Source organism: Mercenaria mercenaria, chromosome 7 (genome assembly GCF_021730395.1).
Source record: "Mercenaria mercenaria strain notata chromosome 7, MADL_Memer_1, whole genome shotgun sequence".
NCBI classification, from domain to species: domain Eukaryota; kingdom Metazoa; phylum Mollusca; class Bivalvia; order Venerida; family Veneridae; genus Mercenaria; species Mercenaria mercenaria.
This window is the reverse complement of record NC_069367.1, coordinates 41,053,918-41,126,006: the sequence shown is the minus strand read 5'-3', so window position 1 is coordinate 41,126,006 and position 72,089 is coordinate 41,053,918. Positions and strand designations below refer to the sequence as shown.

Genomic DNA, 72,089 nt, shown 5'->3' with positions numbered 1-72,089 from the left:
AATGTGGCCTCATGGGAGTTAGGGTATCCTATTAACTGAACTAGTGACCTAGTTTTTGACCACTGGTAATTTAATTTTAACCTTGGCCATATTTCATAGGGACAAACGTTCTGTCAAAGATTATTATGGAACTTGTGTTTCCATGGTTTTCTAAATAAATAAAATATCTCAACAATTTCAGAGGCATTTCTTTATTACTTAAATGGAATATCAGCATTATGAACAGAATATTAAACACTTAACATATCTCAAAGTTTTAGGTATAACCTTGGCAACAGAGATGGTTGAAATATAATTCAATATATTTTGCCTTATTCATAATAATTTCTTTAAAAATATTAAAGGTCCATTACTAAGGGAAAGTGAGTTGGCAATTTTTTTCATAGTCAGTGCATAGACTTCTGCAAGACACTAAATAATGAAGATTGGCAGGTCAAAATTTACAGAAGGTCTTTGGAACTAAAAGAAATGTATGTGTATTATGTTGAAATTTCAATGAATCGACAGAATGACCCCCCAGGTCTTTTTAACTTTCTTCATACTTCATAGAAAAATAATTGTACATATACTGCAATTTATTTCGAATTTCTACATACCAACTTTCATTTTCCAATAAAATGAAACAGTTTCTCTGCTTTTTAAGAGAAATTAAAACGTTCACTTTCCTTAGTATTGGACCTTTAAATAATTTCCTTTTTTCTGTTTCATGTAGCTTCAAAATATGTGTTATTTTTATATATTGAAAATTATTTTCAACTGAAAATAATTTATTTTCGAGAAACAACGGCGTCGTTCTCGTTACTAGGCAATTTCTACTTGTTCCACTTTTCGACATGTTTGGCCCGTTAAATCCGGTACCAGTTATGCGACATGTACATCGTATAGCCGTACAAAAGTGAAAATCTCGTGCTATCTGCTCAGTTAACTCATTTAAAATTGACAGCCAACACAAACTTTCCCACCCGCCACACCCCGTAGTTATTATTGCATCATTGCTGTTTCTGCTATTTTTGATCATATATTGTTTAAAACTATGGATTATAAACAGATGAACAGTTTTATATTCATTGTACAAGTTTGCGTTTTGTGCTTTTTTTGATTTAAAGTTTGAAGATACGTGTCTTTAATCGTTTCAAGGATGATGTTTCTATCAGGATCTAAAACAATGAATTCAATCATGTTTATTTATTTTCCTTTCTTTTAAATGTTGCTCCTGTCACGGAAAATTCTATTTGTGCATACCAAAAGGCGATCAGGCGCATCAAATTATTGCTATAAAGCATGGCTAAATGCCATATCCCATCCTAAGCACCGTACTTTGGCGTATTGCTTTCAAATCAAGTTCGTGGCTAGGTGGCTTGGGTTGAATAGGTTTTGCCCTAGTGTTAGGCGAAATCTAGTTGGCATTGCTGTATTGCTATAATATGTATTGCGTTCTCAACCATTTGCATGCAACTATGTGCTTACCATCATGCAGTGGTCCGCATGATAGTTGCCGGCCATTTGCAGCTACCTATGGGCGGTTGGTCCCTGTCGTGCGACACCACTGGCTTCGTTGTTGCAATGCACAGCCATCCTCTTTTGGTGTACTTGTGTACATCTGCCATGTTACTCGGTGCTTCACTGTTAAACAGTAACCCTTTGCATGCAACTATGTGCTAACCTTCACGCAGTGGTCCGCATGGTAGTTGCCGGCTGTTTACAGCTACCTGCAGGCGGTTGGTCCCTGTCATGTGACACCACTGGCTCCACCATTGCAATGCACAGCCATCGGTTCTGGTGTACTTCAGTTCTACCGTATCGTTCAGTGGTGTTAGTGTCAGTTCAAAGTATTTTTGGTATTGCACTGTTAATTATAGCCCTATAGTTTTGTTGTATTGCTTTGACGTGTCTGGTCTCCTTTCGGTTGAACAATTCTACCTTCTTTTTTCGAGTTGCCAACAAAACCCAATCTTAGATACTGCTGTATTTATATGTTGTTTAAAATACATCTCAATGAGTCATTTGATCTATATTGTTACATATACATATTATTTAATGTGTTGAATAAATTTAATGTGGAGCATATAGCACAGTGTTTCTTTGTTGTTTCGAGTATTAAAAATAATTAAAGAAAATATCAAAGCTTTAAAGAGAAAGACAACGTTATTCGCATGTTAATCCCATCTGTTAGAATTTCTATATTTATTAAACGAAGTGAAAGAGTTTTCAAAATCGGATTAAAAATAAGAAGTTATAAACATTTCAATATTTGATCAAAATAGTGGCCATTTTGTTTCCAAGGTAATGTTAAACAACATGGGTGATTTATTAAATTTCCATGTATATATTTGAATTATATTTACTTATTTCTATAAAATGATCTCTCTTTTTCTAGCTATAATAAAAAGAATTTACCATGTTTTACATCTTACACTCAGGAAACATTTGAAGTTAATCTATTTTAAAGGCTAAACTTGCCAAACATAAAATTCAGCAGTGTGTAAATGATGTCATAAACACCTCCATTAAACTGTCATATCTTTTTCAATAGTGGTCGGATTTAAAAATTTCAGCGTTATGAAATGCTTGAGGATGGCTTTCATATTAATTGAATTTATTTCAGTCATTCCTTGCCCTTTAAACATTTACAGCAGAACTTATCATGTGACTGTTCTCAAGAAAAAATTATGGGTGCTTGCAATAATTGTTGTCATAAACCATTTTGAAATACAGTTAAAAAGTTAGATCTGTGTCACTTATTAATAAATAGGTCTATGTCATAGCCTTTGAATTTTGAAGTTAGATAATAATAGGTGACCTGGTACATTTTGTTAATTTAGTTTATGACAGCACTATTTTTACTGAAATATGGACAGTTTTAGTATAGTAATTAGTACACTAATACCAAGATATCAATGGCTAAGGACAAGTAAAAATATTTTAAATCAAACTGCCCAATTTGCATGTATTATTTACCTTGCACCTGCTTAACTTACTAACAAATTCTGTTATCAACAATTCTCTTAAATTCCACATGATATTTCAATAACAGTATCTACAATCTGCAACATTTTGGTCAATATTCAAGAACAAGATGCATGAAAACTGTTCATTTCAGCAAATAATGGATGTTTAATATCAATTCAAACAAGATGGTCATGATGACCCTGAATCGCTCACCTGAGTAATATGAGCCACATGTTTCAAATGGAAAACTGACTCTAAAATATTAGAAAGTAGGTCAGTAGGTCACATTCATGGTCACTGAAAGACAGTTTTAACACTGGTGTGCAAAACTGTCCATGTCATCCAAATTTCAAGGCTGTATCTTAAAAAACAAGAAAGAAGGTCAGTAGGTCAAGGTCACAGTCAAGTGATCCCTAATCACTTGGGTCATCAGGTAATTATAATTAAACAGTCTAGGAAATATGACCTGATAATTTTTTAAGTATTTTTTTCCTATATAACTCATAATCATACCAAGTGACCCCCAGGGCAGGGCCTCTTTTCACCCCAGGGGCATAATTTGAACAAACTTGTTAGAGATCTACCAGGCATGTTACATACCAAATATCAAATGCCTAGGCCTTGAACTTTTAGACAAGAAGATCTTTAATTTTTTCCTATATAAGTCTATGTTAAACTTGGTACCCCCAGGGCAGGGCCTCTTTTCACCCTAGGGACATAATTTCAACAATTTTGGTAGAGAAACACTAGGAAAGGCAACATACTTAATATCAAAAGCCTAGGCCTTGCAGTTTCAGGCAAAAAGACTTTTAAAGTTGTTTTTTTCCTATAATAATTATAAGTCTATGTAAAACATGAGACACCCCCGGGCAGGACCTATTTTCACCCCAGGGGCATAATTTGAACAATTTTGGTAGAGGACCACAAGGCAATGCTACATACAAAATATCAAAGGCCTAGGTCATGTGGTTTTAGATAAGAAGATTTTTAAAGTTTTTTACTATATAAGTCTATGTAAAACTTGTGACCCCTGGGCTGGGGCCTCTTTTCACCCCAAGGGTACAATTTGAAAAATCTTGATAGAGGACCATGAGATGATCTCACATGCCAAATATCAAGGCTCTAGGTCTTGCGGTTTTGGACAAGAAGATTTTTTAAGTTCTTTCTTTCGGTTGCCATGACAACCAGAGTTCTGCATGGAATTAAATTCTTTGAATGACTTTGAAAGGGGACCACCCAAGGATCATTCCTGTGAAGTTTGGTGTAATTCTTCCCAGTGGTTTTCAAGAAGATTTTTTTAGAAAATGTTGATGGACGCACAACTGATGACGCACGACGGACGGACATTGAGCGGTCACAAAAGCTAACCATGAGCCTTTGGCTCAGGTGAGCTAATAAAAAAGATTGAGAGTTATTAATTTTACCTAATTATGTTACTGACACAAAACATAACAATGTGTTTGACATCATTTTAATACAATCATGTTTTGTAGCATTCTTCTGGTAATTTATTCATTAATTCAGCAAACATCTAACAATTTAGCACCAAGCTGGACATACGTTACTATAACTCATCAAAAGAATTAATACACAAACACATTAATTTAAGTTTGTTTTAAATGTTGTTATAAATTCTCTAGATCTGCTTCCATCAGGACACAAGTACTTTCAAACTTTATAGAGTGTACTACATCCTTAATAAGGTATTAAAATGATTTTGCATATTTGTTAATAGGACCCTGCACTAAATAACAAACATGGAGATCTAGCTTTTTAATACCATGCACTGACACTGTTGCTATGACAACCATCAAAATCCTGGAGTGGTATCATGTACTCCACATCTCTTTATGCTACAACTAGAGATTCGAAATAATCAAGAGATTGTCACAAAAAAAACAATTCAGCTAGGATTGTACTGCCATGCATGCAATGAACTATCAGTTGCTGTAGAAATAATCAAATCTTGTTGCCATGGATACCACATATGCTGAACAACAGTCACAGATTCTGACTGGCTCTCACAGTTCCTCACATGACCTTCATGAACAAAGACTGGTTCTAAAATCTCATCATTGGTTTTCTCAAGGCTATTGTAAATGTACACCATTCCATCTAAACCTGCAAGTAAAACAATGTACTCTACATGTATGTGAAATCTTTGCACTTTAATGACAATTTCAAGTCTAAGTCAGTTATTTTTTAATAATAATATGACTCAAGTCAGGAGACAAGACTTATGAATGGGTTACAGTACAAAATAAATGTTACATTCTAGCTATAAAGATCATTTAAATAGATGGCAACTGCTCAATTATTTCAAAGAAACATGTGTAAGTATTTGGTATTAAAAAAGTTTGTATATCTACCTGATACAGAAATTCTGCTGCTGTCTGGACTTCCCTGTTTTCAGAACATGAAAATAAGGATAACATATTACTACCATTTCAATTATGATGTTCTTTCTATATGCTGGCAAAGCTTCACTTTACAGAGGCACTGTGAGCCTAGGTCTGCAAATAATTTTCACATTTTAAAGTTCCATTCTTTTGTATTTTTGGGTCCTAATGACCACAGACGTGCACTATAGGCAAAAACAAACCTGTGGAAGCAAGACTCAAAACATCTCTGTCAATCAGGCCTCCAAAGATATTCTTGCCTAGCTACACCTCGGTAAATAATTCATTTTTCAATGTATCTTACAATTACAATAAAAGATCTCTAATCCATCTTAATCTAAATAAAGAACAAGATACTTTTTTTGTAACAGAAAGAAAGATAAGTAACACACAGTACCTGGAAACAGAAATAGTTTGCATTTCCCTTTTGACCATTCCTGATATTTGTCTTCTTTACACATTTTTCCATGAACCTTGAATCTATTACAACTATATCACCTAGTGTTGATGCTAAGAACATTGAATCTGATTGGTCATTCAGTTTTGATATTGTCCAATAGCCTTGCTGTGCTCTTTCCACACTGTGACAGCAGGTGACATTGACTTTTTCACATCTGAGGTCACACTTGTAGATATCACCTTTCGTAGTGCAGCAATTTAGGATTCCAGATGTTTGATGAATTATGCCAGATACCTGATCTTTCTGAACTGTCTCTGAAAAAAAGTATTCCTTGAAAACACAAAGGAAACAGAGCTGTTTGTAAAACACAGTCAAATATTCCCCCATAATGGCCTGTTGGAGAAAACTGCATTTGTAATTTTCAGTCTCATGACCTTGATTGAGGTCATTTACTGACAACAAACCAACATGCTATGAAGTTTGATTGTAATATTCCTAATCATTATCCATTTAAAAACCCTAAACTATTTTTACTCTTGATGTCACTGTGAACTTGACCTTCAATCTCCTGAACCTTCGAAATAATAGGCATCATCTCCTGACTCTGAACAATAATACTACAAAGTATGCCAAAGCACTTTAAAGCCATTGATCAAAATTCGTTTTCAGTCTCAGAGTCACTGTGACTTGACCTTTGACATACTGACCCTATAAACAATAGGGTTAAAGAAATTATCCTATGAAGTTTGACAATTGAAAGTCCTTTAGCATTCTCAAGTTACTGATCAGAAACCACTTTCAGTCTCAAGGTCACTGTATCTTTGACCTTTGGCTCCCAAAACAAAAAGGGTTATATTCTGACCACAATCATCCATTAGTTTGATTACTGACAACTGTAGGCTGATCATTCTCTAGTTACTAACTGGAAAATGTTTTCAGTCTAAGGTCACTGTGACCTTCACTTTGACAAAAATCTAATGACCACAGAAAATCATCCTATGAAGTTTAACAACTGAACAATGAGTTCTCTTGTTTATTACTGACTTTATTTTTCTACTAAAACATTACTGTTTTCAATACTACCTATCTTCTACATATAAAACCTGGTATACACTAGGATGTAAACAAGTTTAACACTTAAAATGCACATCAAATGTGCAACACATTATGAAAAGAACTATACTACAGGTATGATCCCTTGTTAATATCTTGGCTACTTCAAATCTGGGTGATTTCATAAATTAGTAGACTGTTTCTTAGCAAGCAAAATTGACTTGGAATGGATTGTAACTGGGAGGTTATTATAACATATGCTGTCAGTTTGGCTGAAATATGCTGTTCCATCCCATCTAGGTTTAGAGTATCAACTACCTACCTGAACTGAAACTTCTTTGTTGGATTAAGCATCACACTGACATAGTCTAGGTCAAATGCCCACTTCTTTTGCAGATTTTGATGGTAGAGGAAGACCACAGGTGCCCCCACTGGCACTGTTTCTTCATGTGTGGATATTTATAGGTTATTAGATTTGTATTGAGAAATATGCACGAGTTCTGCAGAGGAAATACTGCGCGACTTCAGGAGCGCAATATTATTCCGCGAAAGAACGAGTGCATACTTCTCGATGCAAATCTAATAATCTTTTTATTACATACATATCTACACTTAAAATTATCATATAAATGATACATGTACAAATTTGTTATTAAGCCTGAGCCAAAATGGAAATATGGTCATTAAAGAACCATTATACGCAACGACATACATGAAACTGACGTCATAAATGACGTCATGCACCCGATATGAAATTTGAACGTCAACATGGAAATATATTGAAGTTTCAGTTTCCACTGAAACTTAACAGAGTTTTTAAATAAGTATGTTATAAGTACCTAGGTAGACCTAATGACCTTCTGAAAGCTAGCAGATGGCTTCCTGACATAAAGAACTCTACACCTCAAGTAAGGTTGAGAACCCACAGCGGTAAGGTGCAAGTGATTCGAAGTCAGCGACCCTAACCACTCAACCACCTGAAGCGAGCCCTTTATCTTTTATCACACAATGGTCATTTTGATTTTATGAACTAACCTGAACAATCTCTGATCTTTTCAAATCTCCCTGCATCTAGAACAGTTATGTTGTTAAGAGAGGAGCCAAAGGCAATGCCCATGTCTGTCCCATCCTCCGAGTGTACAGATATTTTGGTGGGATGACTGGTAGAGTTTACAGCATGAACAGTTTTCTCCTCTTGCATTAGATCAGTATCACTGTCACCCATCTTCCAGATACTAACACTGGTATCTCCTTCTGTAGCTGTAACACAATACCTGAAAATATGCAAATTAGACTGGCACTGAATCATGCTAATTCTCAGTATATGAAAAATTATACAAATAGATTAATTAATATTTTTAACACCTGAAACCATGCCAATGGAAAAGTTATTATTCTTAATACCTGAAACCATGCAAATGGATGAATTATTATTCTTAATACCTGAAATCATGCAAATGAATGAATAATTATTCTTAATACATGTACCTGAAATCATGCAAATGGAATGGATGTATTTTTATTCTCAATAATATATATCTGGATAATATTCAGGCTTGTTTTATTTTCACAAATATTCTTGAATATTGCCACTCATGTATTGCCACACAAGAATTCACAATATTCATGAATATCAATATGCATCATGTCCTAAAACACAAACATTTCATTGATTCTTAACACTAGAATTAAGGCTGCCAAACAGTAACTGTTAAATAAAGCCTGTGCAAAAGTTACCTAATCTTTAGTACCTGAAAATATTCAAACGGTTTTATGGTTATTTATCAATACCCGAAAGCGTGCTTAGGAAATAAGTGACATCTGCTATGGAATTTGTGCTGTTATTCTCAAGATCTGGAAAAAAACTAAATGAAATTGGGAATGGAATTTTGAAAAGCTGAAAATATCCATTAAAATTAGTATTGTTGTTTTGGAAACCTGAAAATGTACAAGTAATATTTAAATGTTTATTTCTGTCATTATTTCTGAAATAATTCTATCAATATAATCTAACATGCCCAAGTAATGACATTTTAGTAAATTTGCAGTTACCTCCCTTTCACTGTTTTGCAGAATGCAGTTTCTCATATTATCAGATATTTTGCACTGAAATAGGTAGAGCTATCCCAAAAACCAATAAATACCCCCCAGATGCCATTTTTGAAACAAGGAAAGTAAAATGTTATGATCATACCTCAAGAGAGACCTTGACGTTGAAACTAGTGACCAGGTTTGTGCACTTGTTTTATGAAAATCCTTACAAAGCAAACAATATAGCCCCCATATACTTAGTAATATAGTGCGTTTTAATCGACCTGGTGGGGTGGGGCTCCACGATGGTCCACTGCATTATTGTGCAGGATGTGTAGTATATTCCGCAACCTGATATCTTATTCAGTGTTCATCTACCTTACATTGTAACCAATGTAGCACTGAATTTTAGTCATCGGTTTGCTCTACCTATTTTGCTTGTTTTTTGAGATTACCATTATTTGCATAAGTCAGAGATTAACTCTGCCCCGCCAGGTCAAATAAAATGCACTATATCTGGAGGCATAATAAACTATAAACAAGTCTTCAAACTATAAACATATTCAAAGTATCTTTCCATTTGCATATGATTAATTTCTATTTGACTGGTTCACAAAATATTTTTCATTATGCACTTACATAGATGTATCTATTCTGTATTGTGTGTTAAAAACTGTTATTTCCATATCGTGCAGTCATTAATGCTCATGGTGGACTAAATTTTTGTTGACTTTATAGTTATGTCAATCCATGAATTTAAATCCCAATGAACACGAAAACTTTCCATTCATTTCATGATGGTAAATGGAAATCAAGAAATTCTTACACCATAAAATAGCCACTCTGAAATATGCATGGTCACATTTGACTGACCTTAGCAATGTCTCATGCTAGGTGTACTGTAAAACAGGGCTAAAATATGAAATTACCAATACTTGTGGAGGACTAAATCTGTGAATTTTGATGTTGGGTCAATTTCTGAAATTAAAGCTGAATGAAAAGATAACATTCTTATCTATTTTATCATTACAATTTGAAACAATAGTTCATGTCACCATGAAATTGCTGCAATATTAGCCCTTACGCTACTGAACTTCTATAATGAACTTGTCCATCTTTTAATTTGGACAGTACCATCAACTGCTAAAAGGGGTGCTTACCAAAAAAATACTGACTGAATGGCGAAAGGACAGGAACAACAAAAAGAAGGAATTCCAAAAAAAATTCCAAGTCCACAAAAAAATTCAGGTAAAGTTATGTCAAAATACATCTAAAAATTGGATGTACCGTCCATGTTGTACCACAGAAAAGTGGTCTCGGTTTTTCCCTACTGCCAATATTAAAAAAGTTTCAAAATAAGCTATTTATAGTAACAAAAAAGGGAAGTAATACAAAAAAAAATTATTGTAAGAGAACAAAAAAGGGACCTGCCAAATAAAAACAAGAGCACTGCAATGCAGAGCAATATACACAACGCAAAGTCATATATGACCTTTGACCGTTAAGTGTGACCTTGACCTTGAAGCAAGTCATCCAAAACATGCACTCTGCACATCGTCTCAGTGTGGTGAACATTTGTGCCAAGTTTCTTTGAAATCCTTCAAGCAGTTCAAGAGTTACTGGGCGGACACAGCAAAGTCATACATGACCTTTCACTCCTAAGTGTGACCTTGACCTTGAAGCTAGTCATACGAAACAAACGCTCTGCACGTCATCTCAGTGTGGTGAACATTTGTGCCAAGTTTCTTTGAAATCCTTCAACCAGTTCAAGAGTTACAGAGCGGACACAGCAGTCATATATGACCTTTCACTCCTAAATGTGACCTTGACCTTGAAGCTAGTCATCCGAAACAAGCGCTCTGCATGTCGCCTCAGTGTGGTGAACATTTGTGCCAAGTTTCTTTGAAATCCTTCAAGGGGTTCAAGAGTTACTAAAGGACGGACGGACGGACGGACACCGGCATCATAACACAATACGTCCCTTTGAGCGTATAGAAATGTAAAAAAAAAATTCTGCAGTAGAAATATTAATGCATGTTTCTCCAGGCAAATCAAATGATCTTTTTATTTTAAAGGCATAGATAAACATGTACATATTCTTTAGCCCGTCAGTGAGTAAAATTGAAGATATCTTTGCTGATAAACTTGTAAACATGACAACAACTGATGTCATTTAGTACATCACACACTTTATACTAAATTTGAAAATCTATATGGAAAAATACTGACTTGAGTTCATTGTAACTGGACCATTATTGAATTGATATGGCATTGAAAACAATCCTGTCTTTGACAAGTGTATAACAAGAGCTGTCAAAGGACAGCAACACCCCACTATCTAACTGCCTTGTCACTTAAGAAAGTTAAATGAATGAATAGAAAAATAGCAAAGGTGGCATAATTTTGTAAAACAATTATGGAACCTGTGCAGTGCATGTCAGCTCAGCACAGAGGAAAAGTGTGTAAAGTTTTCAATCCATTCCCATTAGCGGGTACCGAGATAACAGCTTACATACAAACAAGAGGATCATGATGGTCCTGAATCACTCACCTACCCCCACATGAACTGAGTATGACTTCGTTTTTTTCTATTATTTGACATAGTGACCTAGTTTTTGAGCTCATGTGACCTACTTCTGAACTTGACCTAGATGTCATCAAGACAAAAATTCTGACCAATTTTCATGAAGATCCATTGAAAAATATGGCCTCTAGAGAGGTCAAAAGGTCTTTCTATGTTGAGACCTAGTGACCTAGTTTTTGACCGCAGTTGACCCGGTTTCAAACTTGACCTAGATATCATCAAGATGAACATTCAGACCAACTTTCATGCAGATCCCATGAAAACTATGGCCTCTAGAGTGGTCACAACGTTTTTCTATTATTTGACCTACTGACCTAGTTTTTGACTGCATGCGACCCAGTTTATAACTTGACCTAGATATTATCAAGATGAACATTCTGACCAATTTTCATGCAGATCCCATGAAAAATATGGCCTCTACAGAGGTCACAAGGTTTTTCTATTATTTGACTTACTGACCTAGTTGTTGACCGCACGTTACCCAGTTTCGATCTTGACCTACATATCATCAAAATGAACATTCTGACCAATTTTCATACAGATCCCATGAAAAATATGACCTCCAGGGAGGTCACAATAATTTTCTATTTTTAGACCTACTGACCTAGTTTTGGACCGCAGTTGACCCAGTTTCAAACTTGACCTAGATATCATCAAGATGAACATTCAGACTAACTTTCATGCAGATCCCATGAAAACTATGGCCTCTAGAGTGGTCACAAGGTTTTTCTATTATTTGACCTACTGACCTAGTTTTGGATCGTACGTGACCCAGTTTCGAACTTGATCTAAATATCATCAAGATGAACATTCTGACCAATTTTCATGCAGATCCCATGAAAAATATGACCTCTAGAGAGTTCACAAGGATTTTCTATTATTTGACCTACTGACCTAGTTTTTGACCGCAGTTGACCCGGTTTCAAACTTGACCTAGATATCAATAAGATGAATGTTCTGATCAATTTTCATGCAGACCCCATGAAAAATATGGCCTCTACAGTGGTCACAAGGTTTTTCTATTATTTGACCTACTGTCCTAGTTTTGGTCTAGACATGACCAAGTTTCGAACTTGACCTAGATATCATCAAGATGAACATTCTGACCAATTTTCATGCAGATCCCATGAAAAATATGACCTCCAGAGGGGGTCACAAGGATTTTCTTTTTTTTGACCTCCCCCCGGGGGGAACCTAGTTTTCCCCCCCCTTTTTTTCCGCACGTGATCCAGTTTCGAACCGACCAGAAAACATCAAATAAACATTCAAAACCAAACCCTTTCTTGAAAAATTTGGGGAAAAATAGGGCCCTTTAAAAGGGGTCACCAAGGGTTTTTTCCCAAATTTTTAGACCAAACTGCCCTTGTTTTTGCCGCACATGACCCGTTTCAAATTTGACCTGATATCATCAATGTAAAATTTCCCTTGCCCTTTTTTTTCCAAAAGATCCCTTTGAAAAATGGGTCCCCTAGAGTGGTCACAAGGCAAAATTTTTCACACGCCGAAACGGGACGGACTACAATACGCGCCGCGATAAAAAAAAGCTCACCTTTGTCACTTTGGGGAGGTGAGCAAAAATTTAAACCAATAATTCCCAAAAATTTTTTTAAAATTGCAAAGATTAAAGGAACTTGCAATGATTTAAAAATCATAAATGGAAGTGTGTGAGTCCCGAGATACCAGTTTAAAAATACAAAAATTTGTGAAAAAGAGGCATAATTTTTAAAAACCAATAAAAAATTTTATGGAATTCGAAAATGCAAATCATTTTCATCCCAATGAATAATGTGGGGAAAGTTTAAATTTGTCCCTACAAGGGGGATATTTTGAGAAAAAGTTTTAAAAAAAATTTAAAAATGGGACGCAGAGTAAACAAAGGGGTTTGACGCAATAGCTCCCAAATTTTTAGAACAGTCAAACAAAAAACTCGGATAAATCTCGCAAAAGTCTATGTTTGAGGGTTTCAATAAAAATATGCAATATTACCCCCTTGTGTTTTTGTATATGCTTGATTTCAGTGCCCTTGGACTTCAAAATCCCCCGGGGCACTCTAAAATCTGGGCCCTTTTTTCCCAGTTTCCTGAAAAAAATTTGGAAAAACAAGTTTTTAGGCATATTTTGGGCCCAAAAACTGTACAAGGTCATTATGTGTACTGTTTTCATTTTCCCAAGCAAACAAGTTTAAAAAAAAAAACTTCAATGATTCTAAAAACACAGCAATCCCCAATTTTCTTTATCTGACCTTGAAAAATATTTTTTTAAAAAAATTTTCAGTACATTTTGACATTTTAAAAATCATTGAAAAAATTTTTTATATGGCAAAAAAAAAAAAAGAAATAATCTGAGAAAAATTTGGGGTCTTTGCGGGACTTTTTTTGACTATTTAACTAAAAAAATCCTAACCAAAACTGTTTGTTTTAATACTGAAACGTGGAAAGTAATGAAAAAAATTTTCCCTTTCTTTTTACCCACTCTAACGTCGCTGCCCTTTTTTAACTTAAAAACCTTTACGCCATTTTATACTTACACCTTCTTTCAGAAATTTCAGCATCTTTTTGGGAGTGTAAGTTCCAAAATCAATGTTTTTTTATTTTGTTTTCCCTTCAATAACCCTGAAAAAGTATTTAAAAAAAAATTATTTTAAAATATGTTTAATTTTCTTAGTTTCTAACTTGAACTTTTTATGGGTTTAACCTTAAAAAAATTTAAAAACATTGTAACTTTTTTTTTAACTTCCAAGGGCCCCGTAAATTAACCTCTGCCCTGCCAAAAATTTTTAAAATGGACGGGTTCACTGAAAATTACTGATTGGTACCCAAAAATTGCAAAACCTAATCAGCTTGAAAGGGAAACGTGGCGGGCTGATCTTGGCTGAAAGGGGCGAAAAGGGCAGAATCATTTTGCCGCCAGCGGAAAAAGGGTTTAAAGATTCCGGTAAATTGGGTTGGATATTTTCATTTTAAAATTTTGGCAGATGATTTTGCAACTTAAACTTGACATTGTACAGACAGGGGCCCTTTTGCAGCAAAACATTTCTTGTTTTAAATTTCTTCTACCCCTTTTGTTTCTTTTAAATTTAAACAGAAAACTAGCAAAACAAAAACCTTTTATTTTTTTCTTTAAAAACAATAACAGCTTTGTAATTTTTTTTACATACTTTTTCTATGACCCAGTCCAAAAGCTGTGCACACTTTTTGCATATCTTTGATAGACGGGTTTTTTGTCCCTTTAAATAAAAAAAAAAAACCCTCAGTTGATAAAACTTTTTTTTTTTAATTTTTTTTTTTAACATCACCCCAACACTTTTTTTGGGTAAAAAATTAATTTTCTACTTTTGTTATGGGGGAAGATCCCAGGTGCTGCTCTGTTCTTTATTTCACATAGAAAAACCCCGGGTAAGCTAACTTTTTTGGTTTCCTCACATGAAAAATTTAAAACCCCCCCCAAAAGCAAAGGTTTTTTTCGAATCCCACAGGTCGGTAACGGGTTAAACCGTAAAAAAATGTTTTATTTAATCCCCTCTTTATTCTTCAAACTTTTTTTTAAAAAACCCAAAATGTTAGCAAATAAAATTTTGTGCAAGTTTTGTTAAAACTGTTTTCAAAATGTGGGCCCAAAATCTGCCCAAAAGGGGGGGCAAAATTTTGCCCAAAAAACATGTAAGGTTATAGGATTTTTTCCTGTGAGGTTATTGACCTAAAAAAGAAAAAAAAAAATTTTTCAAAGCAATATGCCTTTAAAAACGCTATATGTACTTCATGCAAAATTTTTAACCAGGTTTTTACTAAGCCCAAAAGGGGGGTTTTTAATTTGCCCAAATCCAGGGGCCGGGGTTGGGGCTATCATCTAGTTTTATCCCCCCAAAAATAACAATTATTTGGAAGTTTCAATGAAATTTTCCTGCTTTTAATTTTTTGGAAAAGCTTGCAAAATTTTTAACCCGGGATTTTCAAAGCCCAAAAAGGGGGCTTTAATTTGGGAAAAAAACTCCCAGGGCAGATTTTGGGGGGGAACTTGCCCCCGTGGGGTTTGGAAATGGTTCCTAGAAATAAAAAAAAAAATTAATTTTTAAAAGTTTTGGCCTTTAAATGATAGCTAAAAATATTTGGCATGCAAAACAAAAAACCAAGGTGTGACGTGATCAAAGGGTTAAAATTTTAAAGAATAGCTGGACAATAGTCAAAAATTCTTTTCTGTACACAAAATTTTTTCACTTCGCTTAATTAATTTTACCTTTTCAGAAAGGGCCTGCCCTTGCACGGCCCCCCCAAAAAAGTGAAACTCCCCAAAATACTGTCCATCAAAATTGGAAGAAAACAATTTAAGAAAAGCAAAAAAATTTTTAAAAACCGGAAATTTTTTTAAAGCTGTTATAAAGTTTTTTAATTACTTTTTTCCATAAAACGATTTCCCCTTCACTCTACAAATTTGTTTTACCTCCCAAAAATTGCAGCCCAGTATCCCGGTTAACACTTTGGGGGACAGGGAAAAATTTGGTAAGTGCGGGGATGATTTGGCTGAAACGGAAAAATTTTTTTTAAAGTTAGAAATTAATGCATGTACTTACCAAAAAAAAGCTTTGTGAATTTTGACAGCTTTAGTATAAAAATTTAAAATTGGTTCCCTAGCCTTCCCCTTTCCTTTTGGGCCCTAGAAAAAGATACGGGATTTTTTAATTTGCTGCCCGGGGAAAAGGGGATTCGGTTCTCTAGCCATGCCTTTTTTTAAAATTTTAAAGATCATTTTAAAAATTTTTTGAAAAATTCTACTTTAAAATTTAATGTTTAATATATTAGAGCAAGTAAATCGGACCAGTATTTTATGAATTTTTTTTTTGATTTTTAAATGTTTTCATTTTCCTAATAGTAAAATGCAGATACAGGTAAGGCTTAGAGGGACGAAACAAAAATTTAACAGATAAAAAAAATATACCTAGTCGAACTAATCCGATGCATACATTTTTTGTTTTTTTTTGGGTGCCAGGTAAAACCTTTAACGTAATGCAAAATTTTAAAAAAAGCAGCCCCCACTAAACTCAGGCCCAGTAAGTTTGGGTCAAAAAATAAACCACCCCCTTTAGTCCAAATAATTGTACTCGAGGGTTAAATTTCGTTATTTTTTTTGACTTGCGATATCCACCTCAAAAGGAAAAAACCAAAAAAGAAAAGAATGTGATAGCACGGGCCCCCCTTTTTTTTCCCTTTGCATAAGTAACACCCAAAGGGAAATTTTTTGGGGCGGGAATTATTTTTTAAAATAATGCAAGGGATAAAAAAAAGAAATAATCCCTAGAAACCGTAATTTTTCCTTTTCAATGATGTTTATTACTGAGATTTCTTGAGAAAAATTCAAACTTGGCATTTAAAAAAAAATGCCAAGGTTTAACCGAGTGTATTAATACGGAAAATGCCGAAAAACCGGGAAAAACACATTACTCCCCCCCCAACCCGTTTTCTTTGGTCCCCCGCCTCCGCCCCCGCCATTACATAAGAGATTTTAAAAGTTAGGGTTTTAAAATTTTTTTTACAACAAAAAATTCTTGATAAATTTTCCCTTTTTCTTATTTTTTTTTAAATTTACTTTTTATGTTTTAAAAACAACAGGTAAACTTTAGGGCTAAAAAAAAATTCGTGCCCTACTGAAAAATCTTTAAATTTAAATTGCCCAACAGTTTCCACCCCCTTTTTTTGATGTTTCGGGTTGGACCTTTTGGTAGAAAACGTAAAATTTCAAAATGTAAAATGGGTCCCCCCGGGGTCTCATTATTTAGACTACCATCCCATTAAGTCAAACAAGTAAGGCTACTGCCGAGACATCTTAACCTCATACATTGATTGCTTTGCTGGTTGTCTGCATGAGTGTCACTTAAACATTGCGTGGGGAATTTAAAGTCCCCCGTTTTTTACTTTTCGGGGTATACCCGAAGGCTTATCCAAAATTAACCCTCACTTTAGGGAAAAAAATTTTTTCCCCAAATTGAAAAGCGAAGTCATTAATCTATAAAACTGATCGTTTTTGGTTTTTTTTTTGTTTTGATTAAAAAACCCGTCCCCGAAACCCAAAGGCTTTTTTTCTAAATGTTTAAAAAACCAACAAACTGAAAATTTAAATTTTTGGGGTTTTTTGTTTGTTCTGTTTTTGACCGGGTCGGCGAGGGATTTGACCCCCAATGAACACATTGCTTTGTCGTCTTCTCGGTACTTTTTTTTCCCCGGGGTTATTTTATTTTCATGTTACTTAATTTACAAGCTTAGGGAAGTTTTTTTATTTAAAAACCTTCGTTTTCACTAAAAATTTTTTGGGAAGGCAGCGGCAATACCCTTTCTAACTGACACGGGACCTCTTCATTTTCAAAAACCAAAAATTTAAATAGAGTAACGGGCCCACACTGAATATAAATTTTTGGGGAGAAAAATCCTCCACGTTTCCCCTTTTTCAATCCTCAAATTTTTTTGGTATCTTTCAAAAATCAAATAAAAGTGTTCCACTGTCTCGCAACCCCGCATTTAAACACACCCCGGGAAAACCTTTTTCCACATTAATCGGGCCATTAAATGGTTTAATTTTCAGTGCCACTGTCTTTTGGGTTTGAATAATGAATGTGTTGGCGACTAAATTTCCCCAAAATTTAAACCCCTGGCCCCTACAAAATTGTTTTTTTCCCGGGGTTTTTTTGCAATTTTTCGGAGTGATATCCCTTGTTTTTTCCATTTTGCAAAACCCTTTTTTTTAAATTTTTTGGGACTGCATCCCTTGAGTCTAACTTTTCCTGCCCCTTCATGTACTGTCAATAAAGTTTTTTTGCTGTAATTTGCTTGTTGATCGGCAAGTTAAATTCCCTTTTCAACCTTTGGGCCAGGTTCCAGTGTACGGGGGTTTTGTTTTCCGACGATTTTCCAGTAAAATTTTTTTTAAACCTTTTTTTTCCCAAATTGCTCTACTTTTTTGCAGGTTTTTCTTTGCAAAAGGCCCGTTCGAAATGTTAGTAAATTGGCAATCGGAAAAAAAGGTGAAATTTTTTACCCATTTTGTATTGCCTCTACTAAAAAATCTTTTTTGTATCCAAAAAACCAATTTACCTCTCCTGAGAAAGTTTTCCATTTTTGGGTTACCCTTTTGTTTAAAAGGTTTGGGCTGACTGCTGTACCCTTCCAGATAGACTAAGTCCCCCCAAAGTGGCCCGGGGTTTCCCAAAAAGGGGGGGACCCCCCTGTAAAAAATAAAAATGTCTTGCTTGTTGCATCCTCTTTTTATTTCTCGAAAATTTTCAACCTTTTCCCTTTTTGTTTTTCCCCCAAACTGCTTTTTTATTACTTTACCTTTAACTTTTAAAAATCCAAATTTAACTCCTTTTTAAAACCCAAAAAACCTTTCTCAATACTGTCTATCTCAATTTTGGGCTCGTACTTCGTTGAATCTTGCTAAAAAAAATTTAAAAGGGATTTTTGGTTTTTCACTTTTTTGGCGTCTGTCACCCTTTTTTAATAAAGCCCGGTTTTTAAAAGGGCTGTATTTATGTTTTTGCTGCTATTCTGATCACTTCTTGGGGGCCTGTCTGATTTTGGTGTGAAAAAAAAAGGTGTGCAGTTTGTTATATCCCCCCGTGTTTTGTGCAGTAAAAAGGAGACAACCAGAGCTTTTAACATTGCACTTCTTTTGGATTTTTTTCCATATTTGGTGAATTTGTCCCCGGGCAGAAACCCAAGCTGCACTCCAAAATCAACTACTGGTAGTACAAAACCCCTTTGGGCAGTCTCGGGAATGTTGTTGTGGGAAACCCCGCTTTAGATTTGGGCAAAATTTTTCAAAGCTGTTCAAAAAGCACAAAAACCACTTGCAACCTTATCAGATATTGTTTTTTGAATTTAAATTCATCGTCCAGATTTTTTTCCCCCTTTAAGTTTTTTTTGTGTTTAAAAATTTGGGGGGTTTGAAATACTGTTTTTTTTTCCCACACCCGAAAGGTTGTTTTTCCCATATCAGGTTTTTGTCTCCAAAGATAATCCCTCTGTTTTCTCGGTGCAATTGACTTTTTCCCACTTTTTAAAACCAAGTTGCTTGCTGTTTTGATCACGGGTTTGTCTTCTTAACTGTTTCTTGAAACTACTGTCGATTTTAAGCAACTAGCATCTTTCAGCAAACTCTGCTTTTTTCCCCCTGGGCTTATGGGGGCGTCACTGGTGTAAAATTTTTGAAAAGAATTGGTGATTCCCGCCCCCCTGTGGTTTTCCAATTTTGGGAGAAATGTAGAAAAACTTATAATCATTTACTTTAATATGGGTTTTGGGTCTACCCTTCAAAAAGTTTTCAATATAGCCAGGGGTTTTCCATTCACACCATACCCGTCCTTTTTTCAAAGCCCTCCTCGCCAGACCGTTCATAACACGTTTCCCTTTGGCCATAAATTGGGTTGAACGCAATTTTTTTGGGTTTTGGGTGCCATTTTCTTTGGCTTTAAAAATTTGCACCTAAGTCTGTGAAAACAGGACCTGTTTTCCCTATAAGCATTTTGTGACCCCTGAAAAACCCCCCCTCAATTCCCAATTTCCAATTTAAAACCCTTTTTGACAAAATTTTTTTCCCAAACTTTTTTACCTTTTAGCTTTTAGTGTTATTGGTTTTAAAAAGCCCTACATTGTTGTAGTCATTTTTTTCCCTGGTTTTGGGAAAGCAAAAACTTTTGGATCCAAAACTTAAAAGTTCGGGGAGAAACCTTTCCCAAAAATTTTTGAAATATGTCCCCCCAAAGACCTTCATATATTCTTCTCCCCCTTTTCTTCCATTTTTGTAAATCCTTTTTTCTGGCCCCTTGGGGACTATTGGGATCCCTGAAATTTTTGATGGAAATGTCCCTCATCAAAAGTGAGGTCACTGTTTTCACATTCCCAGTAGGTTGTGTAATTTTTTTCTCCCTTTTTTGGGCCTTTTTTTTGGGCCCCAAAGTTTGTTACTTTTTTGCTAAACCTTCCTGGTACCAGTCTGTGTTAAAAGGTTTTTTCCTCAAATTTTTTCCTTTCCCAATCCCTTTTCCCTTAAAATTCAAAAAAATTTTTTCTCTGTGACAGCTATAGCCCTTATCTCCTCTTATTAAGGCCCCCGGTTTACATTTTCTACTTACGAATTTTAACAAAATTCCCCACATTTCCAGAATTTCGGTTGTTTTTAATAGTCCAGGGGGCCACAGTTTTTTCTGGAACCCGGGAATTTAGCTTCCCCCTCTTCTTTTTTTTTAAATTCTTGCCTACAATTTTTTAACTGCTGAAGGTTTTTACACCATTCTTTTCTGGAACTGTTTTCTCGGGTTTCCAAAATTTTTTTTTTAAAAACATAAAAATCTTCTTGCCCAGAAACCCAAAACTGTATTTGAAAATTTTTTCTTTTTGGAAAGACTTTTTCAGCATAGTGAGGATTAATCTTTTTAAATTTCCTTCAAAATCCCTTTTTAAAAGGGACTATTATGATTTTTTTTTTTCCCTTTCCAAACTTAAAACACATGCAGTACATTCTCCCTTTCCACCTACCCAATTCGGTTTTTTTCGAAGTCCCATTTTTCTTCCTTTTAAATTCTTCCTCAACCCCAAATTTCAAATGTTATCTTGCTGTGCCCAGATTTAAAAAATTCCTTTCGTATTTTCCCTTTGGGAAAATTTTCCCCTTGAAAGGGTCTACTTAAAATTTAGTAAGATCTTTTAATTTTATCCTTCCTTGTGGGTTTTGTGCATCATTTGCATACAGATTTTTCTCTTTTAAAAAATTAAATTAGAAATAAAACCAAAACTTTTTAAAGCCCTTTGATCATTCCAGTATTGATGATTTTCCATTGTAGTCCCCAAAAAATAACCTGGGGTTTTTAAACCCAAATTTAATCTCTGTCTATACTTTAAAATTAGCCCTCTTGAGCTTTATCCCCCCCTCTCCTGGGGGAAAATTTTCACTGCCATACTAGATACTTGTTCTTTTGAGAAAACTTACACCAAACAGCTTAAATATCTTGTCTATATAACCCTTAAATTCTTGAAAGCACTTTTAAATTTTTTGTCTTCTTTAAAGCAATCCTCCACCTCTTTTACGGTTCTTTAAATTAGCTATCCCATGCCACTTTTTTTAATTTTTGCTTTTTTTTCTTTTTTTCAGGATGCCAAATTTCAGAAAATTTGCAATAATTCTATTCGTCTTTCTTCCCAAAATTCTTTTGCACTGAAATGATTTTTTTAAATTGACCTCACTTTTTGCTTGTGAAATTTTTCATTTTGTTTGGGTTTTTCCTGATTTCTTCATTCAAAACAACTTTTAAATATACAAATAAATTTTATGGGAAACAATGATTGAAATTGAATAACTTTAATTTTGGTAAAAAAAAAAAAAAAAACAAAAAACTATATACACTATGTTGTTTTTTTTCTATTGTCAAATTTTTCTATTGTGGGTGTGTGTGAGATCATTTCCCCCCTAAACTATTGCATTAAACGTTGTCATACAGGTTCACAGGGGGGGTTATAAAAAATATTGCAATTTAGGGGAAATTGTTTTTTAAATTATTTAAAAAATCTGCCTGTTTATTCGTAAAGGGTGCAAAAGCTTTGGGCAAGTTCCTTTTGGGAGTGACTGCGACATCCCCCTTTCTCCGGGTAAATGTAGACCCGAGAAATTGGTGCGCAGGCTATGCTATTCCCTTTTTTTGGATGTCCTCAACTGTCCTTTCAAGTTTATATCCCTGTGAAATGAATCTTTAAACTTAAATTTTGAAAATGTAGTTTTTCAAATGTATCTGGGGGTTTGGGAAAATTTTTCACAAATCGGGTAAAATTTTTAACGATTTTTAAAACTAATGATTTTTTTAAACTATTAAATTTTGGCCACCAGCAATTGATTCATTTTTTAAAAGCCCCTTTCTGTCTTCTTCTCCTTTACCGTTTCTTGATCCGTCTTTCTGAAAAATTTTTTGTTTGGTGTTGTTTTATCTGAAAAATGATATTTAAATTTTTGTGTATTCTCGCAAGCCTGTTGGTTTTTCCCCAAAGCCCGGGACGCTTAAATGCAAAAAAAGGGCTCCTTAAGCTTTAAGGGAAAGCTAAAAGGGGTATGTATGTATTTTTCAAAATTTGTAAAAACTGAATATTTTTGTTTTTTTTTTTCAATTTCAGTAAGAAAAAATTATAAAATCACAAAACCCGGGAAGGGGAAAAAAATATAATTTTTTTATGGGTTTAAAAGAAAAAACAGGACTTTATAAAAACTAAAATTCAAAAGGAAATAAAAAACTTTTTTAAATTTTAAAAATTTTAAATTTTTCTACTTTGGGGCAAAAGAATTTTAATGTTGTTGTTTTTTCAACACAATAGGAAAAAAAGAAACAAACATTTAAAAAACTGTGATCTGGGGAACTCCTTTTCCCTATGGGGAAAAGCAAAGCAAAAAGGAGCTATAAAATTGTTTTTTTTTTTTTCTTTCAAAATATGGTAAATCCCCTAAAAACAAAAAAAAATTTTATTATAATTATACAACTATAAAACCCAAAAATGGACATGTATATTTAAAATTTGATTAACCCCTTGAAGAAACTTTAAAAAACTGTAAATTATTACAATTACACACTTTAAGCCTTTTTAGGGTGGTTTAAAACCCAAAAAAAGTGATAAAACCAAAGGGTTTCGTGTAAAGGGATTCCAAAATGTAGTTCCATGCTGTTGATGAAAACTGGAAAAATGAGTCCATATGAGGATGTGGCAGTTAAAAAATTTTGGCTTAAATTTTAAAGCTTTCTGTAATTGGGAAAAAAAAACTAGACCATTTTCATTGTGAATTTCCAGATAAAATTTTTTTTCTTTTTGGAAAAAATCTATATGCGCGTAAAATTGCTAAACGGGTAAAATTTTTATGGGAGGGAAATTTTTGAGGGGGATGTTTTTCAGAACCCGAATTTTTTTTCTTTTATGTAACAAAACATGTCAAAATTTTTTAATTTTTGAAAAAAAGACATTTTATTTCTAAAAGACCAATTTTTATGGTTTTCTTTTCATTGAAAAGCTCTAAATGCTTTTAAAAGAGGTTTGAAAAATTTTATTGTTTAAATGAAATAAAGAAGGAACTGAAATTGGGAGAAAAGTAACCTAGAAAAATTTAGCAGGGTTTAAAAAATTTAAACGGTTTTGATGGCTTAAATGGGGGTTTGTTTGGGGCGATTATGATAGAAAAACAATTTCAGTGCAGTTTTGAGAGAAAAATGTAGAAAAAATAAAAAAATTTTTAAAAAACACTGTTAGTGTGTATATTTTTTTCTTTAAAAAAACCCAAAAAAACCCATTTATAAAAGCTAAATTTTGGGGTCAGGGGTTTGATTGGGGATATTTTTTAGTAAAAATGTGTGATTTGGTTTGGGTTTTTTGGGAAAAAAAAAAAACATAAAATATGGCAAAAATAAGAACCACAAGTAAAAAGTGACCATAAAAATTTTGTCTGACTGCTTTTTTTAGGAAATTAGGCGCAAACATATCAATGGAAAAACCGTAAAACTTCGGGGTTTTTTTAATAAATTTAATTGGGTATTTTTTTTATGCCCTTTAGGTTTTTTTTTTTTTTAAAAGTTTCAAAATTTAATGAATTAACACTTTTTAAAATATTGAAGTTTTCCTTTAAAAACGGTGAGGCGCTTTTAAAAAAGGGTTTAATGAACCCCCCCCTTGTGTATAATTTTGAATTAAAATTTTAAAACAAATTAAAAAAAAAATCAATTTTTCAAAGCCCGGGGGAAGTGGGGAGAAAAATTTTCCCCTCGCCCCAGACCAGAAAATTTGCTGTCATTTTTTTAAGTCAATTAGAAGGATTATTTATCGTGTTTCAATTTGAAATTTTCAGGTTCATGCCATTAAACCGGGTTTTCTCTATTTTCTTAAAATGAAAATCTGCATTTTTATTTCAAAAAAAAATTTTTAAAAAATAGGGCGTGTAGACAAAACCCTTATCAAATAATGATTTTTAAAGTACGTGTTTTAATACAAACCCCCCAAGCAAAGTTGTATCCTGTGTCACGTTTCTGTCCTGTATCGTATTTTTTGATAATTGAACAATGTAACCAGACACTTGATAATCCATGACATTTGTGGGATAAAATTTTTCTGGTCATTTCACTTGCCTTGTGTTGCATCACATGTATTGTGCAGGGATGATAATTTTTTCTGCAGTGTTTACAAGGCTCGAGACCCGTGATCGGTGTTAATTCCCGGGGGGAAAAATGGAAAGGGTTTTGGGGGGCCCCGGGTGCGCTATGATAAACAATGTAAAATTTTTCCCTTTAAAATTTTTGCTGAATTTTTACCTAGTCACAGCAAAATTTTCATGCTCCCGGACTTCGCTTTAAGTTTGTTTAACTCTGTAGAGCAGTTGCGCAAAAGGCAAATTCCCAAATTTTAAAAATTTTAAATTTGCCTGAACCCCCTTTTTTTTTTGCTGGAATGTTAAAATTTGGGGTTTGGGGATGAGAAATTTTTTAAAAAGCAAATAGCTTCAAGATTTTCTGAGAAATATTCTTTGGGTTTGATATTTCATTTGCCCGCATTCCTTGTAACCCGGGTTTCCCGGGGGATACGGGAACCCCTTTTTGGGGGTTTCCCAAACATTAAACCCCGGAAACCACCTAAAAAACCCCCGGAAACCAAACCCAAAAAACCCGGGAAAACCCGGAATACACTTTTTGAAAACCGGGAAAAAACCTGAATTTTTTTTTTTTTAAAAGGTTTTTTGAAATTTTTTTTTATAAAATTCAAAAACAAAAAAAATCATAAATAATAAAAATACCAAAAGGGAAAAAAAAATACGTTTTACGAAAACTATTTTATAAAAGATTTAAAATTTTGGCGGCCCTGCGGGAAATTAAAATAAAAATTTCACCCCTTTTTTTCTTCAACAAATGCTTTTTTTGAAGTGGGTTATATGGGTGAATTTCAAAAAATTTTTAAAAAATAAAAAATTTAAATTTTTTAAAAAGAAATTAAAAAAACTTTTTCGCATTTCGTTTTTTAAAAAAAATTAAAATCGGCAAGGCACTTTGGGAAAATTTGGGGAAATTTTTTAAAAGAAAATTTCCTTGCCCAAAATTCTCTAAGGGACAAAACCCTATTTTTTAAATAAATCGTTTTTTTTAAAGGGGTTTTGAAAGAAGTCTAAAATTTTTTCTAAAAATTTTTTAAATTTTAAATTTTCCCAAAAGGAAAATTTAAAAATGGCATAACGGTTTTTTAGAGGTTGCAAATTTGTTGGCGCACGGGAAAAAAGCGCACTCGGGATGAACCACAATCGCCATAAATTTTTTTTTTGATTTTAAAAATTTGGTAGGTAAATTTTTTTCAAATTCGATTTTTTGGGTTTAAATTTTTTCCCCAAAAAAGTCCTTTTTTTTGTTTTAAAAAAATATTCCTTTTTTTTAAATATAGTGTAACCATTTTCAGCGTCTTTTTTTTTGTTATTAAAAAACGAATTTTGCATAAATGAAAATTTCGTTTACGGGTGTCACGTAACCAAATTTTGCCCACTAACGAAAACTGTTTTTCCCCAAAAAACGTTTTTCTCCATTTATTTAAAATTTCCTTGGGGGGGGGGTTTTTTTTTTGGGGGGGTTTTTTTTTTTTTTTTGGTTTTTTTTTTTTTTTTGGGGGGGGTTTTGGGGGGGGGGGGGGTTTTTTTTTGGGGTTTGTTGTTTTTTTTTTTTTTAGGGGGGGGGGGAAAAAAATAAGGAATTTTTTGTTGGGGTTGGTTTTTTTAAGTTTTTTTTTTTTGTTTTAAAAATTTGGGTTTTTTTTTTTAATTTTGTGTTTAAAAATTTTTAAATGTTTTGTTTTTTTTAAATTTTTAAAAAGTAAAAGTGTTTTTTATTTAAGATAATATATTTATTATTTAAAAAAGGACGAGTGATTTAATTTTTAGGAAACTTTTCCCCCGGCCAAATCCAAACCCCCGTATAAAATGTTTTGCGTTAAATTTTTATTTTCCTTTTGTTTAAAATTATTATTTATTTTTTACAAAGAATTTTTCTGCAATTTAAACCCCACAAAAAAAACCATTTATTATTTAAAAAAAAGGGGGTTTCGGTTATGGAAATTTTTCCCCGCGCGGTTCCCCCCGAACTTCATTTTCCCTAAAAATTAAATTTTTGGTTTAAAATATTTTTTTTTCCCTTTTTTATGGGTTTAAATTTTTTATGATAAATAGATTGAAATTTTATCAAAAACCCTCAAAAATCCTTTTAACTATTTTAAAAAAACAGGTGTATTCCCCCGGGTTAAAGGAAATGTATTTCCCGGTTGGGAAAATTCCCCGGGTTTTTAGGTGGATTTTCGGTTTAAATTTTGTGACCGCCTTTAGGTCAAGCCCGGCTGTACTGTACAAAATGTTTACACAAGACATTTTGACTTTCCCGTGTGCAAATTTCATGTTTACTTGCAATTTCCCCCTTCCAAAAAGTTTTTAAAGTTCTTGTTATCGTGTGTTGTAAACCTTGAGTGATCCGCTTTTGAGTGAAAATTTTTAAGTTTTTATGTACACTGTCAATGTTGATTTGCATTGAGTTCCCCCTTGGGTTTAAACACAAAAGAGGGGGAAACTTTAAAAACTGAAAAGCAATTGTCGTAGGGTAACGCAATAATTTTTTTACTTGTGAATCCATTTTTTGATTGCCCAATGTAAAAATGGGAATTTTGGGTGGGGAAAATTTTAGTACATCAACAAAAAAAGTAATAAAAAAAATTTTTTTAGAAGTTTTTTCCCTTGGGGTTATATTTTTTTTAAAATTGCCCCACAGGCAAAAGAGTATGATTTTTTTTGCCCGCCCGCATTCCACTTTTTCCGCCCAGGGCAAATAGGGCATCATAAAAGTCGAGCCCTGACTTTTTAAAAATTCAGCTAAAATTTTCCTTTGAAAATTTAAAAAAGAAGGGACATTAATTATTCAAAAAAAGCAAAATTGACACTTCCCTCTTTGAAAGTGGAAAATGCTCCCCGCGAAAAATTTTGATTTTCAAAGTTCTTTTTTTCCAGTAGCTGTAGCCCAAAAACTGGGTATTTTTTTGCCCACCTTTTCACAAAGGACCCAAGGGAGCTTTTTTGGGTTGGGGCGGTGTCCCTTCCCCTGCTCCGTAAACTTTTTTTCTTTTTGACCACTCTGAGGGCACATTTTTCAGGGGTTTTTTAAGAAAGTTGGTTTAGAATGTTTAAAATTTTTGATATCTAGGGCTGTTTGAAACGGGGCACGTTGGGCAAAAACTAGGTCATTGGTCTAAAAAAGGAAAAACCCTTTTGACCTCTTTGAGGCCCTATTTTTCAAAGCTTTTTCATGAAAAATTGGGGGGAAAAGTTTCTTGGGTGATATCTAGGTAAAATTTGAAACGGGTCCCGTGGGGGTTTAAAAAATGGGGCAGTAGATTTTAAAAATGAAAAACCTTGTGGGCCTCCTAGAGGCCCCCTTTTTTTATGATCTTCATGAAAATTGGTAGAATGTTCACCTTGATGATATCTAGGCAAGTTCGAAAATGGGTTTATGTGGGGGTCAAAAACTAGGTCAGTAGATCTAAAAATAAAAAACCTTGTGACCTCTTTGTTGGGCCCTTTTCTCAATGGAACTTTATGAAAATTGGTGAGAAAAGTTTACCTTTATGTATCTAGGTCAAGTTCGAAACGGGTCATGGTTTCGGTAAAAAAATAGGTCAGTAGGCTAAAAAAAAGGAAAACCGTGACCCCCTCTAGAGCGAATTTTTCAATTTGGTTTTCATGAAAAATTTGGGGGGAAAGTTTACCTTGAAGTTTTTAGGGCCCAAATTCGAAACTGGGTCACGTGGGGTTAAAAAAATGGTCCCGTAGATCCAAAAAAAAAGAAAAACCCCTTTTGACCCCTAGAGGCCATTTTTTAACCCTGAGATCTTCTGAAAATTGGTCAGAAGGTTTAATTTGAAAATCTTAAGGGCAAAATTCGAAACTGGGTCACGTGGGGCAAAAAAAAGGTCGTAGGGTTTAAAAAAAAAAAAAAAAACCCTTTTGACCCCTCTAGAGGGGCCTTTTTTCTCAAAAGGATCTTCATGAAAACGGTAGAAAGTTTAGCTTGATGGGTATGTAGGTCAAGTTTTAAAAAAGGGGGCACGTTTCCCTTTAAAAACTAGGTAAAAGGGTTTAAATAAAAAAAAGGGAAAAAACCCTTTTGACCTTTTAAAAAAGGCCCTATTTTTTTAATGGTTTTTCATGAAAAATTTGGGCAGAAAATTTTTTTCTTGATGTATCTAGGTCACAGGGGCTCAAAAACTAGGTAACTATGGCAAATAATAGAAAAAAATTATGTCATCTCAGTTGAACACTGGGTATGTGGAGATTGGGGAGCGTTCAGGGGCCAAAATTTGGCCTCTTGTTTTTAAATTTTTGTGAAATTGTTTTTTTCAATTTTAAAAAAAAACTCCCAAAAATTTAGATTCCCAGGACCCTTGTCATGCTTGTGTTGAAAGGCCCTTCCCAAAATGATGTGAAAAAGGGCCCGCCTCTATTTTCCCAACCCCCCCCAACTTTTCACTTTTATTAGGTTTGGGCTGCTTCTCCCGGTTTGGTTGAATTAAATTTTAAAACATTTTTATGGTAAAGGGGGAAATTTTTTGTGAACCTGTTAAGGGTTTTGAAAAGGGCCCAAATTTTAAAAAATTAAATTTTTTTAAAATGGCTTGTTAGGTGTCTGTTTCTTTGTTCGTTTTTTTCCCCAACTGTGTCTGATTTAAAATTTGTTATTTTTTATGGGGGCTTTGAAAAGGCTTTTAAAAGAAACTGAAAGACATGACTTTTTTAACAAAGGGAAGAAAACCCTTTAAAACCCCTTTTCTTACTTTTTTCCCCCCGACGAAAGTCGGAGGGGGTTTAGGGGTTTTTGGGGTTGTCTTTTCCCTCCATCCGTCTTTCCTCCGTCCCGGGGCCATAACTAGGAAAAGGTTTGGGGAAATTTTTTTTAAAAACTTCATTTACTGTTTTTCCACTTTGAGTTCTTGGGCCCCTCAAGTTTTTAGTCGAAATTTCCCAAGAAAAACCCGGTATGGCCCCCTTAAAAAGTTTTTTAGGGTTAAAAAATTGGGTACTTAGATTATAGTTTTGGCAATTTCGGGATCCCAACTTTTTTTAAAAAATTTGGGCCTTTAAAATATGAAACTTTAACCCGAAATTTTGAGCACTTTAATGGGTTTTTTCACACACAAATTTTTGTCGGAATTTTTTTTGTAACTTTTAAATTATTGCCCCTTAAAATTTTCTAAAATTTCCCCTTTTTTGTACAAAAAAATTTTCCTTTTTGGGGAATTTCATTAAATTTTTTTTCATTCTTTTTTGTGAAACATTTATTATAAAAATTTTATGTTGGACCCCCCACCTGGTCACTCCCTTGCCTTGGGCACCAAACCCCCCCCCCCTCCCAACACCCCTCCCCGCCCCCCCCCCCCAAAATTTTTTTTTTTTTTTTTCATTTTCCCCCTTTTTTTAGATTTTTTTTAAACCTTTTTGATTATTTATCAACATGCAAGTTGTTCCATTCCCCCACCTCACTCCTCCACCCAGTCATGCTAGGTTGAAATTTCATATGTGGCCATTGAAATGAAGGAAACTGTTCGAAATGAAGACTAGTCCACTTGGGTATAACTTGTGTTAAGAAAAAGCCTGAACTGTTGAGACAAGTTGGCATTGCAAACATGGACTTTGTGGTGAAGACCATTGTACCTAAGTAAACTGAAATGGTTTGTTTATTTATCAGAAAAGAGCAAGTTTGATTCAGCTGTATTTCTTAAAATGGTTTGAGGTTTGAAAAACCTTGTTTGAATGGGAATTCTGTGTCTCAGCCATGTACAGGTTGATGCCTTTTTATGGTTGTGCAGTTTTAGTTTCTTTTGTATAAATTGTGTTTCATAGTCACTCTCACTTGGCTTTTAACCCTTAGCCTGCTGCAGGCGAATTTAACAGCCTTTGCAAACAGCTTGGAACCAGATCAGACGCCGATTAATCGGCGTCTGATCAGGTTCCAAGCTGTTTGCTACTCTGACAATATTTCTTCCAGTTTTGGAGCAAATTGAATGAACTTTACAATTTTAGCAGACGACATTTCCAGCAGACGACAATTTATCTAGCATGCTAAAGGTTAAAACACACATCTTTATACACTATGAAATTATTCCCCATGTCAATGAAATTTGTAAAAGCAGATGGTACATTCTAATTGTGACGTCGGCAGATAATGTCTGCATTAGGCATATATATTTGCAACAGTTAATGAACATTTATTGATTCTGGCTAGCATAGTTTGATTCTCTAGTTTTATTACAGAATTTCTCATTGTGTTTTTACCTCACCTGAACTTTGTTGAGCAATTATTATAGTTGGAGTGTTGGGAGTCTGTCATTCTAGATAAGCATTTGTTAACATCTTCTGTCTCAAATTTGTTCAAAGGATTAAGCCTGGCCCCTTGAAAGAGTAAAAATAACAAAAAAAACACAACATTTTAACAGCTTTTCATGAACAACTTTATGGATATCTTGAATTAGTAGCATCTTTGTATGGTCCTCACTAAATTTTTTCCAGTAGTTTAGCTTGGCCCCTTTTAGGTGCCACTATAGCTATAGTGCAAATAGAAGAAGAACCTTTAAACAATGTCTTTGCACAAACCACTAGATTTTCTTCAAATTTGGTCTGTAGCACTCTCTTTCAGTTTGGCCCTTTTCCGAGTCCATAGAGCTAAAATAGTCTTAAAACTTATTTTGAACCACTTGATTGATCTTCACTATTTTGATATATATGTAGCATCCTAGCATGGACCTCTCGCAACTTTGTTCACTGGTTCTGCTTGGCCCCTTTGAAGGGCTACCAGAGCTGTAATAGAGAAAAAAAAATTTTAAATTACTGCTTATGAATCAGTTGATGGTTTTCAGGTTTGCTGAAATGATTCCACTTTGTCCTTCTTTCTAATTTGTTTAGTGTGAAATCATTTCATTTCATGGGCTTAAAATTACATAGTCTGGTATAATAATAACTTGGACCAAAACAGCTATTTGGTTTAACTTTTGAACATAAAATTAGATGGAATGGGATTTAATTTTATGGATTGACTTTACCAGTAAATCATTGTAAGTAAGTCTCCACAAGTGTTGTATTGTTTGAATGGTTGTTTTACTCTTACTCCAGGGAATTGTAATGCATTATTTAGAAATGAAATCTTTGAAAATTCCTCAGTTATGTCAGCCAGTCTGATATTGTAAGTGGAAAGATCAGTGAGCATGACATTGAAAATAATGGAAACATGAAAACCCTGGCATTTATTGATTTAAAGATCAGCAAATTGAGATAAGGTTTTAATGTTTAAGGTGGTGAGTCATGTTTTGATCTGGACCTGATCTTAACCCTTACCCTGCTAAATTTCTATAATGAACTTGTCCATCTTTCATTTTGGACAGAACTATTACCTGTTAAAAGGGTTGATAACCAAAATATACTAAATGAATGGCAAACAGTGCAGATCATGATCAGACTGCATGGATGTGCAGGCTGATCATGATCTACACTGGTCGCAAAGGCAGACTCTCATGCCGCCAGCTGGCTAAGGGTTAAGTGATTGAAGTCAGTATTCATGATTAATTAAGAACATTCGAATATATACCTTGTTGAAATGTGTAAGTCAGACTTGTACATGTATTTGATAAAAGGACAATGATAATTTAATAAAAGATGGTTGGTTGATAAATGAACAGCAAGTCACAACATAAAGTGCTGGTTGAGGCTCTCCCATGCACATTAATATGCTATTACCACAATGACCAGTCCTAGAACTATACTCTTAATGCAGAGCCCGAAGTGAGGAAGCTACTTGTACTGGTCATATGAAGTCTTTGGTATGACCCAGCTAGGAACAGAACCCAAACTGCCTTCTTGTCAGATGGAAGCTCTACAACTAAGTCAACTGATGTTTTGTTAATGAGCCTGAGTCTTAAATCTGCATATCAAGAAAAAATCTCATTGAATTTTAAATACATTGTAGCTGGATCAAGCTGTAAGTGAGGAGAGAATCATTTACAATGAAGCATTTTGTAATTGCAGTCATTATTAAGTTATGATTTTTGAAGCTTGTATTTGTAAATTGAAATAATTTCTGGAAAAAAAAGCTACTGAAAAAATTGAACGTTATTTGTAATTAAAAGTGCTGAAATAACCTAAGAAGTTATATACCCTGACTGAACTACTGGGACCCTTATTGGGATCGAGATGCATGATTGAGCTTTAATCAGATAATAGAAAATGATGTTAACCCTTCGTTATCATGCTCTGCTTTTGCAACCAGTGTAGATCATGATCAGCCTACACATCTGTGTAGTCTGATCATGAGCTGCATTGTTCGCTATTCAGTCAGTATCTTTTAGGTCAGCACCCCTTTAAACAATTAATGGTACTATCCAAATTGAAAGATGGACAAGTTTATGTAGCAGGAAAAGGGTTAATAAAGTTTGAAAAGGAGTGTCGTAACTGTTATTACAATGTGACTGAACTTTTGATTGAAAAAAATGTGTACTTAACCTAAATATTAGACATGGTTGTAATAGATTGTGTAGATTTGGTAGTGTTACATGTATGTAGGCGTGTAAAGTACAAAGTCCAGTGTCTTTATCAGAGACTGTTTACTATATGTGTATGACAGCCGATTAATGCTTTTTTTAAGTTGTAAAAATTTGGGGACACATGAACTTGTATGACGGTATCTTGTAATCCCCAGTTGGACATTTTTCTATGAGATTTTTAATTGAAATTAGGTCATATTCTTAATTGAATAAGCATCTTTTTTTTTTTTTTAAGGAAAAAATCTGCATACCACAATAAATTTAATCATTTTATTTTTCATTATATACATGTATTAGCATTGAAAATGAGACTTTATGTAATAGTTATAGTATGTGTGAGAGTGTGTTACCAGGATATATCAGAGCTAGGGGTACATCTCGTTATTTTTCTCTGCACATATCTGTCTCGGCCGGTCATTTCGAGAAAACATCATTTGCTTAATTGCTCAATATTAACTATTTATAATCACATTTGAATAAAGCAGAAATAATTTCCAATTTTGTGGAAAATGATGCTAAAATTACAGCCACTTCTAAGGGTTCAGTTATGTTTCCAAAATATTGAGCAAAACGTCACAGATTCTGATATCGATTTAAAAGTACAAACTCATGATTTCGACTGCATCTTTAAAGCGCATTTTGTAAATTTGTACATATAGTTCCGAATACCAATAGTGCAAATGTATGGGTACCTTTCAATCAAAGTCTAATAGTTAGCAAAACTGAAATTTTATATTAAAGGTAGTTAATCAGATTTTTGTTAAGTTACAGATTTGTTGTTAACTTACAACTTTTCATCATTTACAACTTGCATTCACTAAGCGCTTCATACAGTTCCAGAGGAGGTATTTTTAAAATTTGACTTTCTTATCTTGATTGCCCAATCCAGATACATGTATGTATGTTTGTTTGTTTGTTTTGGGTTTAACGCTGTTTTCCAACAGTATTTCAGTTATGTAACAGCAGGCAGTTAACCTGTTTTAATAGTAACCAGTGTTCCTGGATTCTGTACCAGTACAAACCTGTTCTCCGCTAGTAACAGTTACTGCCAACTTCCCCACATGAATCAGAGGTGGAGGATGAATTATTTTAAACACAATGTCTAATATCAAATCATCACAGAGAACATACGCCCTGCCCGGGGATCAAACTCAAGATGCGTAGATCTGCACTCTTCCTACTGAGCTAAGTGGGTGGGCTCCCACTATCTATAAAATGTAAAAAATCAGCATTAAAGTAGAAATTATAGTGAAACAAAAGAAATAATCTAGTTTTAAATACTGGTGGTAATAACAAAATTTTAAGAAGTTTAACAAAAAAAGAAACATTTCTAACAGGGTCTGTGTAATGGGTTGTTTTATACCTTATAATATTATATACCGTATCTCTAACAGAATAACACAAAAAGTTGAGAAATGTCATAAAATGTGATTGACGACCTTTAAGAGCACGTGTCATATTCATGAAAAATAGAGCTAAATGTTTGAGGGTTATAAATAGTTAACCTAATAATATAATATAATAATATAGTAAGATAGGCCACAGTTTATCATATTAGCTGTGTGACTCAGATTTTCTTAAAATTCTTAAGACACCACTTCAAAATTACATAGAGACTTTCGACCTTGAAGTATTCTTTTTTGCAGTTTTTGAAGTATTTATTACTTAGTAAAACAAAGTGGTATAGTGCTTTGTATACAAAGGGAAAACTAGTTAAGTTTTCTGTTTCAAAGGGATCTAAAGTTTTTTTTTATCATGCTTGCTTGTTTGATTAGGATATGTGTGATTTTGGATATATAGATCATGATCATTTCAGCAAGAGATTATTAAGAAACAGTATGATTTATTTCCTCTTGTTAGACGAATGAGAACTTAGTCACATTCACTGCAAAATCCTGTTACCGGTATATATTACAATGTAATATTGGATTTGCTACATGTATCAGTTAAATGTAACTGGATATAGGGAAGTGTTTTATTAATAATTGAATGTATTATAACAAAAAATGGCTTAATAAATTAGTAATACACATTAAGACTAGACACTTAACATCATAAAATGAATGGGTTTTTTTGTTGCAAAATGTGAATGTTTTCTTCTTCATCTATTCACATTAAAGGCTTGTTCTACTGATAAAAATCTGTATTATGAGATCCTTACAGAGCATTGAAGGCAACCAAGTAAAATGTTAGTAGACTTTGTTTGATGGTAAATTATGTTGAAAAAGATTTTTGTATCATGTATGTTACTTTTTTTATCAGGTTAACAGGTATGACTTTAATATCCAACATTATGATTTGTGTATATTGCATAAATTACTGATAAGATTGACACCACAGTTTGCATGTAAATATAAATGTTTAACTTAAAACTTATAAAACTTTTTCTTAAAAGATGTTATATGTACCCTGTTCCTATGGTTAAGTCTGTTTAAGATCTTTCATATAATATTATATGCAAGGGTTTCATTGTACCCCCCGACAACAAAGTTGTAAGGGGGGGTATACTGGTTTCAGGTTGTCTGTCTGTCTGTCTGTCTGTCCGTCTGGTCGTCTGTCCGTAGACGCAATCTTGTGCGCACCATCTCTCCCTATCCCCTTGACAGAATTTAATGAAACTTCACACAAGTGATCAGTACCAACAGTAGTTGTGCATGGGGCATGTTAGGTTCTTTAAGAAAAAAAATTTGCAGAGATTTGGGACTTTGTTTTTTTGTTACTATACTATATACATAGACACAATCTTGTGCGCACCATCTCTCCTCATCCCCTTGACACAATTTAATGAAACTTCACACAAGTGATCAGTACCAACAGTAGTTGTGCATGGGGCATGTTAGGTTCTTTTAGAAAAAAAATTTGCAGAGTTATGGGACTTTGTTTTTTTGTTACTATACTATATACATAGACACAATCTTATGCGCACCATCTCTCCTCATCCCCTTGACACAATTTAATGAAACTTCACACAACTGATCAGTAACAACATTAGTTGTGCATGGGGCATGTTAGGTTCTTTCAGAAAAAAAATTTGCAGAGTTATGGGACTTTGTTTTTTTGTTACTATACTATATACATAGACACAATCTTGTGCGCACCATCTCTCCTCATCCCCTTGACACAATTTAATGAAACTTCACACAACTGATCAGTAACAACAGTAGTTGTGCATGGGGCATGTTAGGTTCTTACAGCGACAAAAATTGCAGAGTTATGGGACTTTGTTTCTTGTTAACATACTATGTACATACAGCCTGCATATGCAATCTTGTGCGTGCCTAATCTACCAAACCCTTGCACACAATTTAATGAAACTTCACACAAGTGATCAGTACCAACCCTAGTTGTGCATGGTGCATGTTACATTCTTTTAGATAAATATTCTATGCGGGGGGTACATTCATCACCTTTAGTGATAGCTCTAGTTTAGAGCAGGGGTGTGGGGATGGGTGGATGGGGGCTTTGAATCACTTACCCCTCACCGATGTGGGTTTGAGCCTCACTCAGGGCATTGAATTTTTCATGTGAGGAAGCCATCCATCTGGCTTACAGCAGGTTGGTTGTTCTACCCAGGTGCCCACCAGTAATAAAATAAAGCATGGAGGGGCACCTGAGGTCTTCCTCCACCATCAAAGCTGTGGAAAGTTGTCACTTGGCTACTTTTCATGTTGCAAACATAATTCTGAATGGGAGGACCCCCAGACACCTTCCCCTTCCCCTCCTCCCCTACATTGAAACTTCCACGATCTACTTCAGTACTTAATAAACATACATGCTGTTCTTATGAGGGAATATATTAAGAATTAAATGTCTTTTGGTCCATCTATCTGGTTTTGTTTGTACACAAACCAGTAACTTTACTATCGGCTCTCACATAATGGCGATAACGCTTGCTGTTGTTTGTTTGTTCCCAGAATCTTATTTTTGTATTTTTTTTTTCAGGAAAACAGGCTTAATATCAATCAGATTAAAATCATCTCCTGTTAATGCTACGCATTTAGGAAGATTGAGTATGTAAGTCAGATTGGGCTTAACATCTACAATTGTCCTGAAGTTTAATGCGGCAATCAAGATGTATTGTTTCATTTCCCGTATAAGCTTGTAATTTCTTCCAATATTCCATATTAGTTAAGCATTGTTGTTTTTTCTTGCAGAAATGGGCTTAGTACCTTTGACGTTGTGAAGGTAGTGCATTACAGTGATGGCAGATATTTTTCTCCACCTGGTGTTTGGCGTGTTTAAGGCTGTGACATTGGTGTACAACATTGTAACGTTTGTTCCATACTACGTAGTGTGTCAGCCAGGAGAAAAGCTGAAAAGGTCGAACAGGCTCAAGGTAAATGCATGACTTCAAGCACTTTATGATAATGAGCCGCACCATGAGAAAACCAACTTAGTGCGTTTGAGACCAGCATGGATCCAGACCAGCCTGTGCATCCATGCAGTCTGATCAGGATCCATGCTGTTTGCTTTCAAAGCCCATTGCAATTAGAGAAACTGTTAGTGGACAGCATGGATCCTGACCAGACTGCGCGGATGCACAGGCTGGTCTGGATCCATGCTGGTCGCAAACACACTATGTTGGTTTTCTCGTGGTGGGGCTCAAATATCTAACATAATTATAATGTTCATATATGATTGTTCATTGAAATCAGCTTACTTAGATATATAACATGTTTTGGCTGAAGTATATCATATTTCATACCTCTTTTTGAAATTATTATAAAATGTTTCATAAATTGGGTTGTGAAGGTAATTTCTGTAACTGTAAGACTATGTAAACATCCTTAAGTTAGTGACCGATAGAAATACACTAAGGTAAAAAGTTATTGGTTTGCATTTTGGTTATTTTGAAATAAAAAGTATTTATGTGGAACTAATTCATATGGATATCTCCAAAATTTAATCCAGCAAACAACTTCCCATGATTTTATGTTCAAAATTTGAAATCGGCTAACTCATAATCCCTACGAAATATCCTTTTTGCCAAAACAACAAAATTAAACAGTTTCACAGTAATAATGACTTCCTTCAGTTTCCATAGTTTAAGCTCTTCTTTTGAACCAGTTAGTTCTTCTTTCCAAGGACTTCCATAGACAAGTGGCTAAGGTCACTGACTTCAGATCACTTGCCACTTACCAATGTGTGTTCGAGCCTCTTTCAGAGAGTTGAATTCTCAATATGTGCCTGCCTGTTATGAAATAATGCATGAAGGGGCACCTGAGGTCTTCCTCTACTATCAAAAGCTGGAAAATCACCATATGACATATAATTGTGCCGAGGTGATGTTAAACCTAACACAAGAAAAGGTTTTTCTTGACATTATGAAAAGGTCCTTTTGCCACTGCACATACATGGTTTAAGGAGATAAAATGAAACCTTAGTCAGTTATTTTCTTGGTATGTAGGTATTAGAAAAAGGTTGCATTTACAGGAGTTGAATACTTGAGGCAAGCTGATAAATTTGTGTTACTTTTGACACCAGGCAAAGAGAATAGAAGAGTCTCCAGATTCACCCTATAGAGCTGTAGATGTAGCTTTAAAGGAACTAACTACCACACCTTTTCCTGAATGTCGTACACTAGACGACCTATTTATACGTGCTGTTAGAATTTACGGAGGAAAGAAATGTCTCGGTACAAGAGAAGTTCTACGAGAAGAGGATGAAAAACAACCAAATGGAAAAGTCTTTAAAAAGGTAGGTATGCATGTATTTAATGGGCAGGACAGTGATTTTGTAAATATGAAATTTATCACATTAAAATACCCCAAAAGTTGTAAATTGTTAATTTGCACATTAATAAACCTTACTGACATGATAAGTTCTGGAAATTTAGATGATGTCTGAGACGAGACCATGTTTCTAAATTGCAAGAACAATTGCAATGCTTTTCATGAACTATGTTTCTGAAAGTATTTACAATGACTAAAAGTTAGTGGTCCCATAATAAAAATTTCACAGTTTTTGTGTGATTTCATTTTTGCATTGCTTTGCTGATACAAAAAGCCAATTGCTTGCTGAACAATGCTGAAACCACAGACGAAATAAATGCTAATTGTTTGGAAATTTTCAAAAATATTGTAGGTCTGCTACCTTAATTGTTTTATTGAATCTTGCAGGAAGATAAATGAATGAAAGTTGTGCAAAGAAATAGCACTGTGTTTGTTTTTTCTGTTGCACAGGTCATTTTAGGTGAATATAACTGGATATCGTTTGAGGAAGTGTTCACACGAATTACCAACCTGGGCAGTGGTCTGTTAGCTTTAGGACAGAAACCTCGGTGTAACACTCTCATTTATGCAGAGACCAGGGCTGAATGGATGATAGCAGCTCAAGCATGCTTTAAATACAACTTCCCAGGTAAATGGTATGGATGATTCAGGTTTTGGAGGGGCGCAGAATTGGTGGGAAAGCAGTGTTAATTTCTGTTACATATTCTCAAAGAAAAAATTAGATTCAAGTTTTTGTATATAAAATTTTCAGAATAGTTGGTAAATGTTTTTAGAAAGATTAATCTGTTATAGAGAAAGTACAATGTAAAAGGATTGTGACTGAAAGCATGGTAAGACAAAAATATATTCATACAGTTATGATATAATCATGAAAGCTAACTGTACTCTGTTTAATTACACCAAAAGACAATAGTTGCAACATGCTTGTCAGGGTAGCCTCCCTTTATTTAGTGTATCATATGTTACAGTGGTGACATTGTATGCCACACTGGGAGTAGATGCTCTGGTGCACGGTATCAATGAAAGTGAAGTTAGTTATGTGATCACATCAGCAGAGCTTCTACCAAAGTTTCAGGTATGTATCAGATAGTAATCATACATAGGAGCCGGCTTTGTTAGCACAGTAGGTTATGAAGGGTATGAATCAAGAGGTTGTTTATGAGGCAGATGTATAATTGTAATAATGATTTGACAGAAGAAATTATGTCTGGAGTCATTTGTCCTCCATATGATTCATGTGAGGAAGTTGTGAATTACTTGAGGAGACAATCAGCACTGGTGAGAAGTGTTAAAACTCTGGCTAGGTTGACTAGCCACAGTTATATTCCTGAAATATTTTATATACTCTTTTTCAACAGTCAGGGGTGTAACTGTTTTAAGTTATGTAACTTATTTCAGTTATTTTTTCAAGCATTTTATAACCTGTATTAGTTATAAAATATAAGTTAACTCAGGTAAGTTATTCAAAAAAGGCCTTTTTGCTGTTCTCACAAAGTGACCTGTACAGTGAAATAAGTAGCAATCTGTGGTTAATCAAATTCCCTTTTAGTCTGATCATGACCTGATAAGCATAATGGGATGCTAAAGATGCTAAGAGTTTTATAGCTTTAAACCTTTTGCGTAAAACTTTATCAGCCTTGCATAAAAATTTTTACTGCATAGCTGGAAAGATAAGAGTTCAAGCATTCAGGAAATAATTGCATTAGTCACATTCAAAATGAGGAATTGGCACAGGAGGGCTTTGTAATATTTTATGATAACTGAAACAAGTTATGAAAATATAAGCAATAACTTAAATGGGTTATAAACTGATAACTTGAAACAGTTACACCCCTGACTGTTCAAACAAACAAGTTGAGAGAAATGTGTATACCAAAGCTGGGCTGAAAACGTGCAGCTCTACCTTTTAGTTAATCAACAGTTGTTGTTCATTGAAGAACTATATTTTCTTGTATTATATTTTAGGATTATAGTTTTACAATCATTGGAATGTGTATTACTACACCCTGGGTAATTTTCAGATAGCCTTTATTTAGTGATCTCATGGTTAACAGCCACATTCTTGGTGTTCAGAATTTAGGAAATGTGTTTGTGTTTCAGGACACACTGCAGATTAATAATAACAACTTTTTTGAATTAGCGAGTGCAGTAGCAAACAAAACCATCTTGAATATTGCCCAGTCCACAATAATGCTTTAGGAGGTTAGGTTTTGTAGATGCATTTTGTTCTTTTTGCCGCTGTTAAACTTCTTCTGGCTGTTATCAGACTACTTGTAAATTATTATCACTGATGATTTACCTTTAAAGATTGTAATATTTATTTTAGGGAATTTTAGACCAGATTCCAAAGGTTTCTCACCTGATTGTGATGTGTGATGAGCAGAAAATTTCAAAGAAAGACTTTCCGAGCCATATAAATATACTGACCTTTGCTGAGGTGGAACTGATTGGTGCCGAGCCAGATAACAGTATTTATTTTATGTTTTCCAGTGAATTATAGAGTTTTCTCAGTGAAATAAAAGTGATAATCCACAGTTTTGAAACAGTAGATTATCATTTTTAGCTCGACTATACGAAGTATAAGGAGAGCTATCCTACTCGCGTCGGCGTCGGCGTCTTTCCGCGTCCCCACCTTGGTTAAAGTTTTGGTGCACTTTCTCTTTTTCAACATATCTCTGTAATTACTTGATGGATTTGATTCAAACTTGAAATACTTATTCCTCATCATCATCCACATCATCTGACATAAGGGCCATAACTCTGGCTCCAATATTTCATGAATTATCCCCCCTTTTCACTTAGATTTTCAGGTTAAAGTTTTGATGCACTTTCACTCTATCTCTGTTATTACTGAATGGATTTGATTCAAACTTAAAATAGTTGTTCAACATCATCACCCACATCATATGACACAAGGTGCATAACTCTGGCACCATTTTTTCATGACTTATTCCCACTTTTTACTTAGAATTTCAGGTTAAAGTTTTGGTGCACTTTCACTCTACCTCTGTTATTACTGAATGGATTTGATTCAAACTTAAAATAGTTGTTCAGCATCATCACCCACATCATATGACACAAAATGCATAACTCTGGCACATTTTTTCAAGAATTATTCCCCCTTTTTACTTAGAATTTCAGGTTAAAGTTTTATGCACTTTCACTCTATCTCTGTTATTACTGAATGGATCTGATTCAGACTTAAACAATTGTTCAACATCATTACCCTTATCATATGATGCAAGGTGCATAACTCTGGGACCAATTTTTCATGAATTATTTCCCCTTTTTACTTAGAATTTTAGGTTAAAGTTTTGATGCACTTTCACTCTGTCTCTGTTATTACTGAATGGATTTGATTCAAACTTAAAATAGTTGTTCAACATCATCACCCACACTATATGACACAAGCTGCACAACCCTGGCACCAATATTTAATGAATTATGCCCCTTTTTGCTTAGGATATACTTATATAGTGTTTTGATACATTTTATCTTTACCTCTCTTATTACTTTAAGTTGATTATTTTTGACATAGACTCAGGCTATTGTGCAATATCTTCATCCACAATTGGAGTCATTAAACACTCCAGTGACAGCTCTAGTTTCCTCAGATGTGCCCAGTTTCACTATCCAGCATCGAAATAGTCGAGCACGCCGTCTCCTGTGACAGCTCTTGTTATTTTTCACTGTTTTTGCCGAACTAGTTCCGGTACTCCGTCGTGATTGAAGTCAAATTATATATCGAGCGTTATTAATACCGGGGACCATAATGACGATGACGTCGTTAAAATGACGTCATTTGTGTTATGCTTTCTGCTGGTCTTTCCCGTGATTTTCAACATTTTATAAATTACGCAACAAAAGAAGAGTTTTACGCAATTTGAAATAAAAAGAAAATTTGTTTATGTCAGTGAAATATCAGTTTTATTTCACTCGTGCGCACCAAAAAAGTCATTTTCACTGGTGGCTACGCCTTTTGTGAAAATATCAGTTTTTGATGCTCACTTGTGAAATAAAATTAATATTTCACTGAAACAAACAAATATCCTCTATGTCCTCTACTTTGTTCCATCAAAGTTATTGTTCAGAGGCTCTTGATGCCTTTGTTTACAATATGACTGCCACATTTTTTGTTATGAACAAGATATATTAATTTCTTGTTGAGTCCTATTTCTAGTATTTTTTTTTTCTGATATTATTCAAAGGTTTGAATATTTATTCACATAGTAGAAACTTCTATTGAATGTGTGGTAAAATAAATAGCAAGAATAAGTTACATTTTGTTACTTTGAACTATTTTTGATGTATGAATCTTCTGTGTGCTGAAATTGGTATGTTTAGCAATAGTAAAATTGTATTTTATCATGAAAATTGTGCATGAATTTTTAGTATTTTGGTATTTTGTGTTAACTTTGATGTTGCCCATGCTAGAGTCTGTTTTTTTCGCTATATGACCATACTGTATTTCAGTTAGAACACCAGTTACAAAGCCATCGAGAGATGATACAGCTGTTATTATGTATACATCTGGTTCTACAGGAAAACCCAAAGGTATGAAAACAATATTTATAGTCCAGATACTTTTCCTTTCATGTTTAAATATTGACTTGAAATTGTATTAAGACTGTTTCCTCTGGCCAGAAATACGTTATAGAGGCATTGAGGACTAGTAAGAAGCCTTAACATTTCAAAACTTGCATACAGACAAATAGAAGCTGCAAATATTTTTTTGAGATTTTGTATATTTGATAGAAATAAACTTTCTATTTAGAGAAATGAATTATGGTGTTATATACAACACTGTAAACAAACTTTTCAAGTGTGATGACATTAGGTCAGGAATATTGGATCAATGTTGGAGGATTGATGGTCTGATACCACTAAATAATGATAACTAAATCTATTTCCGTTGTTATTATAAGCCATTGTAAAGTGATTTCTGAGGGTGTGAGACCACTAAATAATAATAATATATTTCAGGTGTAATAATAAGCCATGGTAACTTGATGTCAGGAATGTCGGGTCAGTGTCAGAGGATTGAAGGTCTGGGACCACATGATACATACATTGGATATCTACCTCTAGCTCATGTGCTTGAACTTAGTGCAGGTACATGACATTTGCTTAATAGGCAGTTACTTCTCTTCTCTTTATCCATATTTTCTCTCTGGATTCTGTAGTCTAAAGTAACGAAAAATAAAAAAATTGAACATTATAAGTATCCATCCGTTCATTTGTTTATCGTGATTTTGTGTCCAGTCAACATTCTTCAATTTTCATGGTATATATTGAAAGCAAAAATGGGTGCATCATTCGTTCTTGGAAGATTGGTTATGATTGATAAAGCTGTGCTGCCTAGGCTCCTGCTACCAGAGATTTTTTTTTTTACAAGAAACTGCACTTAAATGCTTTTGCATGTATCTTTTTTATGCTGTCAACAGAACTATGAGGATAAGATCTCTATTTTTTGACATGTTAAATATGATTGCTATGTTTCAGAAACTGCCTCCCTGTCACATGGTGTAGCCATAGGATACTCCTCTCCTCTCACACTCACTGACCAGGTTAGAATTCTATTATTTTCTGTTGTTAGTGTATTTGTCAGTGATAAAAAGTGATTATAACTGTAGATTTTGGTAAATATTTTTTTTTTAATATTAATGATCAATACAGCACTAGAATTTAAAACAAACATAATGTATTATCCATCCCTTTAATATCCAAATTCAAATACCGACACACTCGCATACAAATACACACACTCATAAAATTTCATAGAGTGTAAGATGCCACCTTTAGTCAACATAAAAAGCCACTTGTAAGATCAAATCATAAAATATTTTAACATGGAATAAATGTTTCTAGAAAATGTTCACTGTTTTTCTATGATATTTATTTTTTTTCAGTCCAGTAAGATCAAGAAAGGAAGTCAAGGGGATATTAGTGTTCTCAAACCTACACTGATGGCTGCTGTACCTGTAAGTATTATATAGATGTTAGTAAGTCAGTTTTAGACTTTAGGTGAAGCTTTTGCATGTTGGGTTTTAAGTCACACTGATATTTAAGGTCATAAGATGACTTTCCGGCTTTAAGGTAATGGACCAGTGATGACATTGGGTATTTTCCATTCGATAGCATTTTCTCTGTATGTGATTTTAGCATTGTCTGGGTGTTACAGAAACTTGCTTGTAAGAACTATATTTACAACTGTAGGATGCTTAAATAACAGAGGAGAATATGAAATGGTATGGAAATTGCCGATTACCGATACAGGTTCACTACATTAGTGGTGTTTGAAGACAAAAGATGCCGCTTATCTCATTATTTTAGGCATGTGGAGATGGGGGGTGGGTAGTAGGGGGGCACCTGTGTAAGATAATCGACATTCTGCAGGCTAGATGGATTCCTCACATACCAGAATTACGCATCCTAAGTAGATTTTCAGTACTGCTATAAGAGTAGAACTAAGTGATTCAAATCAGTAAACTTAATCTCTTGGTCACAGAGGCCCCTTCAGGTAAACAAAGTTCACTTAAATAAAGCAGAATGAATACATTCATTGACATATTTTTTGCAAACATTTTATGTAGGAAAGTTGTTAGATAATGGAAGAAGGTGACAACATTGAGAAACCAAGGAAGCTGTTGGTAGTTTTATGCATCATTTTATGGGAGTTAACCCAAGTTTAACTGTATAGAATTTATTTAATTTATAGCTGTATATTTATATAGCTTTATATAGTGACTTGTACTAGTGACAGTGTTTCTATTTTATTTCAATACTTCGTTTTTATATGACAGGTTATTATGGACCGGCTGTATAAAGGTGTATGGGACAAGGTGAAGTCTGGCAGTCCATTCAGCCGTGCTCTCTTCCAGTTTGCCTATGAATACAAGAAGAACTCTCTAGAGAAAGGATATGACACACCTGTTTTTAACAAGTAGGTTTCTGAATAGTATTCTTTCTTTACTACTGCTAAATAGAAAATCTTTCTTATTGTTTCTAAATAGAAAACCTTCTTTTAAATATTGTTGCTAAATGGAAAACCTTCATCAATGTTGGAACACCTTTCTTTGCTGCTGCTGAATGGAATACCGGTATTTCTACACTGTTGCTAAAAAGAATACCTTTCTTGAACCATTGCAATTTTAAAAAGAATTCCATGCTTCACTATTGCTCACTGAAATACCTTTCTTTTCTGTGACTGAATGGAATACCTTAAAAAGTCTTTCCTTTACTGTTGCTAAACATAATACCTTCTTCACAGTTGCTAAATGGATCACCTTTCTTTGTTGTTTCACTTATTACTGTTGCTAAATGGAACGCATTTCTTGGCTGTTGCTAAATGGAACATCTTTCATCACTGTTGCTTTCATCTCTGTTGCTATATAGAACATCTTTCATCACTGTTGCTGAATGGAACATCTTTTATCACTGTTGCTAAATGGAACATCTTTTTCACTGCAAAATGGAACATCTTTCATCACTGTTGTCAAAGGGAATGCTTTCTTGGCTGTTGCTAAATGACATCTTTCATCACTGTCGCTAAATGAAACAACTTTCTTCACTGTTGCAAAATGGAACACCTTTTTTCACTGTTGCAAAATGGAACATCTTTCTTCACCGTTGATAAATATGATACCTTTGTTGCCTATTTCTAATTAATACACCTTTCTTCTTTCTAACTGATACACCTTTCTTCACTGTTTCTAATTGATACACTTTTCTTAAATTGTGCTAACTGGAATACCTTTAGTTCACTTTTGCTAAAGGAGACACAGAGATTGTAAATACTGTTTATGCCTAAACCTGTATAGGTACCAAAATACAAACATTTTAATAACTCTAGCTGAGGGAGTAAGGTTTGACTGTGATTGAGCTGAAATCTATCCTATCCTGTATGCAGCTGGTACCTTGAACACTGCCCAACTGTACTATGTTGTCTTTGATTAACTTACTGTTGCTGCTGTCAGCTGTTTGTTTAATGAGACACAAAACTAGACTTAAGTCAGTCAGTAGATACAGTACAATGGGCTGTCAATTGAAAGGTTTTTCTAGTTTAATTCCAAGGCAAAGCACATGTTCTCCATGATGAATGACACTAGACAGTATTTCTCAAGTTTTTTATCCTCAATTCCTTATGCATGTGGGGAAGTTGTATGGTACAAAATTCACCCAAACTGGTTATCAATAAGTTGATCCTTTCTCATTAAGATTTCTGCATGACTTGAGTGGTATAGGTAACAGACTTTTATTAAAAAAGTGAAAGTGTTAAACAGAACAAAAAATTAACTAGAGACGTATACCTCTTGAAAGTTTCTGTAGGTACAGTTCACATGCATCTTGGTAACATGTATACTTTTTCTGAAGAAGGGTGAAAAACTAAACTTGAAGTTTATGTTAGAACTATGAAAATACTGCACATAAATTAACTGGTGTATCCAGAGGCTCTGCTAGAGGTATGTTCCTCTATGTGTCTCAGTGTAGTTACGGGCCTTATCTTCAGTTTTGTTTTCAAAAAACTGCACTGAATATTAAATTTTATGGTGTTGGCCTAAATGAATATTTCACAGGGATATAAATGCATGGATTTTGACATTTTTTACATAAAATGGATGCAACATAAACTGGTTCATTAGGATTTAATTTTATGGATTGACTCATCTAGAAATCCTGAAAATTAATCCTGCACAAATAGTAATGATTTTACAGTAATGAAGAAGGCATTTATCAGTTACCACAGGAGTTGAAAAGTCAAAGTCTAAGAAATATCTGTTGTAATCATTTCAGATTGTAAACGTCATTATTTTTAATATACAAGAGATTCATTTATTTATTTTGTTGGGTATAACATCGCATCAACACAGTTATAGGTCTACCTAGGTAGAACCACCGACCTTCCGTAAGCCAGCTGGATGGCTTCCTCACATGAAAAATTCAAAGCCCTGAGTGTGAGTCAGGCTCGAACCAACAGCGATGAGGGGCAAGTGATCTGAAGTCAGTGACCATAACCACTTGGCCACGGAGGCCCCTAGTATACAAGAGAACCTTCATGGCAAAGATTTTTAAGGTTTTTAGATTGTGGTTCTGTTCAGGTGCCTGCCTCTGTCTGAAACTATTTCAGGACATTCAGCTTTAAAGATCAGACTTCGGTTCTAACCAGGAAAACTTATTTCAGTTGGTAACACCTTAAATGTTTAATGGCCTCCCAAAATGGAAATAAAAAGTCACAATGAAAAATGCATGTACATGAACTTGACATTATTCTCATATTGGTGTATCAGTTAGTGCTTATTTTAGCATCCAATGGTAAAAAAGAAGAATATGGTGGTTATTGGGTAAATGATCCTTCTATGAATTGTTACCATTTCCTGTCAGTTCTATTGAAATTGAAGCAGCAATTTTAAAATTGCTAGAAAATTCAATGAATGATTAATGCTTTGTATAGTTTTAGTTTCAAAATAAATGCTAGTATTTCAGCTGACATTGAAAAATAGAACATTAATTTTTAGCTCGCCTATTCGAATAGTGAGAGCTATTCTGCTCACCCAGGCATTGCCATCTTGGTTAAAGATAAGTGCGCAAATTACCGTTAATATCTCGTTAACCAACGTTTGTATTGGATTGAAATGTCACTCATGGTTTCCCAGTTACCTAACTCTTGATTGAATGAATACAAATTATGGCCCTTTTACGACTTAGAAAAAATTTGGTAAAAGTTTAGCTTGTATAACTTATAACAAACTGTGTCTTAGTAACAGCTGTATTTATTGGATTAAAACTTCACACAGTCCTTCTCAGTCATCTAACCTACTAAAATAACCAAGGGAGATAACTTGTAGTTGGAATTGATATTAAATATGCCACTTTTTCAACTTAGAAAATTTGGTTAAATTTTTTGCATGGAATTTACTATCGAGCTGTATATCAGTAACAATTTAAACTTTACAAAAGACGTCCTACAGTACTCATCAAACATAATTACATATTCAAGTCAAAAACTCTTGGTTGAAAATAATTCAAATTATGGCCCATATTTGACTTAGAAAATTTGTTCGAGGTTTGAAGGCAGGTTGTTATCACTGCAATAATAAAATTTGATTTTGTAATGAAGTGTAATTATTCAGTTATGAAAGTCTTATCATATTATCATGTTATATACTTTGTTCAGCTAAGGAGTTGTTAGTAGTCGAGTGGACTGTTTTATGGACAGCTCTTGTTTATATTGGTCTCATTGAATGAATCCATTGTAACAGTTATCTATAACCTGATACTGCTACATGTTTATTTATGACATGTCACAAATATACCTGATTCCCTTGTGTTCTGAGTGAATGCCACTTGACTTCATTGTTCATCAGTGGCAGTCATTAAATATTTATATGTAAAGCTATCAGAATCAGAAATATTTTCCAATTTGGAAACAAAATTATGCTCACATTCCTAATTCTATTAGGTCTGATCAGATTTCTAAAATACAAAAATAGCAGTAACTGTTATTAAACAGCTGAAATACTGTTGACAGAATGACAGAGGAGTTTTTAGTAACAAATGAGCCGTGCCATGAGAAAACCAACATAGTGGGTTTGCGACCAGCATGGATCCAGACCAGCCTGCGCATCCGCGCAGTCTGGTCAGGATCCATGCTGTTCGCTTTCAAAGCCTATTGGAATTGGAGAAACTGTTAGCGAACAGCATGGATCCTGACCAGACTGCGCGGATGCGCAGGCTGGTCTGGATCCATGCTGGTCGCACACCCACTATGTTGGTTTTCTCATGGCACGGCTCAATTATATTTTTACAAATTGTACTTTCAGAATCTTGTTCAGTAAGATACGGCAGTTGTTGGGTGGAGAACTGAGGATGATGTTGAGTGGAGGTGCTCCATTGTCAGAGAAAACCCAAAGATTCATGAACATATGCTTCTGTTGTCCAGTTCTCCAAGGTTACGGCCTCACAGAGACCTGTGGTGCAGGAACAGTTTGTGATGGTAGGTGTCACGATTCAGGTCAGAAAATAAAAAGCTTTTTCTGTGGGTAATGCTTGTTTAGAGGGCTAAGGCTTTATCAAGTGGTAGAGTTTTTGTTTTCACCCTTTGTCTGTATATACATCACATAAGTTTTAAAAGTAAGCAGGTTTCTCAAAATCTATTAGGCCAAGTGCTTTCAGACAACTGTCTTTGGCACTGTAAGATGACCTCACAGTGCAAGTTACATAACTAGCTTTTATTTTGTCAAAAGTATTCCCCTTTTAACTTTAAAGTTTTGCATGTAATTTTTGGTTAAAGTTTTACATGCAAAAAGGTTTCTCTAACACTACTCGACTATGTAAATATTTGCAAACTTCTCACTTCTTCTGCATCACAAGATTATTTCACAGGACAAGTCACATAAGTCTAGCTTATATTTTGATACAATTACGCCCCATTTTGACATTGAAATTTTGTGAAAGTACAGCATGTAAGCAGGTTCTCAGAAAATGCTTGATTGAATGCTTTCGAACTTATCACAAATCTTTGACATCATCAGATGACATCAAATGGCAGGTTTCATAACTCTGGTTTGCATTTTGCAGAATTATGCCCCCTTTTGTCATAGAAATTTTGTTGAAAGAATTTCTTGCAAGCATTAAACAGGCCTTGCAGGAAATATTGTTCTGAATCCTTTCAGACTCTTCGTATGTCTTCAGCATTATGAAATAACCTTCTAAACTAGGTTCCATATGTCACCTTACAGTTTTGAAAAGCTTTTGTATGTAAGGTAGGATTATAAAGAAAGGTCTAAAATAGTTGAGCACGGTGTCATTACACTGCTCTTGTTTTTACAGGAAAGCAATTTTTATTTGTTAGATCAATGATTGATTTACATTTGAAGAAATTTTAGAATCATATATATATACAAGAATTTATATATATGAGCTGCACCATGAGAAAACCAACATATTGGCTTTGCGACCAGCATGGATCCGCACAGTCTGGTCAGGATCCATACTGTTCGCTTTTAAACCCTATTGCAATTTGAGAAACTGTTAGCGAACAGCATGGATCCTGACCAGACTGCATGGATGTGCAGGCTGGTCTGGATTCTGCTGGTCGCAAATGCAGCAGTTTGGTTTTCTCATGGCGTGGCTCATATGTCAATTGAGAAGAAGCAAGCCTTGATAAAGACATTATGGGTACCTAAATTTCAGTGTTGACAAACAAAATGTTCATCCATTCATCATAGAAATTTGCAATATTTCTTGTGTGGTTTGAAATTGTAAAACTTGTTGTAATAGTTGATAGTATGCATTTGTATGTAAAGGTAATAAGTAATATGCTGCATTGCCATGCCTTTAAATTTTCAGTGAATGATATGAGTACAGGGCGTGTGGGACCACCGGTAACTTGTTGTGAAATCCGACTGAGAAATTGGCAAGAAGGTACGTACACAGTGAATCTGTTGAGGGGCATTCCTCCAAATTTTTGTTTGTTTGCAGATGACAATGTATTCTAATATAAAAGACCATTTAAACATTGTTATGTCTGAAACTTTGTTGATCTGATATAAAGTAATAAAGTAATGCTAAATTTGTACTATTTTACTGCTAATTTCTGTGGTGTATCAAACACTTAAGAGAGTTTTTCTATGCATTTTACAAATTACAGCCTAGAAGTCACTGAATTACGATGCATTTTTTAGCTCACCTGAGCACAAGGTGCTCAAAGGTGAGCTTTTGTGATCGCCCTGTGTCCGTCGCCATCCGTCGTCCGTCCGTCTGTCATCAACAATTTGATTGTTAACACTCTAGAGGTCACAATTTTGGCCCAGTCTTAATGAAACTTGGTCAGAATGTTACCCTCAATAAAGTCTTGGACGAGTTCGATATTGGGTCATCCGGGGTGAAAAACTAGGTCACCAGGTCAAATAAAAGGAAAAGCTTGTTAACACTCTAGAGGTCACAATTTTGACCTAATCTTATTGAAACTTGGTCAGAATGTTACTCTCAATTAAGTCTTGGACGAGTTCGATATTGGATCATCTGGGGTCAAAAACTAGGTCATTAGGTCAAATCAAAAGAAAAGCTTGTTAACACTCTAGAGGTCACAATTTTGGCTCAATCTTAATGAAACTTGGTCAGAATGTTACTCAGAATTAAATCTTGGACGAATTTGATTTTGGGTCATCTGGCTTCAAAAACTAGGTCACCAGGTCAAATCAAAGGAAAAGCTTGTTAACACTCTAGAGGTCACAATTTTGGCCCAATTTTATTGAAACTTGGTCAGAATGTTACCCTCAATACATTCTTGGACGAGTTCGATATTGGGTTATCTGGGGTGAAAAACTAGGTCACCAGGTCAAATCAAAGGAAAAGCTTCTCAACACTGTAGAGGCCACATTTATGACTGTATCTTCGTGAATCTTGGTCGGAATGTTTATCTTTATGGTCTCAAGGTCCAGTTTGAATCTGGGCCATGTAGGATCAAAAACTAGGTCACCAGATCAAATCAAAGGAAAAGCTAGTTAAAACAGTAGAGGCCACATTTATGACCATATCTTAATGAAACTTGGTCAGAATGTTAATCTTGATGATCTATAGGTCAAATTTTAATCTGGGTCAGGTGAGGTCAAAAACTAGATTACTAGGTCAAATCAAAGGAAAAGCTTGTTAACACTCTAGATGCCACATTTATAACTTTATCTTCATGAAACTTAGTCAGAATGTTAATCTTGATTACCTTTAGGTCAAGTTCGAATCTGGGTCATGTGGGGTCAAAAACTAGGTCACCGGGTCAAATCAGAGGAAAAGCTAGTTAACACTTTAGAGACAACATTTATGACAGTATCTTAATGGAACTTTGTCAGAATGTTAATCTTGATGATCTTAGGTCAATAGGTCAGGTGAGCGATACAGGGCCTTCATTGCCCTCTTGTTAGCTTCTAAATGAAGTACTGTTTAGATTGAAGGAGATCTGCTTTAATATATAAATGATACTGTCTCCCACATGGAGTTGGGGAGATATATTGATTTAGTGCTGTCCATTCTGTCCATCTCCCACAAAGTTTGTCCATGCAACTCCTCCGACACCACCGGGCGGATTTAAATTAAACTTCACAGGATGGATCGTTGCCAAGCGTAGTTGTGCATATCGTTCGATGATTTTCAGTGGAGTTACTGCTCTTCATTCATCAAATTTCATGATGTTTTGGCCACTTCTCTTATATTTTTGGATGGATCTGCACCAAACCTCACAGGAATGATCAGTGCAAAGCTTAATTTTGCATATTATCAGCATTTTCCAATTCAGTGATTTTCGGCAGAGTTATAGCCCTTAATTTTTTGCATTTTACAATTTCTATATGGTAAATGGTGGGATATATACGTTTTTCATAAAAAAAAAAACAACTTCCAGTTGATTCATTTCTCTGTTACAATTTTTATAATTTGTCCTCTTTTATTCCTGGAAGAATATTAATAATAATTATATTTCTCAGTTGGTATTTTTTTCAGTTTAATGCTCCAAGCGGTAAATTCAAGAAAACATCTTGCTGATTTAGGGTTTAAGTGTGTTGTATCAATGGAAGCAATAGACATTCTGAAGTATTCCACTTACGATAGCTTACAGTTACTATGGATATAGATTAATGATGACTAAGTAATTGATTATATATTTTAGGAAACTACCTGAACACCAACAAACCCTATCCACAAGGTGAGATTCTGATAGGAGGAGGGAATGTAGTACAGGGGTACTACAAGAACAAGGAAAAGACAGAAGAAGATTTTACTGTCATTGACGGGTTACAATACTTCTGTACAGGTGATATAGGGCAGGTGGAAAAAGATGGCAGTCTTAGGGTGATAGGTGAGTCAGCTTTAGTCATACATGAAACCTTTAACTGATATAATGCTGTATATGAGATTTTATTGTTTTTTTTTTGTGAAAACCTCTAAGAAAGGATTTTGAAAAATCATTGGTTATTGAATGTCACTAAGGTTAGGTCAGGAATTGCCCAACTCAGTGTAAAGAGCACAAGACTGATTGATAGAGATCTCCAAATGAGGCAGACTTCTCTGAGGCAGTTTGATATATTACAGAAGACAGAAGAGTCTTTCATCCATTACTTTTTAATTATGTTGGGAATGTTATAAAAAGTAGTCACTTTATTGCAGAGAACATGTTTGTACTTGAACAGAATTTAGGTTAACTGGCTACCTTTACATAATTGAAAAACAGCATTAAACTTGTGTGTTGCATTATTGCTGCATTTGGTCTGCTTTTGTACAGAGATGGTCAGATATTATAATGCTATGATTATACAGCTGACATTTTAGGACACACATGTAAATAAGATTTGGAATGGAAAACAATTGTGTCATAGGGAAAAACTAAGTTTTTGAACAATGTTATACCTTTTACTAAATTGCAACATTTCAGATCGTATGAAGGACCTGGTCAAGCTTCAGCATGGAGAGTACATATCTTTGAGCAGGATTGAAACAGCCTTAAAGATGTGCCCCCTGGTGGAACAGATCTGTATCCATGCCAACAGTTCTCAGTCTGTATGTATAGCGCTGATTGTACCAAGCCAGAAAAATTTGACAGAACTGGCTAAGAAAATTGGTATCACAGGAAAAGAGATAGAAGATCTATGTGAGGATGAGAAAGTTGAGAAGGAAGTGCTGAAAGAATTAGCAACTGCTGGTAGAAAAGGTAAGTGTATACTGGCAAATGTCAGTGCTTAAAACAAAGCAGTAACTGTTGTGAAATGTTATTTGTTGGCTGAAAAATTTCATGGTTTCTGTTAAAACAGCCTTTTCTGTGGAGCATGAATTTCTGGATTTTCAATATAAAATTGAAATGAAAGGGGAATTTGCTTATTAACTGGGAGTTAAATTTTTTAAAATGATGCAGTGAGATTTAAAAAGCACATTATGTTTCAAAAGGTGGCCATATATCATGAATATTTTACTGCATGAACCACTTCCAACTTGACACTTAGCAATATTTTGGCCTTGCTAATAATCTGATTTTTAGTACTTAATTATAGGTGAGTTTCGACACTTAAATATTTCCGATTTGCTATTTGCAATTTATGAATACAGCATCTCTGTGAAATTAATTATTTTTGTGTGTACATAAGTTTGCGGTTTTGACTAAAACAGCTATTTTTGGGGATATGAGTTTGTGGATTTCTAGTTCTAAACATGCCCGCCCACTTAGCTCAATAGGGAGAGGGAAGATCTACGGATCGCTGGGTCGTGAGTTTGAGCTATTTTTGGGGGATGTGAGTTTTTGGATTTCTTCTTTTAAAACATGCCGCCTGCTTAGCTCAGTAGGGAGAGCGCAGATCTATGCAGCGCTGGGTTGCGAGTTCCTCGGGCGGGGCGTATGTTCTCCGTGACAATTTTATTAAAGACTGTGTCTGACATAATTCGTCCTCAGCCTCTAATTCATGTGGGGAAGTTGGCAGTTTCTTATTTCACAGTATTGTTAGAGTGTGAATACTGCAGAATTTGTGATTCTGTAATTACTGAAATATTTGTAATTCTGCAAATACTACAAAAATTGTTAGCCAGCAAATACTACAAATTAGTTTTTTTTGTGAATACTGAAATATTTGTAATTCTGTGAATACTGCAGTATTTGTTTTGTGAATACAGTAAAATTTGTAAAACCTTCTACTGATTATGCAAGTAGAATCGTCAGTGATGTATACCTATATTAACAAATGGAATCTTTGTATATTTACAGCTAAGTTGGAGAAGTTTGAAATTCCATCCAAATTAAAGTTGTGCCCTGAACCCTGGATGCCTGACACTGGACTGGTTACAGATGCATTTAAACTGAAACGTAAAAACATTGAAGAAACATTTAAACCCAGTCTGCAAAGAATGTATTCATTTGCATAAAGATATTAGATCATGACACAGTTGATATTTAGTGTTGATGTATACATCATGTAATGTATTTTTGTAGCAAGCATTAGGTTACAGGACCAACTACTTTGAAGGTTGTTAGTAGGTTTTTTGTATATGGATGACATATTTTTGGAACTATTTTTCTGATTCCTAGTAACTCCATATTAAGGGCAGTTTCAGCAGTTGTGCAACCCTGTTGCGCAGCTGTCCATCCATTACAGATTCTGTTTTTCATTAGTCAGAAAGTTGAATTATTTTCAGATGATATCGCACACTTTGCCTTAATGGAAACAAACTGGTTGTGAACAATTTTAAGTTGATAAAAAGGGAATTGGTTGGTTTTTATCTAAAGGGAAGGCAAATGAATACAATTACAGTTAAATTTTTATTCCTGTTAAAGAATGTGTAAATGTCCCAAAGAAACGTGTAAAGGACGATTATTTTCAGAATTGAACTACAAGAGAATGAAACAATTCAGGGAAATAGTAGAGTAAATGGCACATGGCAGAAATGAACCAAAATTTGGGAAATTTCTAATTATTGGATACCCATGATTTTTATGTTTTTTTTCTATTACATATGACATTAGCTATTTAAGTAGGAAAGACAAAAGTTGCCTGTTGCAAAAAAATGTGATTTTGTAGTTTTTGTCACATGTTTAATATATCCGAGAAATTTTCACAAAAAAATAGAAATTAAAGAAAACATTTTTTTTTCATGTAACTTTTGGAATTTGTAATATTAAAGTTATAATCATTTGTCAATATTTTTATTACGTTATACTTTTTTGGCTGGAGTGAAAATTTAAGAAAATTTAACCAATTTATCATGATACTTTTGCTTCAGTTCCTGGTTATCATACAGTGTAATTGAATACCAATTTCAATTGGTCATGCATTTATCCTGTTCATAACATATTTTATAAACAGGCGTAGTGATATACTGTTATGATCACTGAAAATGATGAGTACATTTTGAAGTAGTTATATGTAAAATTAAAAAAAAATACTGTCCATAGAGAACATTTTCTAGGAAATGCCCTTAACTGGGGTGAGTGTCCACTTTGCTGGATGCAGGAATTTTTTATACTTAATTAACACTAAGTATAGACAAAAGGAATTTTTACTTTGTGTGCTAATTGTTGTAAAAGGTGCATTTGCTGTACATCTTACAATAAACAACATGAAATATACATAAGTTGGAATTGCACTGTAAAACGCATTTGGTTTGTAAGAAGTTTTTGTTTGCTCATGTTCGCAAAATTTTTCCGTCAGAAATTATGAAAATTTCTATAAGTTATTTAGATTTTAAACCTGGTGTTTCCAAAAAACTTTCCAGTTGCACAGACTCACAAAACTAACATGTTGTGTGTTATTGAAAAAGGATCATTCAGTGCAAATAAGTGAAATAAAGTTCACATGAACTGAAAGTGTTTTACAGTACTTTTCACTTAAACTTTTTGTATATTAGCTACAGTAACCATTTTCTTGTTTGCAAGTTATTAATATTGTTATGTTATTCTTCCGTGTTAACCTTGTTATGTACTGTTACGTTTTTAGCTCACCTGTCACATAGTGACAAGCTGAGCTTTTGTGATCACCCTTCGTCCGTCATCAGTCCGTCCGTGCGTGCATGCGTCAACAATTTCTTGTCTGCACGATAGTGGTTTCATTTATGATTTTATTTTAACTAAACTTGCACACAACTTGTATCACCATAAGATCTCGATTCCTTTCTTGAACTGGCCAGATCCCATTATGGGTTCCAGAGTTATGGCCCCTGAAAGGGCCAAAATTAGCTATTTTAACCTTGTCTGCACAATAGCAGCTTTATTTATAACTTGATTTTTACCAAACTGGCACACAACTTGTATCACCATAAGATCTTGATTCCTTTCTTGAACTGGCCAGATTCGTTTATGGGTTCCAGAATTATGGCCCCTGAAAGGGCCAGAATTAGCTATTTTGACCTTGTCTGCACAATAGCAGCTTCATTTATGACTTTATTTTAACCAAACTTGCACACAACTTGTATCACCATAAGATCTTGGTTCCTTTCTTCAACTGGCAAAATTCCTTTATGGGTTCCAGAGTTATGGCCCCTGAAAGGGCCAGAATTAGCTAATTTGACCTTGTCTGCACAATAGCAGCTTCATTTATGATTTGAATTTAATCAAACTTGCACAAAACTTGTGTCACCGTAAGATCTCGATTTCTTTTTTAAACCAGCCAGATCCCTTAATGGGTTCCAGAGTTATGGCCCCTGAAAGGGCCAAAATTAGCTATTTTGACCTTGTCTGCACAATAGCAGCTTCATTTATGATTTGATTTTAACCAAACTTGCACACAACTTGTATTACCACAAGATCTTGGTTCCTTTTTTGAACTCGCCAGATTCCATCGTGGGTTCCAGAGTTATGGCCCCTTAAAGGTCCAAAATTGGCTAGTTTGGCTTTTGCAGCCATATAGATACCTCATTTATGGTTTTATTTGATACAAACTTCCAAAATATCTTCAACAACGATAAATCTTGGATTCCATGACGAATCACATCCAGTCGTAGGTTCCAGAGTTATTTTATATCTGATTACCTCCCCTGATTGTAATCAAAATGGATTTATATCAGTAAGTACTTATAGGACTTATTTGAAATTTCATTATTGTCATTTGTTGGACTGAGCCAATCAGGGTATATAACTATGGACTGATTTTATGTCAAATTACCTCCCTTTATTTCAAATTAAAATGGGTATATCTCCATAACTAATGAAGATACTGATCTGAAATTTCATTTATGTCAACAGATTTATTTGGCAGATCCTTCTTCTGTTCACTTACAATAATTTTTTTTTAATTACTTCCCTTTTACGTTACTATAAATAGCTTATTTTAAGTAACTTTTTTTATTATTGGCCGTAGGGAAAAACCGAGACCACTTTTATGTGGTACAACATGGATGGAACCTCCAATTTTTAGGTGTATTTTGACATATCTGTACCTTGTAAGAATTTTGTTTTTCTTTTTGGTTAAATTTCTTCCCTTTGTTGTTCCTGTCCTTTGAACTTAGATATTTTTTCTGAGGACCTTCTTGTCCTCAAGTGCAATGATAACAGGTGAGCGATATAGGGCCATCATGGCCCTCTTGTTTCTTTCTTGCTGTTTATTTCTGTACTCCTTATGATAGCTTAAGCTTGGTACAATTGAAAAATTCTACAGTGTATTTTGATTTAAGAAAAGTATTTCTGCAAAACATGAAGATTTCTACCCGTGTATAATAGTGGAACTGTTTTTTATGCTTTAACCGATAAAAAAAACGGCTTGAGTTTTCTTGTTAAAAAGCAGGTAAAAAAGTGTAATTAATCTCCCGCCGTGGCGGAGGGATTATAGGAATGGTCTGCGTCCGTCCTTCCGTCCGTAACAAAATCGTGTCCGGTCCATATCTCCTAAATCCCTTGAAGGATTTTCATGAAACTTGGATCAAATGATCACCTCATCAAGACGATGTGCAGAACCCATGAGTCAGCCTTGTCGGTTCAAGGTCAAGGTCACAACTCAAGGTCAAAGGTTTGAGCCTGCCATTTTGTGTCCGCACTATATCTCCTAAACCCCTTGAAGGAATTTTATAAAACTTGGGTCAAATGATCACCTCATCAAGACAATGTGCAGAACCCATGAGTCAGTCATGCCGGCTCAATGTCAAGGTCACAACTTAGGGTCAAAGGTTTGAACCTTCCATTTTGTGTCCGCTCTATATCTCCTAAACCCCTTGAAGGATTTTCATCAAACTTGGGTCAAACGATCACCTCATCAAGACGATGTGCAGAACTTATGAGTCATCCATGTCGGCTCAAGGTCAAGGTCACAACTGAAGGTCAAAGGTTTCAGCTCTGTAACTCTAAACCCCTTGAAGGAATTTTATAAAACTTGGGTCAGATGATTACCTCATCAGAACGATGTGCAGAAATTATGAGTCAACCATGCCAGCTCAAGGTCAAGGTCACAACTAAGGGTCGCAGGTTTGATCCTTCCATTTGGTGTCCACTCTGTATCTCCTTAACCCCTTGAAGGATTTTCATCAAACTTGGGTCAAATGATCACCTCATCAAGAACTCATGAGTCAGCCATGTCAACTCAAGGTCAAGGTCACAACTGAAGGTCAAAGGTTTCAGCTCTGTATCTCCTAAACCCCTTGAAGGATTTTCATGAAACTTTGGTCAAATGATCACCTCACCAAGACGTTGTGCAGAATTCATGAGTCAGCCATGTCAGTTCAAGGTCAAGGTCACAGCTAAAATCAAAGGTTTTACCCTTTCACTATCCATAGCAGTGGCGGGGGATTTAGCTGTCTTTCAGACTGCCTTGTTTTTAAATTTGTAACAGGTTCTTCTTAAAGATACTTTGACATAATTAATATATGCAAGTAAGTTTGTGATGTGTAAGTTCTCTTAGCCAGTTTTATGTTCAGAATATGTAGGGCTCATATATCATGGCATTCGGTGTTCTTGTATTTAGCTGAATGTTAACCCATAGCCGCAAGTGATTCTGCTTCTGCGACCAGTGTGGACCAAAATCAGCTTACATGTCCATGCAGGCTGATTATGGTCTGCACTGTTCGCTATTCAGTCTGTAAATTTTCAGTGACCACCCCTTCAAATAATAAATGGTACTGCCCAAATTGAACTATAGACCAGTCTTATTTTAGAAATTTAGCAGGGTAAAGGTTAAAAGAGCATGCCTCCAGGTTTAGGTCAGATGCTTTTTAATTTAGAAAGTATGAAGTTGTGTTAGATTGAAGAAAAATCTCTTATAGATCTATGCAATATTTAAAGATATGAAAACATGCATAGTCTATTAAGGTTGCAGAAAAAAAACAAATAAATCATAGAAATTTAGCTGTATTTTATACCATAATGTACAAATATCAACTTTAAATTCATTGAGGTGTTTTTTTCCTCTATATATAAAGAGGTGTTTAAGTTGCTGGCTGTATGTATTATACAGGCAATATCTTTTCTTTGTAAAAGAATGTTTCCTGTATTTCATCAGTAATTAACCATGATACATTTTGAAAAAGCAATATTGGAGATGCCGAGTACACTGCATTTTAATATTTGCATTTTATTGTGTTTCATTTATCGTAGGAGGAAGGTAGGGGTAAGAACACTCTTTATCATGCTATGTTACAAACACTTAATTAGGATTAAAAGTAAACTTACTTGCAAAAGCCTACTCATTACTGAAATAGTCTTTTTATTGACCTAGAGTGAGACTTTTCTGTAAAGTAGACGGTCTCAATCTTTTAAAGGCTGATCACTTACAGATCAAGTACAAGCCTGTTCATGTCTAGTCTAAAATAGTCCAGATATAAAGAGTCCTAATCTACATACCTTTCCTTGTATATTTCTCAATAACATCTTTGCACTATTTCTCAATAATCTTGCACCATTTCTGAACAACATCCTTGCATTGTTCTCAATAACAATAGTTGTGTAGGCATACTATGTTAAAGTGGAATTATGCGCATTTTCAAGTAAAGTTCCAGCTGAAATAGATGTGTGTGTTAGTGGGTGGAGGAAGTCATAGCTTTTAACCCAATATATCAAATTCTTCCTGTTACCAGTACGAAAAAATACCTTTCCAAAGATGACTTTTGTTAGTCTTTTAAGAAAAGTCAAACTTCACGCAGGAGTTGCTTCCCTTCAGTTTCAGAAATCTGTACCTATGGGTAAGGGAGATCACTGAGTAGGATATTGAAGAAAAGAACTACTATTTCATTTGTCCAGTTTCTTTATTTCTAAAGCATCAACTTCAAATACTTATGAGGCTTTATCATTAATTTAACACATTTAAATGCACAGTAGCCGAACATTGCTTTTATAAAACATTCTCCAAAAACATGCCATGTGCAGTAAGATGTGCATAATGCCACTTTAAAGAAGTGTGTATATTTGATCATTTGTATTGTATTGATGGTCTTATAAGCAATACACAGAAACTGTATCCAATTTTATGCTGGCTAGTTGAGATATTTCTGGAACCACTGCTTTAATCAGGGGACTCAAAGGGTCTTGCTGTATCAGTGTTATTGCAGGTGGTAGACAAGTTTTGATTTCTTAAGTCATATTTTATATATATGTTACTTAGATGTAAGAGCAAAATTTTAAGTCCTTTTTGGTGCAATATAACTTATACTGTGTTGGTGCGCTATAAACACCAGCTCAATAATCTTACACAAGTTTTACTTTAACTCCATTTTTCAAAACAAACCTATTCCTGTGGGTAAGTTTGAAGAAATGCATTTTCTTTAATGGTTGACAATATGCTGTAGAGTGCTTTGTACTTTTTTTATAACCCGTTGCATTGTATTTAATATAGTTGCTTATATAAACACAAAATGCATACTCATTGAATGGTATGGAATAAAATATACTCAGTACTTTACAGTGTTATCTCCCTTTTTGTTACTGAATAAACATATTAATATGTTACAGATCCACACTAAATAGGTCGTACAGTATTTATATCTCCCACACCACTGTGGTGGGAGACATTAATTTACTCCTGTCTGTGTGTGTGTGTGTGTGTCCGTCTGTCACAAATCTTGTCTGCGCTCTAAGTCAAACATTTCTCATCCGATCTTCACCAAACTTGAACAAAATGTGTTTGCCAATACGTAGACGGCCAGTTTCGATAACTAGCCAAATCGGCCCAGGCACTTCGGAATTATGGCCCTTGAATTACTGAAAAAACTGATGCCAGTGATACAGGACTAGTGCATTGTTGAATCAGATACATAATGGAGAAGAAATGTCAATCTAGATGATTAGGCAATTGTGGGAGACATGCCGGTTTCCAGACAATAACTCGTGAAAGGCTTGACAGAGTTAAAGAATTATTGGTACACGGGTGTAACATTATAAAATACAGGTCAGTTTAGACTATGAGGTCAAAGGTCAAGGTCACATTGACCCAGAACAGTTAAACGGTTTCCTGGTGATAACTTGAGAACGCTTGGGCGAAGGATCATACATTTTGGTACACAGGTGTAATATCATAAAAACAGGTCAAGTTCGACTTTGAGGTCAGTAGGTCAAGGTCACAATGACCCAGAACAGTAAAACGGTTTCTGGATGATAACTTGAGAATGCTTGAGCCTAGGATCATGAAAGCTGATTGAAAGATTGGTCATGATTAGCAGGTGACCCCTACTGATTTTGAGGTCAGGTCAAAGGTCAAGGTCTCAGTGACCCGGAACAGTAAAGTCATTTCCGGATGATAACTTGAGAACGCTTGGGCCTAGGATCATGAACGTTGAAAGGAAGGCAGGTGACACCTTTTGATTTTGAGGTCAGTAGATCAAAGGTCAAGGTCACAGTGACCCGGAACAGTTCAACAGTTTCCGGACGATAACTTGAGAATGCTTGGGCCTAGGATCACGAAACTTTATAGGGAGGTTGATCATGACCATCAGATGACCCTTACTGATTTTGAGGTTCGACTTTGACATAGGCTTACTTCTGTGGCAAGACCATATTGTGGGGGGTATAATTCGTCACTCCTGTGACAGCTCTAGTTCGTTGAGAATTTAGAATAATGCCACTGATTTTACATACAGATCAAGTCATTTTGAACAAACTTATTACTTACCCGTCGTAAAAAATTGCCGATCTAGCACGATAGCTCACATGTTCTGTCGGGAGGTCGTGTATTGGAATGCCGACCAAGATGTATGTTCTCCATTATATTACAGCTTATGTAGTTCGGCCGTTCTGAAATGCTATTGGAAAACAATGTAGGACGTTATTTTGATGTTAGATTTTCTCATTTGAACATAGAATAACATGAGACAAAAAAGAAAGCAATCCGGTCTGTTTATCAAAGTACTTTAGCATGTATGCTAATCACGTGAAAAATGGTACCAGTAGCTCCCTTGCTCTGGCGCCCAGCATTAAAGGGGACGCTGGCTTCTCTTCGGCGATGGAGTGTAGAGCGAGATAAAGTAGAGCGAGATAAATGTAAGCTGTAGAACTTGTTTTAAAAATCTACCTAAAGTATTTTTTTTTATTTGTTTAAACATCATGAAGAGAGTAAATCCTGAGCGATTATTCATTAAACTTTAGAACATTTCTGTTCTCGTTGTTAACTGAAGAGGTCTCTCCCCACCCTCATCCTCTCTTCCTCATTTCTTCTACCTATTCTACATGTTTTTCTCTTAACTTGAGCAGTTATATTATCACTTGTAATTTGCTATTCTGTTTGTTGCTAGCCAACATCTCTGTGAATATCTTTAAGGGAGCGCATTTATTAATGTTAGTAGAACTTGTTTCCAGACACTTGCATTTTTATCTCAGTCTGTGATGTGCGCGCATGCATGTTTACGATCTGATTCGTTTTGAGAAATACACTTAATGATTTTATAGTTTAATCAGCGGAGGAGCTTTTAAAATGTGGAAACTGACCTCTTCAGCTACTCAAAATGATATTTCCAGGGAACACTCACAGGTAGGCATATCACAGAAACTCTGGGAATAACATCTAAAAGTGTAAACAGAAATGCTCGAAATGCACGACACGATAAAGCGAAAATAAAAGGAGATTTCATTACACATTTTCAGCTGGCATTAATTAATTATTTACTTTCATTGTAGAGCTACTTCAGACAAGTTAATATGATATTTCCTGGTCATGCTACTGTCAAATATTGATTTGTTATTATAATTAATGTGATTTTAAATGGCGAATGTTTCTATTATCGTTGATAATTTTACTATTTGTTTTTGAAAAATGTCGTTTTTTGGCGGTTGCATAAGTTTAGAAATAGAAAGTGTCGAACTGATCCCGGCATGGAGGACGACGTTGTATAGATGAAACATTGTTAACCGCCGAACAGTAGACACAACTTGCAGTATTGCCTGGCAAGCCATTTAGCAAGTGTTTAATTACATACAGAAACACATTTTCATATTTTTTCTTCAAGTTTTGAGTTGCCGTCGTACAAACTACTGACCGGCGATTATATAGGGAGTCATGTAATTAGAAATAATATAGTTCCAGCATGAGGAGAATCAAAGGGGTCCGGCACATGAGTGGATTAAGTTTAATGGGTTTTTTTTTTGAGTCCTAGAACCATAATTATGTAAAAAGTCTTTATATAACTACTCCGTTATATTAGTATGTTTTTTTTACATAATTATGGCTCTAGGACTCAAAAATAAGCCATTAAACTTAATCCACTCATGTGCCGGACCCCTTTGCGGAGAATACTGTCAACCGACACAAAGCTATAACTTATTATATACCGTCCAACAAAAGGTAATGTGTTACATGCATTTGCTAATGCGCACATTTTTGAAATTTCACAAATTAATTCAGAAATTGTTTCAGAAAATGATCAGCTAGTTTCAGTTTATTAAAGACATGTACTTCTTGCATGACGGACAGGAGTTTCCCGTGTTTTCACTGGTATTGGAAAAACTCGTCTTTCATCCTGGGTGTAGGGTAACTCTAGTGCTGTTGTTTGTGAACGCCACTGTAACTAAATAGTGCTTAAAACAAAATCATTCGTTTTATTTTATCCATCTGTTATTTTAAGAATACGTATTGCAGGAAAAAGCATCTATCACTGGTTTTAGGTGTGGATGGAAATACCCGGCTCTCGGATAACCTCTATTGCCTCATAACTTCCAAAACAGTTACCCTTGAAGCGCACCTTCAATCAGTGAAAGACAAAGCTGCTGGTTTTATGTTTGGATTGGAATACCCGGCTGTCTAATAAACTCTTTAGTAGTTACCACCGAGCCGCACATATAATCAGCGTAAGATTCTGCTGCTCTGCATTAAAAAAGCTTACATGTCGTTAAAACTCTCGGAATCTTTCACAGCAAAAACTGTCAGCGCTTTTCTGAACAATAGAAATAAAGACAGTAATAGTCAGAATATCTAAGATGGTTATATGTGAGTTTTGCACTGGTAATAAAAATGAAATGAAATAATTATAACTGTTCTAAACCGAGAGAACCCACACAGAAGCGACCGGAAAATGAACGGTACGTAAATCAGTCAATCAGTCGTTTAATATGTAAAAGCCATACAATACAGAAGTTTGTACCGGTACATTATGACCAGCAAGTATATCTGAACTAGAGTCAGAGAAAAGAGACAAGCCCATAGGAGGCGAAAATAGATATATCATTACAATTCCATATATGAGCCGTGCCATGACAAAACCAACACAGTGGGTTTTGCGACCAGCATGGATCCAGACCAGCCTGCGCATCCGCGCAGTCTGGTCAGGATCCATGCTGTTCGCTAACAGTTTCTCTAATTGCAATAGGCTTTGAAAGCGAACAGCATGGATCCTATCCAGACAGCGCGGATGCGCAGGCTGGTCTGGATCCATGGTGGTCGCAAAGCCACTATGTTGGTTTTGTCATGGCATGGCTCAATTATATCATTACAATTCCATATATCATTCTTGAATAAAAGATGAGCTCATCCTTCCTCTTACTTTTTGTTTTAAAAAGCTCTCATGGGTATCATCCGGGAAACAGAGGCACAACCAGTATGAATGATATACAGCTTTTTCAAAGAGTGTCATTTAAACCTTAACATTCATTAAACAGGCTAATGGATGGTATTGTTAAAGTCTAAAAGTGGCAGACAAAAATGTCCCGCTTAACTTGCGCTTGAATGATTATTTATGTTAATATTTAATTAGAAACTCTAGGATGGGTAATTAACAATAGTTTCCAAATAGTCGAACTGTTCGGTTTGAAGTTAACTTTCATTCACACCGGATGCGTTCTCAATAATTCATCCCTTCTTTCCACACAGAATTTCATTGGTTCACCCTGGTGCGTCATGACTTTTCACCAACAGTAGCCAATAGATTTTGACATGGTTGTTCATTTCTATGCATTTTAATGAGCTGCAAAAATACTAACGGAACGAAATGCGCTACGCATATGAAAACATCGTTTTAACATTTTAACAACTCTCGTGAATCGTGATAATAGCTTATGAATCGTAAGTAAATGTCACATTTTAAGTTTTAATAACAACGTTGTTATAGCAGTTTTTAGCAATAAAATTGCCGTTTCCGCGAGTTTCCGAACTTTTAATATATATGCAAAGGTAAATGTTGAAAAGATCTATCTTTCCTTACAGGATCATCTGATATAGGTATCTCGCAGTAGTTCCACCGTGCGTGAACTGGATGGAAATTATCTTCTTACTGTAGGTCTGGGGTACAAACCCGACGTGCGTGACACTCTTCAGAAGATTACTACCCATAATCTGAATGCAAACAGATTTTTACTAGCCTGCATGCAGTGCCGTATTGCGACGTAGAGAAACTTCTGACAAGTCTGAATGCAATCAGACAGAAGTGCGTGATTTGTATGCAAAACAGAGTTTAGGCCTGTCACCTTGATCTGGATTCAAAATTTAGCAGACTGTGCCGTGCGTGTTCTGCATGGAGGAGATCTTCTTACAAGACTGTCGTGGGTAATTTGTCTGCAAAAAACTATAGTGTGTGCTCTGCTCAAACCTGAAACAGCTACTTGCGGACTAACGTGCGTGATCTGCTTACAAATCACTTTCTGAAAATACTAATGTGTGTGACAGAGGTACAAAGCAACGACTTTTAAGACTATTGAGAGTGTAACAATTGCAATATGGATAAAGGCATTAAAATTGAAAAGTATTTCCGATGCCAGCAATGTGTATACAGAACAGTCCGGAAACATAACCTAAAGCGGCACGTTCTGAAAATGCACACAGAGAGCAGACGTATTCTGGAATGTTGTGGACTTGTTTTTCAGACGAAATCTGATTTGCGGGAGCATTTGACAATGTTTCATCAAAATGGATACAAGTGTTTGATATGTAGAAGGTTATTTCAAAGAAAAGCTCTGCTAACTCGTCATTTAACGGTTCATGGCGGAAGAAAGGAGTTCCGCTGTTCTATATGTACTTATGAAACAAGTCATAAAAGTAATTTACAGAGACATCAGAATATTCACCGAAGGAAATTAGCAGATTCTATTGATAGAAATAAAACATTCCAAAAAGGACGCGATCGGGCTCTCTGAGTTCACAGGAGGAATGTTATTTCGCTCCAATCAGGTCAAATTTCAAAATATGCTGAAACTAGGCGCGAGTACAGTGAATATCAAATGCATGTGGATTTTTTCCAGTACAGCCGTACTGCAAACTTAGCAGGCGGTGTCCTTCACAATGACAAAATGTTGCCTTTGACGACCATGGCTGAGCTAGCAGTACCTTATCCGTCTAGCTGGGGTTGGTATGCTCGCAATAACCAGTACGAGAAACGGGCATATCTTGATCCTTTTGTTGAAATGATGGCAACATCCAACCAGTTACGCCCATTTTATAACCGCGAAACGAACATTTCCGCGTATAGATCGGCAGTTAGAGAAGCCGACCACCTTACCGATTTTGAGCAGAAAAGTTTAGTAAAAGAACACGAAAGCAGAGAGTGGGTGCAGAAAGACGACGGTAAAGAGGTAGAATCTTCCTCGTCTGCAAGTATTGGACCACCAAGGCTGTGCCATTATCCATATAAATGTAACTTCTGTAGTTTGAGATTCAGCTCGCAGCATGAACTCTTTTATTATAACACTGTCTGTTTTTTAAACACATGCTACTTTTGAAATTTCACTTCCGACCAGGAAGTACTTATAATGTTTGAATTGTTTTTATTTACTATTATGGTAATCATAGCATTGTGTTACTGGTTTTAAAATATTTGAATTTGATGTATTTAAATTGTAAATGCCGGTCCGAAACTCACATTTTGTTTCTCTAAATGCTTCTTAAACTGATAGTTTATACACACAATACGAACGTTTTGTTCTCACGACACTATCTTTAATATATGTCCTCTTCGAATAATGAACGATTGTCATTCTAACATTGAAAGTTTTGAAAATAAAAGATTAGTGGTCATAACATCAACAAACTACTAGAAGTTGAAATTAAACTGTACATATAACGACGCGTTAGGAATCCGCAATGTAAATGTGATACATACCGATAGGTTAGACTGTATCCGAGAGACGGATAAGTATCCACTGAATTTACATGGTTACAAAATAGAGCTATGTCCAGCTCTTCGTAACATTTGTTGGGGGAGAATTGTATCACTTAAATGCAAAATAATCAGACACTTTTTTTTCAGAAATCGAAACAAAGACATTTCCATAAAGTAGGTCTAAAAATTGAACAAAAATAGAGGAAAAAATGAAACTGAGACCATATCTGGAGTTGTTCTTTCATGCAAAAATTTGTACAAACATATATTATTGTAGCACGATTTTATAAAGACGTATCAATGACATTTCTCCGTGATAACCTATCCTGTAAGTTTCCTACACAAAATGGCCTTTTCACGAACTTCTACACAAAATGACAGGTTCGCGAACTTAACGTAATCTAAGGAGGACATTTATTATTTATCCTGACATATCTTAAACCAATAAAATAATAACACTTAATAGATAACTATTAATTATCAGCCCTTAAACACATCATTTGCTTCATCCAATAATACAAAGGCCTCCTCTATAACAGTGCCAATATCTATATCAGTCAGCGGCCGCAGGCCGAAAAGTGATATAGATGTGTGATAAGGTGATAAAGTCCGCATTTTAAGGAATTTGATTGGTTATTTAGACAGGGCAAAAAACATTATAGATTCGCTGCTGGAAGTTCGGAAACGGCAGCCATTTTGTTTTTAAAGCGTTGACAGTTTGGGCACGGAACTTATTCATAGTTTTAGCGTACAAAAAACAACACGATTTAGTGATAGTGATATGTAACCGCTGCATGCTTAATTTAAAGCAAAGTACATGTAGTTATTTAATAAAATTGTCAATAACTACGCGATTTGTTATTGGCCGTGTTATTTGATCTCGGGTCAGACAAATAACAGGGTCAATATCAAATCACATATTTATTAACATATAACATAACACGCAACAGAACATTCAGTGTATTGATTCAGGGTATCGATTGTATCTCGTGCCTCAGCTATTCTTTGAAATATTTCCTTATCATATAGGCACTTAATAATCGGAAACTGGTATTAGGCCGGTTATTTTACTATGCAAAATATCCGAACCTCAAATAATTCCAACTCTGATTGGTAATCTTCCGTTACCTATACAAAAATGTCTTCAAAAGATATCCAAGTCAAACTCTGAAAATTATATGATATGTAAGGGCAGCTTCCTTTACATTTTAATTTCACAAAGTATTTCAAATTTATCTGCAATAAAATCAATTAAACAAAATATTACTAGTATAATTTCTCTATTCACATGCATGCATAGCATATTAAACCAGTTCAAGAAGCATAAATAATTGCCGTAACTGTTTATGAATTTCGAGCAAATATTGATATTATCATGTACCCCGCCCATTTGTAGTAACATTGTGAATATATTTTTGTTTCACGATTCCCCTATGAATGTTTTTTTTCTTGTTTCTGACTTTGAGATACACATATTTGGTGTTTAAACCTTTTAACTCCAATGCCGACGAATCTGTTTTATAGATATGTATGAATTTTAACACCCCAACGCGTTATGACAAAGTTGGCAAATACTTAAGGTAGGCTACCAGTAAGTGCTAGAGATCTTAAAATATCTACTTTTACTGATATTCAAAGAACACATTTATGCTGTAGTTTACCAGTAGAAGAACAATACAGCATATGGTCCACAGTAACAGCCACAGTAAGTATTAGATGTAGACGTTACTTTAGAATTCCAGATGCAATATCTCAGAAATGTGCTTTGATATTTTTGAGGACTTTTTTCTACGTTTCCTTACATACTACTTATTCCACCAAAAACTATGTTGGAATTAGTTCAACACCAAAAGTTAAAATGACCAGCATATATGAGAAAAGGTCCATGCAAATTAATAAAAGTATATCTTTATCATTTCAATTAAGGTTGTTCCTTGGCCAGGTGCATGCATAAATACAACAAAATCATTAAAGACATACAGTGTAAAATAAAGAATGTGTAAGCAAGATGGCAATAAATATATCAATAATATTAGGTACTTTTTACATTCACGATAGAGGGAGCGACTTATGTAACTTCATAAAAAATGTCCGCTTTCCAGCGTTACAGCATAACAGAGATGTTCCATGACATTTATAAGATGTTGCAAGATTTAATTCTAAAGCAAGTACCTTGAATACTGGTGATAAGGTGATAGTTTTCATATATCAGTAACAATGTCAGTTAAAATAAGGTCAATAAGTTTGATATAATTAGGATCTTCTGATCTACTGACGCATTTATTCAGAATTATTGGGAGCATTCAATTATAAACTGATATTGATCAACGAATATATATTAGAAAGTAAACATTTTCTTTGATCAAAAGGGACGCTTTCATTTTGTTCATCTGTCAACCCGTGATGAAATAATGCACCTGGGGTCTCCCTCCACCATGAAAAGCTGGAAAATCGTCATATGACCTTTACTTGTGCACATGTCAGTATGACGTTAAACGCATAATTATAATAATAATAATAATAATAATAATAATAATAATAATAATAAAACGAAAACAGTTTCTGTTGCATTCTTATTCTAGGATGCCATTCTTAATCGGGACAAACTTATTCTGTTTACCAACAGTGACTTCTTTGAAATAATTCTGAATAGTAAAACTAGCTATTGTTCTGGTAAATAAAGTCCAAGAGGATTCCTGTAAACTGTCGTCACAACTTTGTATAAATATATCATGTAGGTGTATATGTGAGGTATGAAATACATACATGAATATCCCCAACTTATTGATTTAACCTAGGCAATAAGTAACCTCGTCATATCTATTCAATTTTAACTAGTTATTTTATCATATGTAAGTATCTGTGTGTGATATATGCCACTCATCCAGTTTCACCATATAAAAAGTATTATTGCAACAAACTTTTGGCAACAATTATATGCATACATGTACTTACTTAGAAAATATACCGAAATCTTTTACCGAAAACAGGTTAATTTCTGACTCCAAACTCATTAGAATGAACATTTTAATCTGAATTTTGAACTTCTACCTCCTGTTAGACTGTCAAAAGATAAAGTTTGTGCTCACAACTTAATCAAAAAAGTAAAATAAACAAAAAGTCAAGAACAATAAAATAAACTTAACAAGGCGAGGGTGTATGTTTGTCTACTATGAAATATATAGGAGGCTGGCAGTGTCATTTGAAATGCAAGTTTAGCGAAACAAGTTCGTTTGGGCTGCGTATTATTTTATCTATAATTTCGGCTTAGACGATAATAATGCAAACATTGTAACGTACGACGTAGAACCTTCCCTGACTTCACATTTCCTTTCCAACTCTTAAAACTCGTACATAGACACGTACATGTATATACCT

The 72,089-nt window shown here is 34.7% G+C and overlaps 2 protein-coding genes across 2 annotated transcripts; one reads left to right on the top strand and one right to left on the bottom strand.

The window, feature by feature from the left end:
- Positions 1 to 175: 175 nt before the first annotated feature.
- LOC123555918 (WD repeat-containing protein 73-like) lies at positions 176 to 8,096 on the bottom strand. Its single transcript, XM_053548197.1, has 4 exons — positions 7,837 to 8,096; positions 5,746 to 6,062; positions 5,319 to 5,352; positions 176 to 5,070 (listed from the first exon to the last, which is right to left on the bottom strand). The coding sequence occupies exons 1-4, from the start codon at positions 8,024 to 8,026 to the stop codon at positions 4,853 to 4,855; spliced, it is 759 nt and encodes a 252-aa protein (XP_053404172.1). The 5' UTR covers positions 8,027 to 8,096; the 3' UTR covers positions 176 to 4,852.
- A 29,079-nt stretch (positions 8,097 to 37,175) lies between these two features.
- LOC123554369 (long-chain-fatty-acid--CoA ligase 4-like) lies at positions 37,176 to 62,096 on the top strand. Its single transcript, XM_053548196.1, has 15 exons — positions 37,176 to 37,357; positions 38,506 to 38,718; positions 39,204 to 39,381; positions 39,722 to 39,828; positions 41,080 to 41,221; positions 43,227 to 43,307; positions 43,737 to 43,865; positions 44,256 to 44,320; positions 44,663 to 44,734; positions 45,557 to 45,696; positions 49,574 to 49,746; positions 51,102 to 51,176; positions 53,413 to 53,601; positions 54,175 to 54,450; positions 55,492 to 62,096. The coding sequence occupies exons 1-15, from the start codon at positions 37,223 to 37,225 to the stop codon at positions 55,647 to 55,649; spliced, it is 2,133 nt and encodes a 710-aa protein (XP_053404171.1). The 5' UTR covers positions 37,176 to 37,222; the 3' UTR covers positions 55,650 to 62,096.
- The last annotated feature ends 9,993 nt before the right edge of the window (positions 62,097 to 72,089 follow it).

Excerpts from the sequence above, each read along its gene's own strand:
- LOC123555918 (XM_053548197.1), bottom strand. The coding sequence starts at position 8,026 with ATGGGTGACAGTGATACTGATCTAATGCAAGAGGAGAAAACTGTTCAT. Across the intron at positions 5,353-5,745 it reads CAAACTATTTCTGTTTCCAG|GGAAGTCCAGACAGCAGCAG; the intron begins GTACTGTGTGTT and ends TTCTGAAAACAG. Across the intron at positions 5,071-5,318 it reads CAGCAGAATTTCTGTATCAG|GTTTAGATGGAATGGTGTAC; the intron begins GTAGATATACAA and ends TTTTACTTGCAG.
- LOC123554369 (XM_053548196.1), top strand. The coding sequence starts at position 37,223 with ATGGCAGATATTTTTCTCCACCTGGTGTTTGGCGTGTTTAAGGCTGTG. Across the intron at positions 38,719-39,203 it reads ATGGAAAAGTCTTTAAAAAG|GTCATTTTAGGTGAATATAA; the intron begins GTAGGTATGCAT and ends TCTGTTGCACAG. Across the intron at positions 39,382-39,721 it reads CTTTAAATACAACTTCCCAG|TGGTGACATTGTATGCCACA; the intron begins GTAAATGGTATG and ends CATATGTTACAG.